This window comes from Hydra viridissima, unplaced genomic scaffold (genome assembly GCF_058129835.1).
Source record: "Hydra viridissima isolate aposymbiotic clone 2 unplaced genomic scaffold, HvirCarnegie_v1 scaffold_3, whole genome shotgun sequence".
Lineage (NCBI taxonomy): Eukaryota > Metazoa > Cnidaria > Hydrozoa > Anthoathecata > Hydridae > Hydra > Hydra viridissima.
The window spans coordinates 8,851,605-8,912,552 of NW_028324302.1; the positions used below are offsets into that span (position 1 = coordinate 8,851,605).

The following is a 60,948-nucleotide window of genomic DNA, read 5'->3' on the forward strand; positions in this document are numbered from 1 at the left end:
TAGATGTCGCATGATGTAAATAATGTAAATTTCACTTGTGTTAGCACATATCGTTACAGTAATTGGCGCTACTCGACTTTCTCCCCCCCCCCCCCCCTAATTTTATGATTGATTCTGATAGAGAATTTTATGCTGATTCATAAAAATATAAAAACATAGACCTGAAAATCAACGGAAAGTGCTCTAATTCGAAGTCAAAGTTGTAAAAAATCCCACTAAAAACCCTAATATTCGCCATTTTGAAAATAATAAGTTAATGAACTTATAGCTGACAAAAGCAATACATTAATAGCATGGTTTTTACCACTGATCTATATTATAACTGGATAGCGCATCTCTGATATCGAAATTGAAGCCGAAAAAATATTTTGGCGACCATATTGTGAGGACCCACGACTTGTTATGATGCGCCTGAAAGTTTAAGAAAAGAAACCAAAAAAAAGAAGAAAAAAAGAAAAGGATTGAAAGTACCTAGAAATTAGAAGCAATTACGTTACTATTTACAATATAAAATAGTTTTGTGTTTGTAAAAGCTGTAGTTATTGATGATTAAATAATACCAATTTACTTAATGTTTTTCTAATATTTTTCGATGACATTTTCTCAGTGGCTTGTTTTCTTAGATCATAAAGTCTGACTTTGCAATAACATTGAGAATTTATTTTGATTAATTTAAAAACATGGTTTTCATTAATACCAGTATCAAACATATGTTCATGCAAGTCTCTAAATATAACAGATCCTAAACTTTCTAAAACTGAAATAGATATAGCTTCTGGGATATTTTTGGATTGTGGCAGTTTTCCAGGTATTGTTGCTAGCATTCCTGTAATTTTTTTTTCAGTTTCTTCACAAACAGTAATAACATCTCTTGTTGGTTTCATAAGACCACCACTGTCCTTTACTTTAAGAAAATTGGATTCTGGAGCATGTTTTTTAGAACCAAGTGCATCACAACATAACATACAAAATATTTGCTTTTTTGCCATTTTAACAACGAAGCCAGATATATAAGAAACAGCTGCTTTTTTATACTCAGTTAGCAATGAAATATTAGTAATAAAAGAATAATCATGATCAGTAGTCTTAGATGTTCTTTCAGATAAGTCGTATTTTCTGATTATGTTTACTGTTGTAATATCCAAACTGCTGTTATTTATCATAACTGGATCATCTAAAACATTTAAAATATTTTTTTGGGGGAGCCAACTTTCATGCGGATAGGTATAACACTAGTTTCAAAATCACTTTTTACAGAACTTTCAAAAGTTGATCTATTAACAGGAACTTTTCTCTCTTTCATTTTCTAATATTGAAAAAAATTTATATATATATATGTATATATAATATATAAAAAATTAAAAATAAAGTATGTATATATATATATATATATATATATATATATATATATATATATATATATATATATATATATATATATATATATATATATATATATATATATATATATGTATATATATATATACTTGTATAATTTTCAAATTTTATATCAAACTAGAAGGAACCTCTAAGTTGTGTTTACTCACAGAGCTTAGCTAATAGTTCATGCAGCATTTATAAAATAAAAGCATACAATAGCAAAATGGTTATTATATGTTTTAGCTGCTTACCATACAGTTGTGTTATAAACCCTCTAGCACACTGCATAGGGTAACTAAGAACTAAAAGGTACATATCAAACAAACCTGTACAATACATTAAAACATAATTGATTATATACCTTTTTTAAGTAGTCTGGAAATTTTTTAAATCTTTTAGGAAAAGAATTTTCTTTTAATCTAACAGTTTGTCCAGTTCTGTCAATATCTTTTGCTAAAAAATGATCAGAACATATCAAACTGCTACTACTTGGACTTTATTCTTGACATTCTTTTATTTTGATGGTCCATTCTTTTCTTTTTTCAGTGTTTGAAGGAAATCTGAATAAAATTAGTAGGAAAAATAACATTTGATATTTTATTAAGTTTGTTATACTTTTTGCACAACTGATATTATTTAAATCCATTTCTTCGCATTGCAAACAAACTAACAGGGGTCAATAAATTTTAAAATATTTTTATTTTTAAAAGTAATTAAGAAAGTCACCTATGAAATGTTCTAGGAAACTTTCGTTTTAAAGATGATTCATAACCAGAGATTCCATCACTTCTTTTACTGTCGCTATGTTTTCTTTTATTGCAACCAAATGCAACACACTGTGTCCCTCGCTTTTTGGAATTTTCTCCAGACATTTATATAATGAATATTGTAATTATTTTACTAAAAAATAATTATCATTATTTGAAAAAAAAATAATAATGACTTTCCTTACATTCAATCTATGTTAAATATAAAAAAATATAAAGTTAAACCATCAAAATAAAGAAGTAGCTTGTTCACCTTTCAATATTTTAACTAAATTTTTCTCCGTGGGTCCTCCCAATATGGCGCTGGCGAAAATATTTTAGCTTCAAAAATATATAGATTGTGGTTTTTACGTTAAAAAAGTCGTTAAAGTATGTTTATCTTGCGCAATTTTTTGTGGCAATGAAAATAGCCGTTTTTTGATTATTAGAGAGTAAACTATTTTGCAAGTAATGTACTTTTGTAATAAATTAAAAAAAAAAATTCAACAGTTTTTTTTCCTAAAAGAAGAACTTTTGAAACTTAGTTCATAGTTGTTCTATCACATGTAAAATTTAGAAAATGTAACCTTCAAACCGTTTTTTTTAATAAAAAAAACCAGCGTACGATACAATAATAATTATTCATCAATTTTTCTACATTCTCAAATTCTACGTTCAAACTTTATTTGAAATCTTCTATTAACTTCATTTCTTTATAACACAACAGTTTAGGTATAAAGTAAATAAAAATGACTTAATAAATGTTTTAAAAAATTTAGTGAAAAAGTTCTGGAACTGAATAAATTCCTCTTTTCGAAATTTTCTTTGTTCCTCAATAAAATCGACTATTTCAGACTGGGGAAAAAAAAGTTGCACTGCTGGTAGTAACCATTTCCAGTTAAGTCCATTTTTTTTCCTAATAGTAATTTCTGCTCCATTTTTTCTTAATTTTTTCAACTGCAGAAAAAAAAATTTCCAAAGTTGCTTTAAAATTATTCAATAGTTATTATATTAAATAATATTAGTTATCAAAATAATTAGTTATAAAGTTTACTAATTGATTAGCTAAATATAAATAATTCAAAATAAATAAACAAACCTGTTCAGGATTTAACTCTCCATTGCATTTAACAATTACATAACAATTCTATACAAGATTTAACAATTTCTCCTTTTTACAAACATTTTTTGTTTTATCAATATTTTGAAAGTTCTTTTTGCCTAATGCTGAATGATCTAAAGATTCTGTATGACTTTCTACGACTAAACTTACATCCGCAAAAATTAGATTAGAAGTCTCAGTAGTTCCAGTATTTGTACTTGGGCCAGCAAAGTCAATGTTGTTGGTCTCAATTGTATTTATAATACTGATAGGTGTATCTACATTATTTGAATTTAATCTATTATTTTCATTTATAACACAAGGTGATATATCTGTTGAACATAAGCTTTTACCTGGGACAGCACATACTTTATATCGCTTTGGTTTTTTAGAACCATCTGAGGGATCATCCAGTGACTTACATAAATGATCTAAAAATGATTGGCTTACTAAATCAGTAGTTGAGTCTAAACCTACATTACAACATGGTAGTCGTGAAAGCACTTGAGACTTGTCTAATGGAAAAATTCCAGTTTTGCGAAAACCAGCTTTAAGTTTATCATTCCCATGTTCATTTAAGTTGGTAATTAAACAGTCTAAAAGTCTAGGAAATTCATCTTTAGGAAGAGAAGCAACTCTCCTTCCTTTTCCTTTCTCCTTCCATTCACATAATATTTTGCACCAGTTAATATTCATAGGTCTAAAGTAGGCAACATCTAATGGCTGCATGAAATGTTTAGAGTTTGCTGGTAATGCCACAAATCCTATGTTATTGCTTTGACATGCATCCAGTACTGAAATGCTCCAATGTGAAGATATGTTATCACCAATACTGACACTCCTTCCTTGAGCCTTCTTAAGTCTTGGAAGAAGTAAAGAGAAAAACCAGTCCTCAAAACATGTTGAGTCAAACCAACCACTTTTTGATCTTTTATAACATGCTTTTGGTGGCACATGTTCCATCCATGTATTACCTGGATCATCACTGATATTGGTTTCATCATATTTCCATATATTATCAGGTGATATATTACTTATTTCATTTGATAGATTTATAAAGTAGTTATCAATCACAGTTGTTCCTATTTCTGCTCTCTTTCACTTTATGTTGCTTACAAATCTTACTGTGAGTTCTGGATTTCTTTTTAAAAAAGATCGAATCCAATCGCCACCTGGAAAATTATTTTTGAACTGAGGTATATTGACGCCTTTTTTCTCTAAATACCCTTTTACTATGCATCTTAAATCATATTTATCAACAGGAAAACCAAACTCAGATGATTTTATTGCATATGCCTTAAACATGTCTTCTTCTTTTGATTTAAATATTTGCTGACCACCATACTTTTTAGGATATGTCTGTTTTATTTTATTTTTTAATGTTGATCTTGGTATATCGTATTTCAAAGCTGCTTGTCGTTGAGTAATTAAACCATTCTTTAAATCTTTTAATGCATTGTCTAACTGTTCTAAAGTATAAGTAACATATTTTCTTTTTCCACGATTTGGCTTGTAATTTTGTGGCATATTTAAACTAAGAACTAAACAAATTTCGCTATTTACTAATACAAACTGTTATACTGATTTTCTATTGCATTACTACTACAAAATTTTTCATTCCAACATAGTAACTACCATAATATCTATAAATGATCACTAAAAAAGGTTTACTCTAATACATGGGGTGACTTTAGCCCGGGCCAATGTCACCCTATGTAGTGGGCCAAAGACAACCTATTTTTTTTAATCTCAATTGCAAAAAAGTAATAAACTGTTAAGCTTTCAAAACAAGATAGAATCAAACACTAATGGTTTAAAATTAATTCAGTGTATATTCCAATAAAAAACCTTCTCCAGGTACTGCTATCGATGTGAAAGTTTACACACCTAAAAAAATTTGGATTTTAGGTGCTTCTTCTAAAGTGCAACTTACAATAATATCACAAAGACTCGAGTTAAGTAAACTAAGTTAGACTAAATAAATAATAAATTTCCCACAATTTGCTACTAAACATTAACCGGCATACCTTGAGGTTTGATTTTAAACCATTTTTAAACAAAAATTTTGCTTGGGCTAAAGTCATCCCTTAGGGCCAAAGCCACCCAATCTTACGGTAAGTGAAAAAGTTGTAGATAATAATGATTCACTTTTTGGAACTGTTGTTAATATATTTTCTGATAACAATGTTAATGTTGAAACTAAACTTGATCATATTTAAAATCTTAGCAATGATGATGAAACATTCTCATCAGATTTGACTACCCTATTAGCTGATTGGGCTGTTCAGTTTAGTGTTAATCTGACTGCTTTGTCATCTTTACTGTGTATTCTCTGTCTGTTTCATCTTGATTTGCCTATTTAAAAAAGTCAACACAATTTTATAGTTGCATATCGAGCAGGTGTCATTATTTTTGTTTTGGTTCAGCAAATAGTTGAAAAAATATTAAACCATGTTTATGATAAAATTGCAAAATTTTCAGCTCCCTATGGGCAGTTGAATATTGATGGTTTTCCTTTGTTTAAAAGTAGCAAAATATCATTTTGGCCAGTTTTGTGTCTTTTGCAAGGTTTTAATTTTAAAAAAACCTGTGTGATTCAAGTCTGTTAAGAAGCACATTTAGTATCACACTTAGATAAAGTTAAACAAATTGCAATTTTAGATGACAGAATTCTCAAGTATCTATTGTTACAAGTTAATGATGGTTTTTTGTTTTACCCTTGCTTCACTTGTTATAATTTAATTTGTTGAATTCTGTACTAAGTCTTTTTTCTTACATTAATACTAATAAAATTAATATGCTTATTTCATACATAGCTTTATATGAGGTGGTAATTGAAATATTTAACTTATTTAGGTTAATTTTATTTTTGTTTTGAGTATTTTTCTTTCCTAATAATAACAATTTTGTAACAACATTGTCTATATTTATGCATTCAATAGCTTCCATTGGAGAAATTACATTTAGTAAATGTAATTGGCATAGAAATGATTCCCATAAATGTTTAATAAATTGTTTTTGATTTCGTATTTTATTTGCATTAGATTTTTGAGATACTTTTGGTATTTTAAATATATGTGTGTGTGTGTGTGTGTGTGTGTGTGTGTGTGTGTGTGTGTGTGTGTGTGTGTGTGTGTGTGTGTGTATAGGTGTGTGTGTGTGTCTATATATATATATAGACACACACACACACACACACACACACACACACACACACATATATATATATATACTATACGCAATTGTATTCATAAATTTAAGTTAAAGGTTGTAATTTATAACTTTTAAGATTGTAATTTATTGATATTTGTATTACATTCATTAAATTATTTTGTCAATGGTCACACACACATATATATATGTGTGTGCGTGTGTGTGTGTTTGCAATAAAATGCACAACAACCTATTGTTAAAATAAACAGTTTGATTAATTTTTTCCTTTTTATTATGGTTTTCAGGGTCTTCATTGACATCCAATTGATGTTTATCTGTCAGACAGATTCTTGCCAAAGTGATTAAAGGAACACTTCATTGCACTGGTTAGTAGCAGTATGCTTAGAATTTATACTTTCAGATATTTTAAGTAATTTTTGTAAATGTTTATTTTTATTTTACTAGAATTTTAAAAATGAAATTTCTGAGAGATCCTATTTTTACACTTGAAAAAGAGGTCCTTATTTCAGTCGAAAACTTAAAAAAAAAGTTTCATTGGGTAAGAAGAAATCTTTATCTTTATTTACAACATATATATATATATATATATATATATCTGTGTGTGTGTGTGTGTTTATTTATTTATGTATATATTTACACAATGAAATCATAGATTAAAGTTAAATTTTATGTTCAGGTGCTATAAAAAAAAATCACGCGAAGCATCAAGCGAAGTGGTTGAGCGTTGGCCGAAGAGTATTTTCAGCATTCAGGAGATCGAAATGGTGGACTAAAACCTCAGGAAGAACGAAAAAATTCGTTGAATTAATAGAACTATTTCAATCTATCAATATCTGTACAATTAAAATTATTTTTGTGAATTTGAATCGGAATAAATTTCAAAAAATATTTATTTTTGTATTTGTTTTTTGTGCGATATCACGTTTTCTTCAGAAATGGCTAATAATAGCGTGCTAGTGTATGTATATTGTTTAAGAGTAACGGGTCAGTGCTGGCATACGATCCCGGACGAATGCTGGAAAATGATCCCGGGCCATGCACAGTGGGCCAGTAGGTGGACAAAATGGGAAAAATTTTAGTTGTCTAATCTTGAAAACTTATTTAATTTTAGTATCTGTATATATTAGGAGAAATTTATTGATAACTTATTTATATTAAATCCCTTAGTTACCAGGACTCTAAGCATTTGAATATTGAAATTTAAAAAAAAAAAATTTTAATAAGTAATTAACGGTGATATCAACGTTGTGTTATATTTCAATTACATCTACGTTTTTGAAACAAAAAATTAGTACATGTTATTCTAGAGTATTTAGAGATAAGAAAAACCAAATGTGTGAAATAAATTTGTCATAGCATGTTATCTCAGTTATACTTTGAAAATCACAGATTAAAAAAAAAAATTCCTTAAGAAAGTTGTTTTTTGCCGCACTATAATTAATAATTACCACAATTTGCCATGTATTATCTTATATTTATTTGATCTATATGATGCTTCAATTGAGTTTTAATTGATTGCTCGTCCCCTTAAATCCCCGTTCAGATTTTATATATGTTTTAACTTGGTTGCTATGGTACTAAATTTTGCATGGCAACAACTCATTTTTACATTAACGTTGTTTTAACAGTATTTAACATGCGCTAAGTACACAATATTGGGGGTATGTATTAAAATGAGATTCACAATTCTTATGAGATTATTTTTTTTGGTTAGTAAGGATACCTTACTTTGCATAGCATAGCAACAACATATTTTCGGTAGTTGTTAGTAATTTAATTACTAACACTAACAGTAATTTAATTACTTTTAATTTTAATTACTAACACTTGTAGTAACTTAATTAATAACAAGTATTAGTAGTCCGGGCGGCATATATATTATAACATTAAACTTTTAAATTCAAAATACTTGTTACAATAATTATTTAGATATGGTTTTATTAAACTTAGACATTCGTAATTTTCTCTAAAAAAACAATCTTAGTATTTGAAAACAAAATATTACTCAAGATATATTGAAATTTATTCAGCCAAAATTTGCTGATTTTAAAGACGTTGATTTTAGACATGCTGTTCAACGATCTGTTTACTTGTATAAAAAAAAGTCGAAATCTGCAAACTATACTGTCAAAAATTTTGAAAAGAAGTTTGTAAGCTGGCTTAATGAATATTTAATTGTCAGAAAAAAAGACAATGAACCAACTGCAAGTAGACGTGGTCGAAAACCAGTTGCATTTGATAATAGTTCTAATAAAACTAAAAAACGGCGTGTATCTTGTTTAAGTGAATCTCATTCATCCAATGAATTATTTTTTGCTGCTAATAAAAAATTTAGAGATGAATCTATTATTATTGCTGCCAAGAACGTTTTAAATATTTCAAATACAGATAAAGCAACTAAATATTCAGCAGACGAAGCACTGGCTTTAACAATTGATGCAAGTCTGACAAAAGCTTCCTATCAATTGGTTAGAAGCGGAGCCTTGGAGAAAGAATATAACATTTACCCCGCTTACAATGACGTCAAAAATTGAGGTGCAAAATTGAAATGTTATCCTGCAAACATAACAGTGGAGGACCATTCAGCTTCAGTTCCTTTAAAAGATTTAATAATTCATACTTTGATAAGAATCTGTGCAGTTCGGGAACCTGTGCTAAGGCACTTGATATTGAACGACAAAGCAATAAAAACAATGACACTAACGTGTAAAGCTGGTTTTGATGGTGCTACTGGCTAAAGTATTTATAAACAAGTTTAATCAGAACCCGACATTAACAGAGATTTAAAGCGTGAAGAATCATTATTTATTACTTGTGTAGTACCATTAGATTTGACTGGATTTAACAACAGCAACGAAAAGGTGCCTATTTGGAAAAATCAAAAGTCGTCCTCCACAGGCAATTGTAGACCCATAAGATTTGCATACAAAATGGAATCCAAGGAATCTGTGATTGAAGAAAATCAGTTCATTAAAAGTGAGATAGAAAGCTTGGGAATGATTTTATTTGAGGTTTGTAGATCTTCTATTGAAGTAATTTGTATTATTGAACATACAATGATTGATGGGAAGGTTCAAACGATATTATTGTTTTATAATTTTTTGATGCAATTTAAAGTTGACAATGTTTTCTTGCACTATTTTTGCTTTTAATATTCCTAAAACATTATTTACCTAAATACTCAATTGTTATTCAATATAGGTGGGTCAAAAATCCGATAAAATATTCAAATATCAATTTACCACTTTGTAACTAAGGAGAGTATCCGTTAACTAAGCAATATAAGTATCCATAGCAACTGAATTTAAAAAATTATCACTTTTGTAAGAAGTGTGATCTCATATTGGAACTCATGCCAAATTTAGTGAATATAGCACTTATAAAATATCTGCAGATAACAAAAGTAGGTTGTTGCTAAGCAAAATAAAGGTATCCATAGCAACGAAATAAAAAAATATTACCTTCATAAAAAGCGCAGACATCATATTAGTACTCATACTAATTTTAGTGAATATAGCTCTAATATTAAATTAGTTACGAATTTTGTCCAGTAAAAGTGAATTCTGGCCCACTGTACCATGGCTGGTTAGCGATGCTGGGCCATTGGCCGTTTTGACATTGCGCCGTCATCAATTGCCTGCATCGCGCCGCTGTCGTAAGCGGAACTGGGCCAGCATTGGGCCTCTAACGGGAGGCTGTCTGGGCTGTTTCCAGTAAAAAGTGACATCTCTCTGATAGAAAACTGAAACTGACACATACAAGTTTTTTCAAAATTTTTTTATATAGCGAAAAAAGTATTATTTTTTTGAAACTCCCTGGAGTTCAAAATAAGGGTCTGGTACTAACATGTAAAATTCTAAGATGCTGTAATTTGCAATGCAAAAAGAGTTTTTGTATGAAACAAAACAAAATACGTGGGAAAAATAGCAAATCATGACTTTCTTTAACATTTTTATTACTAATTTAAGCTAAAAACAGAATGCTTAAGTTAATAAATAATAGAATACTTTGCTCAATATGCTTCCACAGAACAACAAACGTTTCACTAAATGGAAAAACTAAAGTTAAACTCTCGGCAAAAAACTTGCTTTAAAATAATTTTTTTCCAATAGTAGTTTCATGCCTACTCTTCTTGACTCCATTTTATTTCCAAAATCTTTTTTCTTTCTTTTTCACAAATGCTTTTTGTTTTTTTTTTATCACATTTTTTTATCACATTCAACACAAAGCACATTTGGTACAGATGTTGGTTTATCTTGGTCAGCTATCGAAGAAAACTTCGTGACATACTTTCCAATGAAATCCGGTTTATCTTCTGCAAGCGACCGCTTTTGCAATTTTTTTCTTGAGTTTCTTATGTTTTCAATTACAGACGGTGCGAAGTCGTTGTCAAATGCTTGCAAACATGCTTTATTTGACCAACTTAAAGTTGATGGTTTTACAGAAACATCTTTTATTGAAACGTTTTTTTCTGACTGAATAAGAACATAAAGTTTTGGGGCAAATAAGCATAAACATTCAATGGACCCTATAAAAATGTAAAGAAAACAAGCGATTAAATCACGGTAAAAACCAACAGTTCCATAGTATACTGGCAAATATATTGTAAGTGTTATGCATATGGTAAGCATGGTAAATGCTATGAACTTCGCTTCATTATAATTTCTCTGAATCTTTTGTACAAGAAATGCTTGGTACGTGCAAATAATAAGCAAACCTAAAAAAACATATGATAAGTTACATTAAGTAAGGGTTGAAATTCCAACAGTTGAACTTCCGCCAGATTCTAAAGTGATGTTCAAGGAATGAAAACATAAATCAAAAAAAAAATTTTAAACTTTACCAATGTTGTAAATGAACCATAATGCCAATCCGATGATGTTTGTTTCAAATGAGCACGATATCACTTTTTCTAAGTTGCTTTCCAAAGTTGTGAAGATGATATTAGGTCTATCTTTAGATGAGGCCAGTTCCCAATAAAGGCATATCAAAATCTCAATAAGAATGAAGACGCTGATTGAGAAGTATTGTGATACATTATTTAAGCAGTGAAGACTTTGATTTCGTAAAGTCTTTGTGTTGAAAATCCGGGCAATTTGGTTTGTTTTGACTAGTTGAGTCCCTACAACAAATTCTAAAAATGTCAACATATGATGTCTCTCTCAAGATTTTCAAGAACTTCAGACACAGTACAACAATTTATGAGAGATTGAGAATAAACAAAAATTCATGATTTTTGAACTTATGATCATCATTAAAATTTTGTTAATTGTCAATAATTTTAATATTGCATACCATAACGATTTTATCATTTTAATAACAAACGATGCCCCCATGTTTTTTGCAATTTATAACGGCTAGATTAGTTATCTAAGATTAGTTTTATTTTTATAAAGATGTAAATGGTTTTACAGTGGAAATATGCAGTGTTAAAGATAAGTTATAACTTATAAGTTATAAGTTATCTTTAACACTGCATATTTCCACTGTAAAACCATTTATATCTTGATAAAAACAAAACTAGTTTTTTTATAATAAGAACAAAACGAGAAGAAAAATTGTTTTTGAATGCTAATAGTATTTTTTAGATTTATGGAATTCTAAAGGAGTCTTCCATAAAAATATTGAGCATCTATAACATTTATTGTAGAATCCGAACTTTTGAAACATTACAGAATTTTTCGTCGTCTGCGCCGTGGATCAGTGTAAGTGTTATTGATAAGTGAGTAGAGGGAGAGAGGGTAGAGAAATGAGGGGGATAAGGCCACAAAAAAAAGATGGGCTTATTCACAGCCAAACATAATTTGAAAGGATTCTCAAACACATTCAACAAGAATGAAAATAATTTATCAAAAGTATTCTACCTATGTTAATTACCAATGTAAGACCAATAACAATGGGCATCAATTTGCATTTAGTTGCTGTAGGTTTCTTTAAAACAAATATAGGCAGAGTAAAAAACATTGAAGCGCCAATCATTGTGATATAACACAAGCCTTGATTTGACGAGCGCAACGCAGGAGAGTCCTTGTAGGCTTTAAATATAACAAACGTCAAAAGGAGAAAACTATTGCCAAGTATCGTTAAACACAGCAAAGCAATACACCAATAATTTGACATTTTTAGATACACAATTGTGATTGGTTCACAGTAGCTTTTTTCAAGACTTGCAATGTAATGTTCGGGACATTTTTCGCACGTGCTACTATTAGAATTATTACTGTATGTATTTCCAGAGCACAATTTACACTCCCAACAGCATCGGGCATTGTTAACTAATGAATGTCGTCTGTAACCTAAGTAAAAAAAGAGTCAAAAAAACCATCAGTTGTTGCATCGTCTAAAAAGACTTAACATGTTGTTTGAGTTAAAATATGACTTCCGTTGTTTTTCATAGGTTTTCAAATATTGGTAATTGCAAAGTAGTGGAATGTAGCAGTTGTACAAATAGTATATGCACAAATATATATGCACTCAGTATCCGCTTTATAAAGGCAAATGCCAATAATTATTATCTATTTCTTAACTTTTTATTAAAAAAAAAACAAACACTAAAGATTGTTAAAACAAAACAGCTTTGTTTGTAAAATGAGATTAAGATTGAACAAGACAAACGAGATTGAACAGTTTGTTCTCACAAAACTAGTGAATGAACTTTTCTATTAAACTTCAGTTCGTGACCTTAAAAATGCTGGTGAAATAACGGAAAATATTAAAATAAATAGCAAAAATTGTAAACCAAAAGAAAACAAACATTAAAACTGTTTAAATGTTCCCACCGTAAATAAATAGTTGGTTTCATAAATTTTATGATAGTAATTTTAACAAAAATTAATGATAATGAATTACCTTTTTTACATAAGTTACTGCATATAGAGAAAGGTTTTTGAGCATTTATAGTGTTCCACACAACATCACCGAATAAATTTAAACGCGACGAGTTTTTAGAGCGCCAGATTCCTACAGCTTCAAACCCAAGCTTTCGATTGGGTTTTTGTTTGTAATTCCACAAATGGTATTGAATAGAAACATCTCCTTCTGAATCAAATGAAATAATTTGGTTGTTTAACGTAAATTTTATTTTCTCGAGGTCAATTAGAAAATCCTCACCTTCAAAGTCAGAAATATTTCGTTGGCAACGGTTTTTGTTGCATCCTAAATGAACGTGCAATGCATGTGCCACAGCATAAACTGCATTCACAGTAGAAGAGATCTGATATGGAGCTATCTCGTAGCTATTTGCAAGTATGCAATCTGCAACTTCGCTATTATTGCATAAATATAATCGCTCAAAGTTATAAAACTCGTTTAACCACTGATGACTCGAAACATTTCTTAATGCAACAGATCTGGAAAGGTGTTCAACAAATCCAGGAACTTCAGTTTCCAATGGACTTATTCCTAACATCCCATGAAGCAAGTTTTGGTTTGCTGAAGTGACGATTGTATCTTTTATCCAAGCGTCAGATGCAATCCATGTAAAGTTTCTAAGTCTTCCAGCACACAACTTTATAAAATAACGCGCCTCTTTAATGCTTGCTATGAAAACAATAACATTTGATTTGTTAATGTTGTTTAAATTAGATATAATTTTTAACGATGCATTTTGATCTTGAGCAGTTATAATTCCTTCCATCGCAATGCAAATAGGTTTCAAAGTAAGTTTTGATATTCTTTTTAGAAACTCCAATCGTGCTGCTCTTCCATATTCATTATTTGAAACTAAAAGGATGATATAATTCCATCCAAATTCATTAATAATGTCAATGATCATTTTAACTTGATAGACATCTGATGGAACTGTGCGCAGAAAGTATCTAAAACGGTCTCGGTTTCCCAAAAGGACGCTTGTGGCTGTTGGACTTACAACAGGAACTTTAAAAAGACCAGCAAAATCAGCAACTGATCTCGCTGCGTCACTTGAGTCGGGGCCGATTATGGCGATTGTTGGAGGATTTTCATTTAAGTGACCTCAAAAAGTTTAAAAAAATGTAATCTTTTGTTATCCTTGTTTATACAACTTTTTTAGGAGAAAAAAGTTCAACAAATCTCACCGCTAACAAAATAAAGTGAGATCAAGCGAGATAAAACATTTAAAACTTACTTTGTTCTTGTTGCGAAAATTCACTTTTAAGGCCACACGTGTTCTTCATAAACAAATACTTTTTAGCAAAACTAAAGTTTAAAGCTGCCCTCATTGAGTTGTCAACTGTGCCACAAATATCTTTAATATCGTAACCCAATCGGATTCCAGGAAGAATATGAGATTCATTATTGATTGAGTTTACGGCAAACTTCATGGCTTCCACCATTTGGAAGCTATGCCTAATAAACGTACTGGTGTTATGCGTGCACAAATCTGCGTTTTTTTCACTCAGATGAACAGAAAAAAGACCCCCAAGTATTAAATCACCACTCTGGTACATACCGTGTTGCAAGTTTATCACGGTGGAGGCAACCTTTGTTATCCATCCTGGGATTGTGAAAAAGCAAATGCCTTTTAGAAAAATATGCACCAACAGAATTTGCAACACATTCATACTTTTTTTTTTCTTTTTCACTTTCTTTTTTTTTTTTTTTTTTTTTTTTACTTTTTTTTTACTTAACCAATATTTTTTATCGTTGATTTTTGTTTTCATAATTAAAGTGTTGTTTAATTTAACGATAAAAGATGAACAAACACAAGTTGTTTGCTTTTTCTTGAGCAATTTACATTTTAAAAACATGTTTTCACCTCGTGCCTTATCTTAGAATGTGAAAAAGTTGCTCTTTCAATTATTTTAAAAACTATTAAGTTGAGAAACTTTCTATGAAGAAAATTCTAAAAAGAAAAAGAAAAACTCTTATTTTCAACTTTTTCTACTCTTTTTTGATTTTTCTCTAGAGCTCGTCATTTTGACACAATGGAAGTAACAAAAGGCTTTAAATTGTCCTTTAAAGTTTTAGATATTTATCTAGTCATCATCATTGAGTAGCCATCATCATTAAGAACTCAATAGAAATATTTTAGCAAAGTGTTTGTTATTAAAAGTTAAATGTTTTTACTTCTCATTGGTTTGATTAATAAATAAGTTTTAAAGAAAAACATTTAATTTCTATTTGTAGAGGGCAAGTGGGGCAATAGAAAATCATAACCTGAAATGAAAAACTCTCCAATAAAAGTGACGACAATAACAAGGTGAACCTTTGTTATTTTGAAAATATTACAGGATGACGGAATTTTTCAAAAAAAGTTTCAATTCAACATATGCTTACCAAGTTTGCGAAGTATTGAAGAAAAAGATTTTATGTAAAAAATTTATAATATTTTGATCTCAATACAAAAAAGAATTTATTTAAACAAAACATAGCAGAAGCATCTACTTTATCAAAATAGATATTAACACATCAATATGACAAAAAAGTTACAGAAAGAAAAAATACATCATTACTTTCAACTCCAAAACTTAAGGAACTTTTAAAACTTTATCATTAAAAGAATATTAGATCAGTAATTGATGGCATACCAATTGTTCATATTAACCTTAGTACATCTATGAGCCATAGACTCAATAAGTTTGAACATGTTTTATATGTGACTAGGCAGTTTGAAGTTCCTGATAGAATTTCTCTAAACCTACCATGCAAAAGTACTTTATCATCAAGTTGTTTCCATAAACTCAACAGAATTTAGGTCAGGAGATTGCGCAGGCCACTGCATAACAGTGATTTTATTTGTATCAAACCATGATTTAATGAGTTTTGATATGTTTCGAATAACTGTTTTGTTGGAACATTCACTATAGAGGCATATTTTCATCTACAAAATGTAACATTTGATTGTCCAGATTTAAATTTTATATTTGTCTGTTACACCTTCTATGAAAAAAAGTGATCTCAATTCAGAAAATCCTAAAAAGCACCCCCAAACCAAATCAAAAGCCTTTGACACCCCCATGTTTGACAGCTCCAATAGTGTACACTTATTTTAATCATTTGCCAACTGGTCTTCTCACATTTTGTTTACCATTTTAACCTTTCAGTTTAAACTTTGACTCATCTGATCATAATATTTATTTCCAATGTTCTACTGTCCAGTTTGTGAGTCTTTGCAAACTCTAAAAGTGCTTTTGGGTTGTTTTCCAATATGAATGGTTTTTTGCTGCACGATAACTATACAAACTTGCATCATCAAAACATTATTATATAGAGTTTTTTGAAATATCGAAAAAACAGGAATACCACATTTATTAGCAAATTAACTAATAAAGACTTTTAAAAAACAGTTAAAACTGTTTATTAATTTTTTTAAACATTTTTGTTTCCAGAAAAAGCTCTTTACTCACAAAGTGAATATTACTTTACTACATGTGAACATAGTTCTTAAAATTCATTATCAAAAGGATGTATTTAAATGCACAGGTAGTTTTACAATATCAACTTTACATATAGTCTCCCTTCAATGGTGTAATGCTAAAAGTAGAGTAGGCAAGAAAAATACGAAAATGTACTCTTCACTATTTTTTTACATAACATAATTAGCGAGTATTTTAATAGCCTTTAAGTGGCCTTTTCCTCTTTTTTAAAAATAGCATAATAAATAAATATAATTGAAGACTCCACGGGAAGAAACGGCAGGGTCACATTTTTTCATTTTGAGATAAATCATTATTAAAATTTTAAACCTTTATAAGTTTCGAAGTTTTAGGAAAATTTAAAAAAACTTTAAATATGCATCAAATCGTTTATTTGATTTGAATTCAAATACAAAATATGCTATTATGGTTAGTAAAGCTAGAAAGTGTAAAAAGTAGAAACTTTCAAAATGTGACCCTGCCGTTTCTTCCCGTGGAGTCTTCAATTAAGCATTTACTTTTGTTTAAAAATAAAAGGATATTGAATCTTTTCTGGTACGATAAAAGACCGAGATAGCAGATCATAACTGATTATAAGTAATTTAGTTAAAATGCTGGTCGGCGTACCATACTGACTCCTATATTATAGTCTGGCATAACTCAGATTTTCCGTTAAAGGTACTACCAACTCTGCTGGAGTGAAGGATATTAGTTGACAAAGATGTCAATCAATATCCTTCAATTTAATTTCAATTAAAATATAATTTTTGCAACGGTTTGGATATAAACTACAAACCTCAATATTGGATCCAATACATAATTTTGTCTTTTTCGAATGCATCAAGTAACAAATCTTTTCCCCAGTCAGTAGCAAATATTTAAGCAGTTTTTTTAAAAATGTTAAAAAACCGTTAGTCGTCAAATCAATATGCATGATCCAAATATCCTGGTCCGCGAGTCGAGCAAAGATCCTGTCATCGCTGCAGTTATTCGCAATGTTCGAGATGGTTGGGTTGAATCCGACAATAATGACGAGATACGGGAATTCCAAAAACTTTCCGAAGCTCTCTCAGTTTCAGGCAAATGCTTGTTCTATGGTCCACGTATTGTAGTCCCCAAAAATCTTCAAGATCAAGTCTTGAAGTTACTGCACCTAGGTCATTTCGGCATTCAACGAATGAAACAACTCGCACGATCTGCCGTATATTGGCCAGGCATTGATTCAGCTATCTAGCACACCAGTGTACTACCTGTGCGGAAAATCAGAACCTTCCATCGAAACCGGCAGTCCATCCATGAATGCTACCAGAACACCCTTGGATTCATTTACATCTTAATCATGCAATCAATTTCATGGGTACCAATTGGCTTATCATGATTGATGCTCTATCTAAATATCCATGTATTCATTCTACGTCTTCTATCATTGCCAAATCTACCATTGATTTACTGGAAGAAGATTTTGCACACTTCGGTTATCCACATGCTCTGGTTACCGATAATTATTCCTAATTCACTTCTTAGGAATTTCTAGAATGGTGTAATAGTCGAGGTATCGTCTTGCTCAAAGGTGCTCCATATCCATATCAACCCGCCACAAATGGTGCTGCCGAACGACTAGTTCAAACTTTCAAAAAATTCATGAAGAAATCAAACCTACCTCCTAAGAATGCTCTTCAAGAATTTCTCATGGTATACCACCGAACTCCTTTAGCAAATGGATCGTCCGCTAGTAAATTACTCAATAGCAGACAAATTCGGGCGCAAATCGATCTGCTTTTGCCATCCCCTGTTCATTTACAACAATCAAAGCAATCTATGGACTCATCTAAAATTGAAAAATTTTCAGTTGGAGACTTGGTTTATGCCAGATACTTTAGCTCAAATAATGATTACAACTCAAAATGGATTACGGCTATTGTCACTGAAGTATGCGGTCCTAAATCTGTCATAGTGAAGACAGAGCCTGATGGTCTAGTCTGGCATCATCGTATTGAACAACTCTGGCATCGCTACGACTCCGGGGAGGTGGAGAGGTTGATAATAGTGCAGCCCGCCTTGTTGTCGTGTGAGCCTACAGGTTAGGATAAAAAACAAGTCAAAGCAAGACGATCTAGTAAACGCAAATCAAAGAATAATCAAAACGCTTGCTCTCCGTAAAGCTAAGCTGGCGAGGAGATGTTATGGTCCATTCTAGAACTTTCAAGATACAACAGAACATTCGAGAATCTTCCATAGAACCCTCTAGATATATAATAACGTTCCAGAATGTTCTGTATCTTTCTAGGAACTTTCAGTTTTACTATAAATATTAAGTTTGTTATATTATTTGTATTATATTGGTATTCTTGAATCAAACACTACCAAAAAGTTTCATGAAAAGTATAACAATACAAGAATTAGTAATAACTGTTAATTTGTGTCGTATATAATAACCACATCAGTCTAGAGTAAGAATACGTTTAAAAAGTTAAAAACCTTTACAAAAATACATTAAACAAAAATTTTAAACGAAATTTTTTGTGATAAATTATTGTTTTTTTTTTTTTACAAAACTTTTAAAAAACTTTTAAGCACTTGAAAATCATGTTACGCTAGATATTGCTGTTTACGTTAGATCATAGACTCGCCCCCTGTCCTAGATGGTGTAGCAATATTTTCACAGAATCAAGTTTTGATACTTTTATAGGATTTAGATTTACAATGAGTTATAAGTTTTTGTTAACTATATTGAAGTAGTCTTAAATTTTTATGTTTTATACGATTGTGCACTGATATTCAAAATAAAACAAAAATCTCATTATTTCATTAAGTAAGAAAGCAGGAGATTCAATTTAATTTTTCATGATTATTTAAAAAATAGTTTCATTAATTTTTTTAAGAAAGTGTTAAAAAAAAGGTTTTCAACAGAAGTCTGAAACCTTACGATCATATCAAATAATCATGTAATAACCTTACGATCATATCAAATAATCTTGTAATAAAATCTGAAATTTCTTCTAATACAAATACAATTCCAAAAAATCACAGAGAACTGGGAATAAAAAGAGACCTATTTTTATGGGTGACTTGAGTAAATTTTTGATCAAAGAGATCAAGCATAAGAGATAGGACGAGCTTAATGTTAGGATAATGGAATTGTTTCCGGCCTGATTTATTGGTTTATATAAATTTAAGTATTCAGATATTATTTCTTTTTTTCGATTACGTATCTTTTCCTTTTACATTGTATAATATTCTTGAAATATAAACGAAAATTTTGGTTAACGAATGCGTACAAAAAAGGATTAACTGCAGAGTAAGAATATGAAAGAATGTTGCTGATATCAAACACAAGGTTGTTTTGACAATTGGAACAAAATGGTAGCAAAATCATTTGTAGATTGTATGGAAACCACGTAAGGATGAAAACCATAATTATACTAGCTATCGTTCGCAACGCCTTTTTGTGTCTAATAAGCTTTCTATGTTTAAAAAGACTTTCTTCGCTCACTTCGCTACCCTTAATGTTATATGAGGTCACACTTTTAGCTTCGAATTCAGCTTCCGTTGATAAGTCATTAAATGAGCGGCTATTTGAAATGAGGCTCAGTTGAGGTATTATTGCCAACTCTTTCTTCATTAGAGAGTACATTTTGACGTAAATGTAAACTACGATTGGAATCGATACAAAATATCCAAATCCGACCGAAAATATGAATAAGTATATTTTAGCACTGTGCAAATATAATCCATTTAGTTTTAAAAAATCTTTATAGCAGTTGTCAACTAAAAATGTTTCCTTTCCGTCAAAAAACTTTACTGACAATGTTATCCCTGGGGCCCACAAAATAATTGAAAAAATCCAAACAATAAGAACGTATAACTTGATACGAGATTTTCTATATCTTCCTCGATAAATCAGAGGCTTTTTAATTGAAAGATAGCGATCCATACTAATCAAGATGATATGATAAATTGATGCTTGACTGCAAACATAATCAATGATAATTGTAATTTGGCAAGTCAATTTCCCAAAATGCCAATGGTCAAAAATCTTTTCAATTGTATTCATGTTCAGGGGGTAAAGTCCAATAATGAAATCTGCCAAAGCAAGGGAAATCAACGGTATATTAGTGATAGTTCGAAATTTTTTATTTCGAAAATAAAAGTAGAGAATGAGAAGATTACCTAAAACTATAAATAAGCTTGTTAAGCAGGACAGGATAATGACAATTACTTTGCGTGCAAGATGTTTTTCAAGGGCTGCAGCTGTCATGTTTGTATGTAAACTGATGTTAGAACTCCAGAAAATATTTGGAGCAATCATAAAATCTCTGTCAGCAGCCATTTTGATTTATAAGTGATCTGAAAAAAAAAATCTAAATATTAATAACAATTTTTTAAAATAACGTTAAAACGAGTCTTACTTTTGCACATGAAAAGTTTTCATGGAACTAAAATGAATAACATTTAGAAAAGTTTTTAACGATAAGCTTTCTTTTTTAAAAAATATTCCAAAACTGCGAACTTTTAATTAAGACCACTTTTATCTTAAAACCGTTAAAAATCTAAAAATAGAAATTCACGTGGTAACCTTAGCACACACTTGACTTTTTTTTTTTAAAAAAAAAAAAACCCGCTCTTTACTGCAACAGAAGTAGAAGAACTTGTGGTAGGAAATTTTAGGATAACTTTCACCTAATTAGCATAAAGAGTTTGTGAGCGTTGCAAGAATTTCAATACAAATAACTTAAATAAAGCAATATTGGTTTTTAAACTGTTCGCATGAAAACGGATTAAAAATCCTTTGTAATCCGGTTTGTCAAACGACGGTTGACACATATGCAATTAAGGCTGACATTTTATGAACAAGCAAACTTTGACTGAGACTGGTGACGCTGTTCAAAATGCTTAAAAAATCAATAACAACGCTTCGTGTATAAAACACTGAAAATGATTTAATTGCAAATGAAGTTGCTATAAACAGAAAACGGAGTGAAAAATTCAAACTTTAGTTTAAGATAAAGTGTCACGTGTCACGTTTAACTGGAAACGCTAAGCCTTCATCTAATCGTCAAATATTTAAAAATAAATATTAACGTCAGAATTAAAGAGCGACTATAAAATATATATTGAAAGTTATTTATTACTTTTGGCATCAAAGCAAATTATTTTTATTTAACATTTGTTCCAAATATCAAATGTCAAGGAACTTCATTTGTGAGACTTTGATTATGAAGTTTCATTTTAAATAGTTCAAGTTCAACTTCTTTGGCCAACAGAAGAGAAATATCTCAAAATAAGTTTATGATTCATCATTCGTTGTGACTGACCTGTCAATTTCAAACCTCACTGTGTATACTTATCCGATATAGTTTCAAAAGTTAATATTTATTAAATCTATAGAACCTTTATTTAATATTTTGTTTGATTTGGTTTACGAACTTGCCTATGTGCTTAAACAGACAGGGCTTTATTACGAAGACCTGCCTGTTTAAGCAGATATGCAAGTCTGTAATGAAGCTTTTATTAGGTGTGGAGACATTTAATACTCCACTAACCTCTATCTGAACAACAACATTTTACTTTTCATCATTTTTTAAAGTAATTAAAACAATTATTAAACATATTAATACATTAAATTATATTATGTTAAAAGTATTAAAGCAATCGAGAAATAAGTTCGAAATCCATTTCTTTAAAAGTTGTTTTAAATCAGTGTTTAAATAAATCAACTACAAAATGTTTAAAGAAAAATCTTCCCCCTTTGCCTACTCTCTCTCATGATCCCAAAACACAATAAATTACAAGTAAAAGTGGTCTGTAATTATGTAAGCATTTATTTCTTTGATTGAAAATATGTTCGTTAAAGTATTTTATCATTTTATTTATTTTTGTTATTTAGATTTATTATTTAGTTTTACAATATTAAAATTTAAATTTTTGATATTAAAGAATTAGAATGGAATGAAAGTACCATGGAAACACCAAACATTTTTATCAACTATTCAAGCTTATTCAATAATTCTCTTAAGCGGTAAAAAGCACAAAGTATGCTTTTAATATTGCTTTTGACATTCAGGCACCGAACTCATAGCGATTATTTTTATCAACTATCTAACCTTATTCAATAATTCTCTTAAGCGGCAAAGACCACAGAATATACTTCTAATATTGCTTTTGACATTGAGGCACTGACTTCATACTTGTTGCCAAGATCTATTTTCATTCCGATTAGTTCTTTGAAGATAATTAAAATGGTTCTGCAACTCTAGATGATGCACTGTTACGTGCAGGTAATAATGCCCTTTGTACACCCATAAGACTCGATGAGAGTTAATGCACCAATCCTTTCGCTTTGTCAACCGCTTGAACACGATGAGAGTGCACCATCTCGCATTTAGTTACATTTTTCGTAGGTTAGTTAACTGTGTAAAAATCTTATTGAAATTAATTATTAAAATTTATAAGTAAAAATTAGAGCAGCTCAAAAAATAAAATCATTTTTCTTGGAAACCAAAGGAAGACTTTGACGAGAATACCATCGATCATTTTTTTATTTTTTTTATTCAATTTTATTGTGAAATTACAATGGCATTCAATATTGATATAGCTTTGTGTAAAACATATTTCTTATTCTTTAAATAATCTTTAAAATTAAGCTTAACATTTAATAAATATCTACTCCTTTTACTCTGAAATTTAGTTATCAAAACGTAGTTCTAGAATGTTTGAGTATAGTTCTATACATGGTCAAGAATAAAAAACGAGGTTTTGAGACCAAACCTAGGCTACGGAAACATTGCGGATATAGATGTGATTTCAAATTTACAGTTGTTGCTCATAACTCATTTTTCGTTTCTTAAGTTTTTGTTGTTTATTCTTAGAGTTCTTTATCAATAATTTATCCTCTTTCTCTTTACAATTACAATTTATGATGGGTTTTGAAAACTTTATGATAATTATATTTTACGATGAATATTTTTTACGATATTGAAACTTTAACATATATATGGTTTATTTTGATGATAGTTGAAAAAGTTTCGGCGGGATGTTAGGTGTTATAATTTTCTCTTATCCACTACTTTTAATATACAAAACAAAGTTTACTTATTGGGCATTCGCCTTTCCTGACCCTTAAACTGTAAATAGAATAAAATCATAAAACTTTTTCAACTGATGTTAAGAATTGATTTTTTTCTTTCTCTGCCTTAAAAAATCATTGTTAGCTGATCCAATGCGACAGGGTCGGTGTTTAAAAAAAAATTATTGTTTGCTAGCCTTGACCTAAACCAATCCGACAGGTGAGTGTTTAAAGAAGTCTCTCCAATAATATGATTTTACGTTTGCGGAAAAAACTAAGGAAACTGCGTTGCAGTAGTACAGTTTACTACCAGCTGATCGATTTGAAATGGAACTAAAACGTTTGTATGACTGTTGTAATAATGTTATAAGGTGTGATGGAGACTAAATTACTTGGAAATAATACGCTTGAAAATAATACGCTTATGTTATTATTATGCAATAAAAAATATTAGTAAATTCATTAGGCTTTTTGAACATGCCAAATATATTGAATAATTTCGTTATGAAGTGAAAAACTAGAAATACTCAAGCTGATAATAGAATTAGAAAAATAGATTTTTCACTAAATTTTAAACTCAAATATTAAAAAAAATATCGACAACTTAAGTTTCAGTCATGGCTTAAAAACCTCAAAATTTAAAAAGCGAACTAAAAAGAGTTGAAATCTCATTCTTTGATTAAAAAAATTCACAAAAGTATTTTCAGAGCTCTGTGAGTATTTGTTAACTCTCTAAACAAAGCACCTGTTTTGTTTTTGCGACAAACTTCTTTAGAACACAGGTGCTTAGTTACTAAACTCTGAGCACACAATGCAACTGCTAAAAAATCAACAAAATACAAATTTATTCTTCTGATTCACTTTTTTCTTTCTTCAATCTAATTTTTACGTTTCTAATTTTTTGAAGCGAACTCAAAATGGTAGAACGCTTTTATAACACCACAGACCTACTGATGTTTTTCCTCAGTTTGTTAATTGCAGATCGAAACCCTTGGTTCATAAATGCATAAAGAAAAAGATTAACAGCTGAGTTTGAATACGATAGAATGTTGCTAATGTTAAAAGCAAGATCGTTGTAACATTTTGGACAAAACGGCAGCAATACCATTTGCAAATTATACGGAAACCAAGTTACAATAAAAGCCAAAATAATGGCTGCTATCATTTTTAAAGCTTTTTTGTGTCTAAGAAGCTGTTTTCGTCTCAAAAAGTTTTTTTCGCTTTTGAAATTCGTGATGGAGCCTGCCTTACTGATGTTTTCTTTAAATTCATCGCTCTTTGAAAGTTCATTTTTGCGAGGCACTACTTTAAACTGATGTTTTATTAAGAAGTAAATTTTACCATAAATAAAAATCACAACAGGAATTACAGCAAAATAACCCAATCCAACAGAAACTATCAATAAATAAATCTTCAATTTGTAAAATGTCAAATCATCTACGCTTAAAAAATAACTGTAACACTGCTTTTCAATTGAAGTTCTTCCAAGCACGTTTTTCAATGTTATCCCTGGTGTCCACAACAAAATAGATACAATCCAAACAGATAATATATATAGCTTTATACGTGATTTTCTTTTTTTTCCTCGATATTTTAACGGCTGTTTTATCGAATGATATCTATCGATACTGATTATTATTATGTGATAAATTGATGCTTGACAACACGAATAATCTATCACTAAGGTAAACTCGCATAATAAGTCATTAAAGGGCCAATAACCTAAAATAGTTTCCATTGCACTCATGTTTACGGGGAAAAGTCCGATAATCAAATCTGCCACCGCGAGCGAAATCAACGGAGTGTTGGTGATAGTTTGAAGATTTTTATTTTGAAAATAAAGGTAAATTATGAGAAGGTTTCCTGACACAGCGAACACGCTCACTATGCACGTTAGCAAAACCACAACCATTTCATGATTAAAGTCTTTTTTCACCAGATTTGCAACTATTACACTTGAGTTCAAAGGGGTAGTGTTTCTTAAAGTTAAGGTTGTGGAAAAAATGAAAATTGTCGTAATATTTTTACTCATATTTCGGGCTAGAAAAAAAAAAAAAAAAAAAAAAATGATAATAATGAATAAATACCCAATAAATACCCAAAATACCCAGAAGATGGATGAAACTGCACAAACTTCGTTTCAATGTTTGAGAACACTGAAATATAAATATTCAAGTTTAAAAATTTTCACTACAAATTTCTAAAAGTTTAAATAGATGGAATTGATTGCTGGCAACTCATTCAGATTTATTCACAAGCATAAATAATAAATTGTTCGTTTTAAAACCTGTCACAAAATTTCATGAAATTTTTAATTTTGCGAGCTTATTTGTCCGAAGCTTATTTGAGCTTTCATAATATTTATTGCGTTATTGTGTCCAATTATGACAAAGTTAATAGCTAAAAATAATAATAATAATAATAAATCGATAAAATGAAAAAGTTTCAGTATAAAAAATAATAGATGTTAAAGAAAAGAAAAAAAAAGGTTTATATGATATTCAAACAATAAAGTTACAACATCTGCAAACAATAACATGTACTTGTACTTAAAAACAGGTTATTAAGTACTTCAAGCAAATTTACAAGTTCAATATCCTTTAATTGTTGCGATCGCTCGAATTGTCTTTTAAATCTTCAATTAAATTATGCTGCAACAAATCATCAATTAAATATGCTGCGACAAGATACCTTCATATGCGTCAATGCAGCAGCGACTGTTTTGCAAAAGTTTTCTCAAAATATATAAGGAATGAAAATGTGTAAGAAAATGCTTTAAAGATATTCTAAAAACTAAACACAATTGTTACTGAGAGATGAGAAAAACTTTTTAAAAATATTAACAAGCTTCCAGCCCTAAATCCAACAAGAAGTTTAACATACGAAAAATATTTACTTTGGTCAGATATATCGAAACATGGGCTAAGTCAAAAATACCTCTAACACATCTTTTAACAACTATTTAGTCTCTTCGATCTTCCATTAACTTAAAACAAACAGCCTAAAAGATCAAAAGATCTAGTTCCGAGAACGTGTTAAAAACTTCATTGTAAAAAATCCAAAAATGAAAAAATTAGAAATCGTCAATCACTTTTTATAAGAAGAATATGCACGTTTATAGGTAGGATATGCACGTTCAACTTTATGTAAGGTCTGAGATAAATTGCACATTGATCGACAAGTTAAAGACTCCAAAATACAGTGATGATGAAGCTGTGAGAACTAAAAAACTGAGTCGAAAGTTGGCAAACCATCTTTATAAAAAAAAAAAAAGAAGATATAGTGATTGACGACGAAAAATATTTTTTTATTTAATGGTATGGATGTGCCCGGTAACGCAGGAATTTACACCGATAACATCGATATGTGTTCAGAAAACGTGAAAGATGCAGGAAAAGAAAAATTCCCTTCAAATGTTCTCGTATTGGTAGCAATTTCAATTGCAGGTATATCGACTCCACTTATTCTTAAAATCAAGTCATGCTCCATCAAATCTGAGCTATATTTTGAGGAATGCTTAATGAAAAGACTTCTCCCATTTCTTTATAAACATTATCCCCAATTTCAGTACATATTTTGGCACAGATTTAGCAAGTGCCCATAACTCAAATGCCACCTTTGCATTGATATACAAAAATTTGAACTATGTTGTTAAGGAGATCAATCCGCCGTATATTCCACAAGCAAGGCCAATCGATTATGGGAAAAAAAAAAGGAAAGAAATTGACTGAAAGTATTTATAGTCCATAATGAAGGGAGTCAAGGCAAAATTAAGAAATACGGTAGATCATGATGTTTTTCATTATTTAAAAAGTGAAAACTTATAAATGAATAAATATTTTACAAAATGAAAAAAACTGTTTGTTTTTTTATTTCCTTAGTTTTTGAGATATTTAATCTTTAATTTTGTCTCTTAACTTTTTGTTTCCCGTTAGAGAACGGAGGTTACAGGAAAGAGGGATCATGTTTCAGTATCAACGGCAAGTGAGACTGTTTCAGAAAAGGATGACAGATTCGAAGAAATTATGATTCAACAGTCAAGGCAAATGAGGCATCTGAAGAAAGGCAATCTAGGCTTACAGCTATCAAAGAAAAAAACTGTTTTGAGAAAATCAGTTTCAAATCAAAGCAACGTAGAAAATATTGCAGCGCCCTAGTTGAAGCTTTCGTTGTTGTAATTTGACTTCAGAAATGATAAAGGAGAAAAAATTACTCTGCAATAATTGAACTGTGACAAACTGTACATGGATTCATATCTTATTTAAAAACTAAATATATGAAAGACCAAAAGTTATGCTCAAGACTTATTAAAATAGAAAGTAAATGTTAACAAGAGAGGATGACAGTAAAAAGAAATAATATTATTGCAGGTCTAAGGAGAAAGGCTAAATTATAGTAATACCTATATCTTTATTTGGCAAGAAAAAAATATTGAAATATTTATATTGTTTAATTAGAATTACTGTATTGACTTATTGGTGAAAGAGCAAGAGAATGATTAAGTTGGTTGATCAAATTATTCTCTACCTTCTGCCCTAGTGTCCTTTTTTTAAAAATGTCTCAGGTGATTCATCAAAACAGATTTTCCACTTATTTTAAGACTTCCTAATTTGATAAAGCTTGTAAAATTAGAAAGAGCACGGACGTTAATGAACCAATTATAATGAAATCTGAAGATACTCAGTCTGAAAATCCAGATTGATCTTTCAGTTCATAAGAAACGCCTCTTTGCATCACAAAGGAGACAATATTCTTTTTCTTCTTCTTAACTATTTGAAAGAAAAGAAAAGTTGCTCTTTTGAGAAAATCATCAAAGGGGAAGCCACTTCTGCAAGCTCTCAGAAAAAGTCTCTAAAATCATACTTTTAAAGAATCTTATTGGAAATTTAGTAAAAAAAAGTGGTTTGTATTTCACTTCAAACCTTTCACTGTGGATTTCATATCAAGCAAAAACTTGTAACGACAAAAATTCATGGAAACTAAGTTATACGAAGTTATTAAAAACAATCGAGTCTTTTTTAAACAGCAATTTTTATTTGGAAATTAATAGATCTCTTAACTGATAGAGAGGATCTGGATGAATTTTTGTCAAAACAAAAGATAAAGATGAACTAATCAGCTCTAAATTTTCACATAAAATTTAAGATTTATTTAACTATGTATAATGGTAAAATTTTATATGGGTTAATTAATACTACATCTTGTAAGTCATACAATGCATGTTCTGCAAGACATAGCTGTGTACTTGGGCCGGTCCACCTTCAATTGCTGGATGCGACGTTTTGAATACATCCTACACATTTGGATACGCGTTGGATTACAAGTTATATTAATCAAGGAAAATTGAAAATTCTGTTGAGCAGATGAAGAAAGTTGTTACGATGTGTTTTAGAGGAAAACTGAGTCTATTAATGTGAAAGTAAGGATATGGTAACACCAGCATCGGTAACATCACCAGCATCCGAAGCAAGAGTTTTTAATACTGATCAAACATTTTCAAGCTTTTATGAGGTTAAATTGGAAGTTAATACTAGTCTAAGGGTAATACTTAGAATAGTTTGCTACGCTTATCCAATAGTTTGCTATGGTTTTCTCCAATAGAGTCAGCTTTGAGAGCTACTGCTAACAAACTTCTCAAGGATCTCAAACTGTGGTTTGTATACCATCTCATCTAGTATGCATACATCTTTATGAACGGGCTGCAGAAACACCGAAGCTCCAAATTAAGATTTATTATGAAGAATCTCTAGGAACTGAAAAACAGGAAGTAAAAAGAACCTATACCATTAGTAACTTATACCAGATTATACAGTTCTTATAAAAGTTCCAGAAAAAAATGCAATAAAAAACCGCTTCAATTACCTGAGTTATATTTTTAATTTACTGGTATGCTCTATGTATTTATAAAGCACGCGAACGTAATTATCATAAATTTTGTCATAACATGTCATGTGGCCGGTAACTATATTCAGCTTTTTTTTCTTCTGCTTTTAGGTATTGTGCGTAGTAAAAACGAACTAAAGCACGAACTTGTTGTTAGCAACTGTTTTTTTTTTTTTTTTTACATTTTATTCCAGGGGTTATATTAATATATATATAAACTAGATTTAAAAATTTAAAAAATATATTTTGAAGTAAGTATTTAAAATTAAAATAAAGCTTTATGTATTAAACTGGTATTTTTTAAATTTAGATAATAAATATAATTTTATAGGTAGAATTTTGTAGTTTTATTTTTATATTGTAACTCCTAGGAATAAATTCGCACCAAACTGAGGCAAGTTTGTGTTTATGTTATGGTTATCAATTAAAAACAAGGTGATATATGGTTCGTAATTGAAGTAGATTTATGCCATAAAAGTAGTCACAATGATGTCTTAATGCAAATTCATGCATGTTTTTAAAACTTATTTTTTTGTTTATTTATTTTTTATTAGTTTTTGTTGGAGTGAGGATTATTGATTTTTCTTTGGAGTCTTTCTCTTTAAACTCATTTCAAGATGCTATCGTCAAATATTTACCAAAATATTTCTGGAATGATTTTTTCCAAGAAAATAAAGGATCTTTTGCATCTGAAGAGAAAGATCCTCTGTTAATGGAATATGTTTTATCAAAAACTGTAGCTAGATCTCCATCATTTTCAGTTCTTTGTTCTTTTCATGAGTATATTGAAAAGATTGAGGATACCAATGCGAGTATTTGGTTGATTTTAGTTCATTCCTTCAAAAATGCATCTTTTCCCATGGAAGAAATTGACTGGAATTTCCTTTCTGATAAACTAACTTACTATGGAATAAAAACTGCAACTTATGACTGTAATACTGATAGTCAATTATGCATGCATTTTAAAGTATATGAACCATCACTACTATTAAGTATGGCTAAGGAAAATATAGCTGTTTATAGGTATCAAAAAACAATTTCTATAGACAGCATACTCCAATGGATTCAAACCAAACTTTATTTTAAACTTAAAAGCATTAAATCATTTAAAGAAATTAGCAGTGAACCTGTTGCCAATGGGTTTCCTTCTATGCTATTTGTATATTCTTCAAGCAATAAAGCGCCTCCTCTCTTTTTTACTTCTCTTTCAGTTAAGTTTAGTGGTCGGGTTGAATTCTATATACTAAAATCCAGTGATGACAATGACAATGCAGTTGCAATCAATAAGTATTCAAAATACAGTTATGGAAAACATAGAGGAGAAAATTTTACTTACACATGCATGGATTTATTTTTACGAACTTTGCGTCCTGAATTAAATGATATTTTTATTTTAACTGTGATAATGTTTAACATGGCTTGTTGGTTAGAAATATTTTTGCAAAAAGGTGGGCCAATAAGAAGAATTATTTATTATGTTTGGGGTTGTATTTTGACAAACATTGCTCTGGTATCACTTTGGGTACTTATTATTCAAATTATTAACTTACCACAAATTCAGCCAGTTACAGAGTTATTTTTGAAAGCTCTTCAGTATTTGATGTTTTCAGATATGGCTGCAATTGTGCGGCAGGATTTTCTTCAAGTAATGCAACATTTATATTTAGCATTTGTTGGTTTTATTTTTTATGGAGTTGTTCTTGGTTATTTACGTTACAAGCTTTTAAATAATGAGGAAAATGTTCCTGTTTCATTAGTTACAATTTTATTAAATGACATTCAAGATTTTAACAATATGATAACATCTCTGTTTTCTTATATAACTCCAAACTTTCAAGTGTTTTTATTTGAAGAGAGTATAGATAGAGTTTTGCAGCGATTATCAACTCCTGATTTATGGCTCCATCCTTTAAACTCATTAAGCTATATTCAAGATCTGCCATCCTGGCATTTTTGCAGTTTTCCTCTTAATAAGAAAAAAAATTCTCTTTTAATCTTAAATAAACAATGTGAATGCAAACATAGTGCTGTGGATTCAGTTGGAATATCAAAATATAAAGGTTTTCTCAAAGAGGATGCAAATCAAAAGTATGGGTATTCTGCCAGAGAGTGTGTTGTTTGTTTGGAACACTTTAAATGTAATGATATTGTGACAGGTTTACCTTGCTTACACATGTTTCATAAAAGTTGCATCTACAATTGGTTAGTTTTGGAAAATAGCCAAAATAAATGCCCTGTTTGTCGGTGGCCAGCTAGAATAAAAAAAGGGAAAGTTGAAGTAATTGACTTAACTAATTAGTTTTTATTTACTTTAAAATTAGAGAAATTTCTTATAAATAAGATTTTTTTAATGAATTTAAAAAAATGTTAAATTTAAATGATATTTTTTATTTATGTTATAAAAGAATTATCAATTATGTACTTAATATAATTAATAATTCTTAAGATAAAGTTGAGCTTTATAGTCCTAAGATAAAATTTGGTAAGTTTTTATACCTGAAAAAGTTGCACTGAAAAGGAGTTTTTTGGTCAAGTTGTACATTTTTCATGTAATTGCAGAAGATTTACAGTGAAATTCATTCTGAAAGAAAGTTTTGTGGACTAACGAGTCAAAATTCTCAAAAAGAAAGAAGAGCCAAAGACATTACTCCAAGAAACTTGGCTCAAATTGATCCAGATACAACAAACAAGTTAATAGAATCAACACAAAATAGATTCACAGAAGTTATTGAAGGACCCATTTGATACTAAAAAGTTAAAAAAGTTAATTTCTTGGAGAAAATTTTGATCTCAAAAATTTTGTTCAGATTTTTTATTTATAATTGAATGTTTCTTTAAGTTTAAGAGCAAATAAAATTTATAAACAATTTTTTTTTGTTATCTGAAATCTTGATTAAATTTGCTTTCAGAATGATCATTAAAGTTTTCAGATAGTAAAAAGAAAATTTTATTTCCTTTTTTTCTGAAATAATTTTTTTTCCCCCTTTATTGTTATCCTATGAAGAGGAGTTATCAAGATTCAAGAGCAAAATTTAAAGCAGACAATCCTGATTTATTTGCGCCTAACGAAGAGCTTAAACTCCAGACAAAATAATAAATGACTTTATTAGAGACTTTCATGATGATTTTAGAAGATAAAAGAAATTAATCTTTTGATGATGCCATCATTTGTATAAACTGTTTGGTTAATTTCAAGTCCCGCAAGAACGATAAATGATCTAGAGCGATTAAATCTTTTTTTTTCAAATTTGCTTTTACGCTTTTATTTTTAAGTATCCGGTGAATTTTTCAGTTCATCTGAGTAAAATCCATTATTTCGTTGATGATAAGTCATGTTTAAATAATGACTTATCATCAACGATAAGTTCAAGATTTCTGAATTTGTGACTAATTCCTCCACACCTCTATTGCATCTACTCTAACTATTAATCAGTGTGATCAGGAATTGGTTTTTTGTAAATAGCAAATGCTTGTTTTATTTTTAAATGTTTTTACGATTTAGGAATGATCACACTTGAATTTGTTTGCAATTCTTTTCGTTAAAGTTCAAGACTGGTGAATAAGGACTTGTAAATGATTGATGTTCCTAAACACTTATCATTTTTAGGTTTTTCGCCTGATTCAGGCTTCGAGACGTTGGTTTATTGGTCTTCCGCTTCGCCACACAACATTGAATGATTCTTTTGGGGTGATTAGAAGCAAAAAAATACTCTAAGAAGTCCTTAGCGCTGGGATGCAAATTAACTGTTCAATTGAAGTAGTCGGCTTCATTTTGCGAAAACTTTTTTATTAAATGTAACTTAACAAAACTTTCAGTGAAAGAAAATTAAAACTTTGGAAACAAAGCAAAAAAGAAAATGAGGCTTGGTAGTTACATATTCAGTAAGCTTTAACTGCTCAAAAATTTGTTGACAGAAATTTTAATTTTAAAGCACATTTAAGAATTTTCAACGTCTCGTTAAAAAAAGATAAAATGTGCATGAAACAATTAACCATTTAGTCAAGTTTAAAACTAATTTGACACTATCTTTTAAGAGTAAATTTTCTTGATTCTTTTTCAAGTTTTATTAAAAGAGAAACTAAAAACTGCAAAAGAAAGTTGCACTAAAAAGTTAGATGTAACTTTTTTGGATTGGAGTTCCCAACCATCTTTATTTTTTTTAAAAAATAAAGATGGTTGGGAACTCCAATCATAATTACACACAAAATTGCAAACATGATTACATCCAGAATGAGTTAAAGGCCGAGTAAAGTCTTCTTTGAGTTGAAATTAGTGGAAATGTTTGATTTGTGTCTTTATCTTTTAAGTGTTTAGTTTATTAAAGAAGAACCGTTTTGCATGAATTTTTAAATGAACGTTCATTTAAAAACAAAGGTTTTTAATAGGAAAAAAAAACTGTTTTTGCTTCTCCTAAACAATCAAAATGTACTTTAATATAAACACAACCATCACATCTGCTATCAGGTTTATTGCTTAAAATTGAATCAAACATTCTTTACAAGAAATACCATTTCAGAAAAATACCCTTTTAAAGGATTATTTTGTGAATATTTTAACAATAGGTGACGCGCGAAAATTGATTACTAAGATGGTGATTGAAAATATCGAAACTAAGATTCTTATACAGCGCCTTGTTGTTGATGCTGCCGTGGACACTTTTAAACACTACCTCCGCTCCTCACTGATTTTTACTAGTCGATCACGTTCGTATAACAAATCTGAGTATTTATGCTGCAAATCACGTTCACGAGCTGTTTGACGGACGACATCTTCTTCTAATGCCTGCATTAAGAGTATGGAATTAAAAAATGAACACAAAAGGAAACATGAAAAGATTTTCAAACACTTACCGAAATGCGCCTGGGAACTGCTTGAAGTTCTTGTTTGTGTAACATCTCAAACGTCTCTGCTTCAATTCGACACTGTTCGATTTGATCGTGTAGGTCAGAAATCTGCTTACTTAAACCCACAGCTCTCGACTATAAAAGAAAGTGCAAAACTTAGACAGCGTAAGAGAGTTTCATTTTCTTCTGAAATCAATAATAATTTTATGCAAAATGAATTTGTTAACTATGGTTTGCATTTTTCTTGCCTACCTGATAACCTCCGAGTAAGAGTTTAAGCTTCTTTTCTAGCTTAGTTGCTTTCTTTGCATCTTCGGTCATGTGTAAACGGTTAATCTGTATAAAAAAAAAAGAAGTTAAGCGTTGAACTCATTTTAAGTAAAAACTGCTTTTCCATCAACTCAACAAAATGTTACGTTTTGTTGAATTGATGTAAAAGTAGTTTTTAAACAAATGCGATTAATAACGTAACGAAATAAGACACAAACCTCGAGGCGTTTTTCAAGCGATTCAACACGATCTTTTTTGCTAGCAAGTGCTGCGCGAGTATAGCGTTGTTGGTTTGGTAGATATAATAACTGAACATAAAATAGAAAAAAAAAAACAGAACAAAAATAGAACATAAAAATATTAGAACACGAGAATTTCATTTTTCAAACCCTGACAAATAGCTATATTGGTATAGCAAAAAACTTCAAATTAATTTTCTTCGTACCTGACCATAACACTCTTCCCACACTCTTGTGTACACATCGATGGATAGATCACCGTGTGCCATAGCTTTTTTAACAATTTCAATTTCTTCGTTTAGTAAAGACCGAGCCGCCTCCATTTCTTTATCAGAAATTTTTTCTAAAGGCGATTCTTCAAGAACACGTTTATTTGAATTGACTACGGCTTGTGCAGAGACGCTTGTTTTTTTCAAACTGAGCAGGCTCAATTGATGTTCTGTCGGGTGGTAAACTATATCGTGGCGTAACATATGCACCATCTCAGCTTTTATCATTTCTTCAGCCTGAAAGTTTGATTACAGCAAATAAAATGGTTGTTGAAAATGAAAAAAGTATATTATAATTGACAACACAGACACTTAAAAAAGAATACCTTATTAGTTTTACTAATTAATAATACTATATAACTATTACTTCCTGGTACGGATTTAGATCTCTTCTCATCTCATCAGGCCTTAACACTGAAGTATTTACATCAGAAGGACGAGGTAAGTTCCTCTGAACAGACAATGCTTGTCTTCGAAATTCCGCAGCTTCTATAGTTAAAAAAACAACAGAAAAACAATACCAACTGAAGCAGTTTGATAAACCTGATTCAAGCGAATATTTTAAATTGTATTATAAATTCAATAATTACAATTTCTACGTTCTTTTATAATTTCTAACAATATAGTAAAAAGCAATCAAGGAAAGAAACCATAATCCCACTTATAAATAAAAACATTTCTCTATAAAAAAAAAAAAAAATACACAAACCTTTTTCTTTTTGCTTAAGATAGTTTCTTGCCTCTATATCTGATGCATCTTCTACAAATCCTGTATCAACGCTTTCATCCAAATTTATTTCAAATTTCTGAAAAAAATGAAATCTTTGATTGGTTTGGGCATAAAATAGTATATCCTAATGAAAACTGTTTTCAAAATAACTTTTTACTTATTAAGAAATTTGTACAATTTCATTTTAAAACAGCAAAAATGTTATTTGTTATATAAAATACTATAGGAATATATATGCATGATAATAAATTGAAAAATCAAAAAGCACCTACATCTGGCACCACAATTTCAAAATCATTGCTTGGTTTAGGCAAGCTTTGCAATCCTGCTATAAGTTGAGTTTTTATTTCCATTTGATTTTCATAAATGTCATCTCTGTTTATGTTTAAATTATCCCTAACAGATGCTCCAGGAGTCATTCCTTGAGGTACTCCTCCTACACGGGGAGTGTTTCTGGGAGTAAAGCCTAGGAAATGAGAAAGATCATCTTTGATTTATACAATAGCAAGGATTGCATTAAAGAAAGAACTGTATTAAATAAAGGACTTTTTTAAAGAAAGACTGTATTAAAAGTATAAATATATAAACTTATTTGAAACCAGCAAGTCTATTAAAAAAATTATCTGCTAACTCATAAAAAAGAAAAACAAGAAAGAAAAAAATGAAGAATAAGAAAAAAAAGAAGAGTAAGAAGGAAAGAAATAAAGAAAAAGAAAGAAAAAAAATGAAGAATAATGAGAAACAAAAAAGAATAAGAAATAATAATAAAAAAAAACTCTGAAAAACAAACTATTAAAAAGGAAACCTTGTCCCCCATCTGCAGGTGTTCTGAAAGGTGTTGCAATCATCAAATTGGGTGTTTGTATTTGCTGGTGCTTGGGTGTGGCTCCATCAAAGTTGCTGGTATACATTGGGGTATTAATACCACCTTTTAATGGTGTATCAACTTGTTGCAATGCAAGAATATTTTGAGCTTCCTAACAAATGACATATCTTAAAGATAATAAACAGATACAGAATAATGCAGATTAATAATACAAGTAGTAATAAGAAGTTTTTGAAACTGAAAAAATTACTTAAAAATAAATATTAAGAAATATTTATGAGATATAATATGAGATATAAATTGTTACTTGGAAAATGGTGTCTTGCATTGCTGGTGCTCTTGGTGTTCTAATTGGTAAGTTAGTACCAGGAGTAATAGAATAATCTGAAAGTAAACCTTTGCTTGCACTTTCATCTTCATTATCAACAAAAGCTTTTGCTTGCTCACTTGCTATACCAAGCTTTACAACCTAAAAACACCATAAAAGGACCAACTTTTTTTATTTATTTACTTTTTTTGCTTCATGACTTAGTGTTAGAAACAGGAACTCATAATTCAAGAAGTTTTAAAAGGGCATCAAAATACAGCTCAAATTGGAGTTTCCATGTAAAATTATTAAATGTGTAAAGAAAAAGGTGGATGTAGTGGTTAATAAAACTTTTTAAAAACTCATGTTATAAACAAGAGAAAGGACAGGATCATCACAAAGTTTTTAAAAGACATTTGAAAGACTACCCACTCAATTAGTTGTAAATTGTATAAAAAATACAATAGATGGTGCTATAACTGTTAAAGTTCACCTGCATACTTCAGGATTATCTAGGTGATGCTCCTTCAAGAAACCATTGATTTCTTGAAGAAATTGTATTACCTGAGCTAAATCAAATCAACTTGAGCTTGCCAAATGGCATCTTCACTGGACATCAAGAAAATGGACCAAAATTCTCTGGAGTAAAGAGTCAAAGTTTATGCTGTTTCGATTTGATGAAATAAAGTACATTCAATGTCCTGTCAAAACTTTGTACAAATAAGTTAATTTAAGATGTTAGTTCCACATATCAGGCATAAAATGGCACTTAGATGGATCTATCAGTAAAATAATGAAACAAAACACACTGCAAAATTTGTACAAAGATTGCTTATATCATTGAACATTAGATCTTAATCTGCTTGAATATCTTTTGGATCATTTAGATGAACAACTTAAAGAAAGAAAACCATTAAACAAAAAAAATTTTTTCAAATAATTGATCTGGATAAAGACACACATCAATGTCCTCAGGCTGTTTTTAAAGTAAAACCCAGTTAAGTTTTAATTCATTATTTGATGGGCAAAAAACAAAAAAAAATTCTTTGCTGTAGAGTGATAATTTGATTGGTGCAATTTCTGTTTAATGTTTTTAAAAATGGTAAAGTAAAAATCAATAAGCTAACAGCTACCTGCCATATAAAATTGCAGCATCAAAGTGTAAAAGCAAAAAATGATAAAAAAAAGGTGTTCTCATTTTTTTAATGCATAAAAAAAATTTAAACGTTAAAAAAACTTACACTAAATTTTAAAGCTTAAAATTTCTTTTAAACTATAGCATGAAACCATTTTTGTATTATAGTGCTTACCTCCTCCAACTCAGCATCAGTGATTTGTGGAGATGGTAGAACCAATTTACTTCTTCTTTTTGAACCATCCTGATTCATCATTCTGAAGGGAGTGGTAATAAAATTAACATTGAAGAAATGAAAATTCATTGTAAGATTAAAAAAGTTAGTTTATCTTCAGTAACATAAAAAAACATGACTGATGTCATGATATTAATACTACTTCACTAATATCATGAGAGAAGAAAGGGTTACAATTTATGCTGTTGTTATTAAACATATTTTATTTAGAACTATTGTTTAATGATACTATTTCCTACTGAATATCTAAACCAATTAGGTTTTAAAACAGGTTATGCATGTAAGCTCATAAATCATTAAATAGAAAAACGTACTTATTAATAGATGAAATTGCACCAGGAAGATCATTTTCTTTTCTCTTTTTTTGTTTTTCTTTGTCTTTTCTTCTTTCACGCTTAAAATTAAAATAAAGAGCTACATTTTCAAATGAAATGAAAAACTATAGCAACCTAAATTAACAACTGGGAGTGAATGTCAACATCATTTTATCAAAATCTGTCAATTGAAAATTTAGTTACGCTGTGATTAATCAAAATCAAAGTAAAAATACGATTTTAAAAAAAACAACCTCTTCTTGAATATCACGACGCTTTTCATCTAAATGCTCCTGCCTTAATTTTTTATAATTTGGCTCCAAAGCTTTGACATCCTCATTACTAGTGTCATAGAAACCTTAAAAACAAAAAGATCATATGGTTAACAAAAAAGATGATATGATTAACTTTAAAATCGATAAAACAATAAAAGCATCACGGACAACAAATACAATAACAATTGAAATATCATAAATGTTTACAATAGATAATTTTTAAACAAACCTTGTGCAGGTTTTCGTTCAAAAGGAATTTCTGCATTGTAATCTACTGCACGCTTTTTTCGTCGAAATCTCTGGATTCTAATTACATGAATTGAGGAAAGTGATTTAAATTCAAAATTTTTTTAAAAATATAATTGTTTTAAATAATACAAGCATTAACATGTAAAACAAATTTTAAACACATGTAAAAACAATTGCATATATAAAGTATACAATCTATAAAAAGTATAGTAAGAATTGAAAAAATCAATCTGTTAAAAAAAGAATTAAAAGTTCAGATATCATAAAGATTGTTACTTAGAAAATCTGGCTAATCTTATTTTAAGCGCTAGTCAACAAATGAAATGTTTACACATCACATCTTTCCAATTCTTTCTTTTATCTTGCAAATGGAATAGAAATTCTTTCTTTTATCTTACAAATGGAATAGAAATTTAAAAATGGTTTTTTGTTCCCAAAAAAAAAGCCAAATATAAAAGAAACAAAATAATTACAATTGTCAATTACAAGTATGACCTATTTTAGAACTTGTGTCTTCACTTTTATTAATAAGAAAAAATCAAGCTTACTCTATCCCTGCAGCTCTTAGCTCCCTTCGCTTTTGCAATGATGCTAATCTACGAGCTTCTTCAAGTTGCTTTTCTCTTGCTTTTCTTTTTGCTTTTTTACCCTGTGTGTTTGCTAACCTAGCTCTTGCTTCTGATAGCATTTCCATTTCTTAAAGAAACCCAAAAAAACATTTTGACAAAAAACAAAAATAATGATAATAAAAAAAAAATCATTAAGATGATACACATTTTAATAACAATAGCAGGAGAAAAAAAAGTTTGTGTAAAGTAATAAATAAAATGTTAGGTCACATGATACAAATTTGTTATCATCAAAACTAAGATTTATAAATAGACATTCAAGTATTTAGGAAAAAAAAGATTTTCTTTAACCAAAAAACTGCTTTAATAACATTATCACAATTTATTATAACCACTACAATAACATCATTTAAATGGAATAATCAAAGAACCATTAAATATTTTACCATCTTCATCCATATCTATAGGATCAGGTCTTGCTGGTTTTGTTTCAGGTGCTGGATCAATTTCACCTGGTCGTAGCTTCCGAGGATCTTCATCAAGACCTTCCCCATCTTTACGCTGAGCTTGATCCCTAGAGAAAACAGGAAAATATTTATTGCGTCTATTTCAGGAAAGAAAAAATTATCTATACATCTTGAAATTTTTTTTGACTGAATTTTTTGTAATGGACACTATTTCATGTGTCAATTTTACTTTATGTGTGTGTGTGTGTGTGTGTGTGTGTGTGTGTGTGTGTGTGTGTGTGTGTGTGTGTGTGTGTGTGTGTGTATATATATATTTATATATATATACATATACATATATACATATATATATATATATATATATATATATATATATATATATATATATATATATATATATATATATATATATATATATATATATATATATATATATATATATATATATATATATATATATATATATATATTTATATATATAATATATATATTTATATATTACTGGGCATAATTATTCAAAACAAGAGTTTAAGTTTCAACTAAACTATAAACGTTAACCTAATAAACCTTTGATTCTAAATAAATGCCAAAAGACTAATCAAGCAATACAAAAAATTTAAGTACTTATTGCATATTATTAGTTTTAGTTAAAAAATCTTTGAAATTAAACATCATATAATTCCTTACAGAAGATATTCATATCTCTCAAGACACTGTGCAGCAGTTCTTCCTACTAAAGGAGCAATTGTTCGCCACTGTGTTGGCATTAGTTTTGCAAGATGTAAGAGTTTTTCATCTTCTTCTCTACTCCATTCAGTCTAAATAGTTAACTTTCAAGGTAAGACAGAAAGTTAGGCTTTAAAAAATGTTTCTGAAGTAATCATCAGCATTTTTAGTACACTAGAAAAAAATCACCAAAAAACAAAGATGTAAAAAGAACAGAAAAAAGCAGCCATTTCTAATTTGTAAGATATTCGTTGCTGCTTCCATGATCATATTTCCTGATAACTACAGAGTACTCACCTTTTTGATACTAGGATCCAACCATTCATACCAACGAGCCTTGCACTGCTTACCTGACTTCTTATGAAGAAGTGATGCTATTCGACTCCATTGATTTTTGCCATACTTCATAACAGCTGCTTTAAGAATTTCATCCTAAATAAAAATTGTCTTTATTTAACTTTATTTTTATTTTACATATTTTCTTTTCATTTTACATTTATAATCCAACAAAAAAAATTTTATATTGGTACGCTACATCCACACAAAGAAATCCTGTTCAAAATTTCACTAAAAATGCTTTAAGCTTTTTTTTAAAACTGCTACAACAAATTGTTAAAACTTTAATTTACTCAAAGCAGTTCATTGAAAAAAAATTAATTACCTCTGTATTTGACCAAACACCACCTTTAATAAAAATGCGCGGCATTTTGAGAACTTTTTTAGTAAACTTGGTTTAAAATCAATATCAAATCTAATGGAGTGAAATTTAATATGTGTGTGTGTGTGTGTGTGTGTGTGTGTGTGTGTGTGTGTGTGTGTGTGTGTGTCTGTGTGTGTGTGTGTGTGTAAAAAGTAGGTTAAGCTAAAATAAAAGCCCAACAAAACATTTTACAAGAACAACATGCTATGGAGAAAAAACTAACTTAGGTATAGATAATGTAAACACATTGGAGTAAATAAATAGCAGATTAAAGAATTTAGTAACTAAAGAATACAAACATTAAAAAAAAACAAACAGGAATTTTGATATTCATGGCATTTAATAATCTGCGTCAAAAACTAAGCTTCTAAACCTTTTAAGCTTCTAAACCTTCCAAGCTTCTAAACCTAAATGATTTAGAAGTTTGAAACACTTTTAACATCGTTTAACAGACTGTTATCAAACAATTTTTTTAAATTTTAAATAGAACCCTTTAAATTTATTGTAGAAGAATTAGGCTTATTGTAGATGTTTTTAGGTTTATCGAGTATTAGCTGTAGTCAGATGTCCAACTTATTAGGTATGGTTTCTCAAGGTTCGTACACAAAATATTCTTTAATAAGACAAATTTAAGGTTAAAAACCCGATTCAAATTACTCTGAATCAGACTAAGATATTTTTGTTCGTAACCTTCATCGTTTTCCCAATTTTCATGTTTTTACACCCAACCCTCATCGTTTAAAGCCTTAGGGTCCTCCTACTTTATGTCCTATAATTTTCTGAATCCTCGCTGCTTTTGCTATTTTTGAATCTTCCTTTTGTTTTGTAAAATTTTGAATACTTAAATATCATAATATACATTCTCCCCATTAGATTCCTGATAAAAATCTTTTCTGCCCATTTACAGGATTCGTCACGAAAACTTCACTCTCAAACTTGGGTCCGTATTATCCATGGGGTAGTTGGAGCGTTTGCCCCAGGTCAACAAAAAAAAGTTGGATATAAGAGAAGTAATTTATTTTTAACTTATGAAATTAAAAAAAAATTACAAAGTTATAGTTTTTTTTTTTTATTATAATATTGCATTTTTTAAAGCCCACAATTCATATCATTTTTCATCATTTATAATTATTTCTATTTTTAACTATTTAAAAGTCATGTGACCATGTCTGCTAAAGAAATGAATTTCGGTTACTCAAATCGACTTTGTTTAGTTTTTTAAATTTGATTAAAGGCAGAGTTGTTACGGCATAATATGTCTGGCAGATCTGTCGACATATTTTTAGACATATTTTACATAGCCATAAAATATGTCCGAAATATTTTTCTGTCCTCTTACTTTGACATAACTTTATGTCTGAAACATTTTCTGCCGACATAAAATATGTCCGAAATATTTTTCTGTCCACTTACTTTGACATAACTTTATGTCTGAAACATTTTCTGCCGACATAAAATATGTCCGAAATATTTTTCTGCCTACCAACTATGACATAATTTTATGTCTAAAACATTTTCTGCCGACATAAAATATGTCAGAGACATTTTTCTGTCCACTTACTTTGACATAATTTTATGTCTGAGACATTTTCTGCCGACATAAAATATGTCAGAAACATTTTTCTGTCCACTTATTTTGACATAATTTTATGTCTAAAACATTTTCTGCCGACATAAAATATGTCCAAAATATTTTTCTGCCTACCAACTATGACATAATTTTAGGTCTAAAACATTTTCTGCCGACATAAAATATGTCAGAGACATTTTTCTGTCCACTTACTTTGACATAATTTTATGTCAGAGACATTTTCTGCCGACATAAATTATGTCAGAAACATTTTTCTGTCCACTTACTTTGACATAATTTTATGTCAGAGACATTTTCTGCCGACATAAATTATGTCAGAAACATTTTTCTGTCCACTTACTTTGACATAATTTTATGTCAGAGACATTTTCTGCCGACATAAATTATGTCAGAAACATTTTTCTGTCCACTTACTTTGACATAATTTTAGGCCTGAGACCTTTTCCGCCCGACAAATTATGTCAGAAATATTTTCTATCCACATATTTTAACATAATTTTATGTCTGAGACATTTGCTGTTTCTTATTTTAGAAGAAAAAATCGTACAACTTTATTGCTCATTTTAGATTAATTTGACGAGTAAAACAAAAGTTTCGATTTCCCCTTGTTAGAATGTAAAAACTTAGTCTCAAACTTAGTTTTTATTATTGAATGTGGTTTTTATTATATGGCGTCCTGTGCCGCACTAGAAATTATGTTAAGTAGAAAGGAAAGTAGAACTTTTAAAGGGTCGAACCATTTACAGCATAAATTCTACGATCTAATCGTCTGCAACATAATAAAAATAGAAAATAATTCTTTGTCAGAATATTTATATCCGTTCCATGATAGGTCGAATAATTTATGGTCGAAGCAAACCTTATTAAAAATATAGTTTTTCACCAGCGCGGCGTTTCAGGTTAAAATAGATTAACCACAGGACGAACGACAATTTAAAGCAGCGGTTAGAATACAATTTTAGCCGTAAGAAAATATCTGGCCAACGTTTATCTTTTAATTTAATCGAACCGTCAGAATCGTTTTTTGAAGAGTTGTGATCTTAACCGAAAATTTATTCCAAATAAAACAAATATCAATGATAATGTTTGGTTGTTAAAATTTTTTTTTTTCTCTTACACTTTTTCTAAAGAGAAAAAATCCCTTTTCAGATTGTAAATGATACAACGCAAGCCATTAAAATGGCAATTAAATGCCTTAGAATCAAATATTTGTCTGCTCTCCTCAACAATCCACATGGCATTACAGGTTGCTAATATTTGGAAAATTGGCTTTTTTTTTTATCCAGTTGTATTTTGTGGCCTTTTACCTTTATTTTGGCATTTTGACACAGAAAAATTTAAGTTCTTGAAAAAGTATTTGTTTTGGAAAAAAAGATGAAATCAATTTTTGCTCCTCAAGAATTTTTAAGGATAATAAAAAACAACTTTTGACTTCCGATCCGAAGATTAACTAGTTGATTTCATTGATGAAATTTGTTCAAAATAAAGTGACAGAATCATTTTGAAACAGCCGCGATATGAAAAAGGGCATTATTATGGCATTTTACATTCACGCTTCTGGCATTTCACATGTAAAAAATGTTGGCAACACTGAATTTAATTGTCAATTAAAACGACTAAAATATGACGACTTGGAATGCTCGCTTCCACGTTTGAGACATTAAAACGATTTTCCTAGCCGCATTAAAAAAACTCTTGATGCTGGAGTCTTTTGACCCAAATGCAATTCAGTTGTAGATTTTTATATCACGGCCGTTTAATCTATTCTCAAAATTAACTTTGACTTTTTGTGCTAGAATTTTGTCAAGTACTTTGCTAACACAAAATTTAAAAGAACTTTATTACGTTATAAAAAATTTTTTTTTTTGTTTCGACTCTAAAAAGGTTTTCAGAACTCGATTCTTGCACTGGGGCGCCATAAAAAATTGACTAATAGAAAATGTGAAACGTTTAGTTTTTTAAACAAGTTTTATTTTATCAATCAAATCTAGATTATTTTTTACAACCATGATGGAGTCTAAGAAATCATTTGAAATGCGAGTACGTAGATGGCTATAAACCAAAGCGAATCCAGAGAAATCACGTTCAACTTTTACGCTGGAGAACGCTGCACCGAAAACTACTTGCGAGATTTCATAAAGCCGATTCCATTTTGTTTTCTGGTTTTTCTTCCAGTACGCAAGAATGTTGAATTCAACGTCTAATGACACTCGCGGTTCATTAAGAGTCCATTTTAAAATTAATTGACGAATATCTTGATCTGACTCTAAAGCTGCATTAGCAACATCTTGTCTGGTTCCTCCTCCAGTATATTCAATGAAACGGCGTACTTTTTCAGCATAAATTTCTTCTGAGTTCATAGGAATCATCTCTTCAGAAGTATTTGAGGAATATGACGCATTTAATTGTATGGATTCTTCTGTTGATGAAAAACTTGATTGTTCTCGTTGAGTACAAAGTTTTTGATGAATTTTGATTAGCTGTATAATTCCTCTATTCAACATTTCTGTATTAAACAGTTGATGACCCGATGTAAAGCAAAATCTAGGATCCATAACTAAAGCAGCAATAAATGCTTCACATTTAAAAAAAACTTGTTCTCGTGTATTGATTGCGTTGGTCAGTAGCATTTTTAATCCCAAATCACCTGCTGGAACGTCCTCAATTCCTATTTTCATTTGAATCCATCGAACGTAGAATTCACTAATTGATAATTTTGCGGATTGAAAATCCATCATAGCCGAATGTATTGGTAAAAATGCATCGAAATATTCATCTATTAAACTCCATGAAGCATCATTTAATTTTAATTGGTCGTGTCTTAGCCTTTGATATGCTTCTGCGTTGGTATGGAAATCTTCTATTATCAAAAACGTGGAATCCCAGCGTGGTTCAATGTCTACACGAGGTTTTTTTAGATTTTTAAATGTTTGAATATATGCTACTTTCTTGGATTCGATAGCAACTTTTCTGATGTTATTTAATGCATCTTCAAACATTGATGTTACGTCCTTAGCAGCTAGCTGACACACATGTGCGCCACAAAACATGGCTGAACAGAACGATCCAACTGATTTTTCAACACAAACAGTTTGGGCTTCACTATAATTCCCTTCTTCATTCTCTAAAGCGCCAATATCAATTTCCTCGTCTTCAAAATCTATAAATTCGTCACCATAAATTTCAAGGATCACTTTCATTTGAACTTGTGCATTTTGAAGAATTTTTGAAGCCTTCGTCATGTTTTTTCCTTGATCTGTGCAAGTTGCGTAGATATCATTAGCACATTTTCCAATTTTTCCAATTACATTTTCTAACTGAGCAGCTAAAATTTCGCCAAACTGTCGACTTTCTTGAGTAAGTATGCCTAAGGTTCTGTCAGCTATTTGCCCGTCCTTCACATATCTACAGCTAACTCCAAACACGTTTCTTCCATATCGCGACGCACTATCAAACATCAACGAGACAAGAACATTTTCAGTTTCTTCTCTTATGAGCGAAAAAATATTTTCACACGCAAGTTGAATGTAGCGTTTCATGCTGTGACGATTTATAACAATTTTGAATTCTTTGAGAGCATTTTTCACTAAAGACAATTGTCCGATTTCATCAGCTGACGCGAAAGACAAGTTACGGTTCATCATTAACTTAATCATTTCTCTAATTAATTGATTTACATCAACATCCAGCTTGATTCGTTTAATTAATTGAATCTCATCGTTATTTCGATTCCTTGTAGCCGAAGTAGTTTCAACTAAGTCAATTTCGCCAGCTTTTTCTTTGTGTTTTCGAAGAAGGTGATCTTTTAGGTTACTTAACTTGCCTTTGTAAAATTTTTTGCACATTTTACACTTTCCTCCTTCTTTACTAATTTCAAATTGACTTTTCACTTGTTTGTGCAATAAATTATTCTCCATATTTGTCTTTAAATCTTAAGGAAAACAAAAACAGTGACAAGAAAATAGTTATTCCAAGATCTATTTATACCACAGGACAATCGTTTAAACCGCGAAAAATGAATAATTAGATTAATAATCGTTTTTTAATGCGGCTAGGAAAATCGTTTTAATGTCTCAAACGTAGAAGCGAGCATTCCAAGTCGTCATATTTTAGTCGTTTTAATTGACAATTAAATTCAGTGTTGCCAACATTTTTTACATGTGAAATGCCAGAAGCGTGAATGTAAAATGCCATAATAATGCCCTTTTTCATATCGCGGCTGTTTCAAAATGATTCCGTCACTTTATTTTGAACAAATTTCATCAATGAAATCAACTAGTTAATCTTCGGATCGGAAGTCAAAAGTTGTTTTTAATTATCCTTAAAAATTCTTGAGGGGCAAAAATTAATTTCAACTTTTTTTCCAAAATAAATACTTTTTCGAGAACTTAAATTTTTCTGTGTCAAAATGCCAAAATAAAGGTAAATGGCCATAAAGTACCATTGGATAAAAAAAAAATGCCAATTTTCCAAATATTAGCAACCTATAATGCCATGTGGTTTGATTGAGGAGAGCAGACAAATATTTGATTCTAAGGCATTTAATTGCCATTTAATTTGTTTGAGTTGTATCATTTACAATCTGAAAAGGGATATTTTCTCTTTAAAAAACGTGTAAGAGAAAAAAAAATTTTAACAACCAAACATTATCATTGATATTTGTTTTATTTGGAATAAATTTTCGGTTAAGATCACTACTCTTCAAAAAACGATTCTGACGGTTCGGTTAAATTAAAAGATAAATTTCGGCCAGAATTTATGCTGTAAATGGTTCGATCCTTTACAAGTTCTACTTTTCTTTCTACTTAACATAATTTCTAGTGCGGCACAGGACGCCATATAATAAAAACCACATTCAGTAATAAAAACTAAGTTTGAGACTAAGTTTTTACATTCTAATAAGGGGAAATCGAGACTTTTGTTTTACTCGTTAAATTAATCTGAAATGAGCAATAAAGTTGTACGATTTTTTCTTCTAAAATAAGAAACAGCAAATGTCTCAGACATGAAATTATGTCAAAATATGTGGATTGAAAATATTTCTGACATAATTTATGTCGGCAGAAAATGTCTCAGATATAAAGTTATGTCAAAATATGTGGACAGAAAAATGTTTCTGACATAATTTATGTCGGCAGAAAATGTCTCAGATATAAAGTTATGTCAAAATATGTGGACAGAAAAATGTTTCTGACATAATTTATGTCGACAGAAAATGTCTCAGATATAAAGTTATGTCAAAATATGTGGACAGAAAAATGTTTCTGACATAATTTATGCCGACAGAAAATGTCTCAGACATAAAATTATGTCAAAGTAAGTTCGCAGAAAAATATTTCGGACATATTTTATGTCGGCAGAAAATGTTTTAGACATAAAATTATGTCATAGTTGGTAGGCAGAAAAATATTTCGGACATATTTTATGTCGGCAGAAAATGTTTTAGACATAAAATTATGTCAAAGTAAGTGGACAGAAAAATGTCTCTGACATATTTTATGTCGGCAGAAAATGTCTCAGACATAAAATTATGTCAAAGTAAGTTCGCAGAAAAATATTTCGGACATATTTTATGTCGGCAGAAAATGTTTTAGACATAAAATTACGTCAAAGTTGGTAGGCAGAAAAATATTTCGGATATATTTTATGTCGGCAGAAAATGTTTTAGACATAAAATTATGTCAAAGTTGGTAGGCAGAAAAATATTTCGGACATATTTTATGTCGGCAGAAAATTTGTCTTGGACATATTGGACAGATAACAACTCTGATTAAAGGTATAAGGCAATATGTCTTCCATGACCTCATGAATGTTGGTTTTTGACCAAAAAAAGCGCGCGGCTTTCAAATTCAGTCCAGTCTTGAATTTTTTAAAAAATGTTGAAACATTTTTGAAACAAACTGGTTTTTAAGCTCATAGGATTGAAGTAAATCTATTTGCAGATTATGTTCCATGTACCCAACATGCTTTAAATATAATTGAGTAAGTTTTAGCAGAATACTGCTTGCAAGCAATTTCTTTATTTTGTACAATCACAAAAATATATATACTTTTGTCTGCTTTTCTACAAAGATGAGCAAAAATCATCGGGTACAAAAATAGCAAGATTTATGTTGTGAAAAGACTCTCCTAGACTAGGTGGAGACTTCAACAGTTGCAAAATGCGCTTCTACAAAACCAGAATCAGTTCGCCAAGCTCTTGCATTTATTAAATCACTCAATCGGCTGGAGACAGAGCTACTGTGCAAACAGTGGAGTGCTATTTTAACTAAAGTTAAAAAGGCACTCAATATAAACCTGCTCTTGAAATATGTGTGGTTTTAAAACCTTTAAGCTCATTGGTGAGCTTTAAGCTTCATCTTTTATTCTTAAATATAAATAACATAAATTAAATAAATAAAATAAATTTCTTTTATTCTTAAATATAAATAACAGGTGAAACAAACAAATAAAGGACAAATAAAGGATATTATAATAAATAATAATAAATAAAGGATAAAAAACTAATGAAACAAATTGTTTCGAGTGGTTTAAAGCGCAAGGTTCTTTGATGAAGGTAAAGCCAGTGGCACAGATTTAATTTTGTCAACCAGAAAACAATTTACAACACAAACATTTCTTCTTATTGGCAATAAGCTTTTACAGGAGATAAAAAGAACAAAAAAAGGTATTAGATATTTTTAGATTTAGTTTTTTGACAGAAGTTAATAACATGTCAGACATGTATTTCATTTTGGATTTACTTAAGCATCTTGGTTTAACAATCTTGGCATCTGGACTAGAACATACTTCTTATGAAGGAGAAGATTCTTTCTCAACAATGAAAAAAAGAAAAAAATTATTCTTGTTCTTCTCTACATTGAACTATAAAAAACAGAAAAGAAAGAAAAAACATTTTTTGTTTTTTTAAAATGAAAATAAATACATTTATTAATTTGTCTTATTTCTTTTTTAAAATATAGCATTTTCTAATTCTGTATTTCAAAATGTACTTCCCAGCAGAATGGCATAACAATCGGACCCAACAAAATATTTAAGCGATTGTGGCCCCAAAGCTCAAAAGTACAAATTCCAACATCTCCTGGAGGTAAGTAGCCAAGAGTTAAGATGGCGACGGAAATGAAGCTAAGGAAAGATTGAAAAAGAGATTCAGTTTCCATTGTTAAAGAACTTTCGGCTGCATCTCTAAATCAAGGTACAAAAAAGACATGGGAGTCATCGCTAAATCAACCAGTATCATTGTTGGCTGAACAAGTGCTCGCACTAATAGTGGATGATATTCTCTCCACTCAACAGTACCAACGATATCGTGAGCAAGCTGGAAGCTTAAATTGCAAGCTATATCCCTCTTACTACAAAGATAAAGCCAAGCAGTTATTTTATCCTCAAGGAGTTATAATAACAAAAAAATCTGCAGAAAACTTCTTCAACCTCTCATTGATCACACACTCTTTCGCTTTTGTCAAATTCAAGATGTAAGAGAGAAATTACATTTACATAAACATAATACATACGGTTTCGTCATTAAATGCGGATTCGACGAGTCGGAGTAGATGCGATATAAGCAAAGGTTTTTGGAGCAGGATTCAACCGATGAAAGCCAATGTAGCATTTCTAAGGTGCCAATATAAGTTTTCTATGGAATAAGGAATACTAAAACCATTATCTGAAAAAACCCTGCCACATCGTCTACTCGGCATTGTTGCCCCATCAAACTGGTTTTCGCGAAGGAATCTACAGATTTAATAGTTAAAAAAATTATGAATATTCCTTGAATGTTCTCTCTCCGAACAAGTTGACAATACGAAACACAAAACTATGAGTGACACCGAACGGTTGCATGGTCCGAAAGAAATCGCCTCTTTTTATATCACATTTTTTAAGTCTGACTACAACAAATCGATTTTCAAGGAAGACCCATTCTACGATTGTAAGTAACTGACGCCGAAAGATTGTTACGTTGAAAAGTAGCATAAATGTAACTCGTCAAATAGCCGTTAAGAAGTGAATCCGTTCAATCGCTCACTAACAGTGAATATGTTTAGTATGCTAAAACACCTGAGACATTTAGGTAAAAAAAAGAAAATAAACCGCATGCAGCTCCTCATCGAAAACCTTAGAGTATATTCTATCAGAATAAAAAAATGCGTATATAAAAGAAATATTTTTTAAAGAGTTTTTTACATTTTATGGCTTTCTTTTAAAAACTTGCGATTTTCTTTTATAAAAAATATATTTCGCAGCTTTTTTTAGCAACAAACATTTTTGCAATACGATCACTTTAACGTTTTCACGAAAATCGTAATCTTACGAAGGCGTAAGTTTTAAAAGGTTGACACTGGCTGTGTTTTAAAAATTCCGTAGTTTTATAAGAAAAAGGCCTTTTTTATTCCAAGGGCGTTGGTTTTAGTCTACTAAAAAATTAGTGTACAGACAACTTAGTGAAACTTAATGATTAAATGTTTGTGGGTTAATTCAAAAATAAAGAATAAAAGGGTTTAAATAAGAAAAATCTAAGCAAATGTCAATTTTCGCTGATCATTTCTTCCTTATTGATTTTATTTTTCACAAAGCATTAATCTTCCCATAACTTTATCATTATGAGCAAACACTAAAATCAAAGCATCAGTTTGAAAAACAAATCAAAAATAATAGAAAAACATTAACATATAAGGGGGTTCAGAGCTGGATCGAGACATGAGCGAACCATGCGGTGGAACTTTTTGCTCAGTTGTTTTTTGCTCAGAACTTTTTGCTCAGTGATTTTAACCTATTTTTTTCCATCAAGTGTTTTTTACCTATTTTTTTTTAGATGTTAAAAGTTGAGAAAACATTTCAAAACTTTAAAACTCTTAAAACTCCAAAAGTCATCAAAATGATTTACTTGCTTATCTGTAATAAACAATTGTAAAATAAACCAATCAATTAAAAATAAACTTTTAACAAAATCGAGTTTAGAAATTCCTAATTCATCGGAATAAATTTATAGAGGCAACGAAGCTAGGAAGAATTATACACATGTATAATTCATTTTGGGCGTGAGTTCCAAAGATGTTAGGAGGGGATATTTTTTAATAAGATTTCGTTGATTTGGTTGAAAATGATTTCGTTGCGTTGTTTTATTTACTTTTAGAAGGTATCAAAAGAATACGTTTAAAGTTTGCGAAAATTTACGAATATTTGGGAAAAGTTACAAATTAATTTGTAAACGACAAGAAAAACCGACAGTAAGTATTGTTAGTACTCATATTTCGTGCCAGAATTTATGAGCATTAGTACAGAGCATGTTGTTTTTACTTGCATTAAGATTTATTGTTAAAGCTTTACGCCACTACTAGGGATTGCCGATTCTGGCTCATTGACCATAAGCGAACCACAAATTTTTTATTCCGTTCATGAACCATAAGCGAACCATGAATTTTATTCCCCATGCAGTATTTCGTGCATGATTTTTTTTCACATCGTGCATGATTTCCCCGTGCAGGATTTCCCGCGCCGTTACGAAAAAGTAAAAAAAATCATGATGATTTTTCAGGGATTCGAAGAATTAAAAAAATTCTATATTTTTAATTTTTCGCACCGTCATTTTCAGTTTGATTTTTTTTCTTATCATCGTGCGTATTCTCATCGTGCTCATCATGCGCGTGTGTGCTGGTATCTGCTTAATCTTGCTTTTTTTCTGGCGTTGTGCTCTTCGTCTTCTTTTTGTTTTTCGAGCAAATTTTTATATACTTCTTTATCTTTCCATTTCAGTTCTCTTAAAAATTTAGCTTCATTAGTGCGGAAGACATGAATTTCCATTCTGTTTGATTCTTTGTCAAACTTTTTAATGGAGTAGGTTTCTCGAATTATTTTTTGGGGGGTGAGAACTCATTTTTTATAACAAGAAAAAAAATTTATTTATATCATTTTACAAAATATTTTTCATGCGTAAAAGTACACCTGACCAAGAAGCAGATAAACGTTTCCGGATTGACCGACTTGTGCGTCTCTAGAGTTGAGTGTGACAACTAGCCTTCTGCCAGTAGAAACGCTGGGCATGGAGTCAGCTTCTGCAAAATTTCTGCAAAACGAGATGGTGGTAGTTGAGCCGACGGAAGAACCGGATTGGTAAAGCAATCCAGTCGACTTGTTGTTGAACGAGGTTATGATTGGAAGATTTTTATTTGTCCTCCGTTCCATGAGGACAAGTAAAAATCTTCCAATCCAGACGAGGAGAAGATGCACTTGCTGTTACCATACCCTGGGAAGAAGGTGTAGCTGTTTGCATTACAGGATGTCCAAGGGCTGAGTACACTACCATTGCCAGGAGGTAAATTTCCGTCATACATTCTGACTTTAGACTCCCACCAGTTTCCAGATCCGAAAAATCCACGTGGATGCTTCATTCAAAAATCCAACTTTTTAGGAACTAGTCCTAAAAAGTTGGATTTTTGTGATGAAACATCCACGTAGCTTTTTGTTGCAACGTCTTGCAAGTTTGTCGGATCAAGCACATTTGTCAACTTGTGCGAATTTAAATCTAGGTCTGACGTGATGGTTCCACCTGACGCATGCGTGTCAACGTAATTTTTTGTGGCGACATCTGTTGGATTGGTGGGCTCGGCGAGATTTATTAGTTTGTGTGACGTTATGTTGATTTACATGTAAAAAATATTTGCGTACGCCACTCGAGTTTCCATATACCCTTTTGTGGCGGCGTCGTGAGAAGTGGTTGTCTTAGAGACGTTAAGCAATTTATGGGAATTTAAATCTAAGTCTCCGCTGATCGTGCTCGACCCGTCTGTTTTTATGCGCATGCTTTAGCTTACGTCGACATTTTAGCTTACGTCGACAGTTTTTTAAGGCTGCGTCGTGAAGACCTGTTGGCTCGTTCACTTTGATCAATTTGTGGAAATTTAAATCCAAGTCTGCAGTTCCTACTCCAGTTCAGCCTGACGAATGAAAGTCCACGTAGTTTTTTGTGGCAGCGTCGTGAGAGTTGACGGGTTCTTCCAAATTTATTATTTTGTGAGAGTTGAAATCCAGGTCTGACGTGATTGTGCTGGATCCATCAGTTCTTATAAAAGCGTTGTTGGTAAGGTCTGTTGAAAGAGGATCATAAAATTATCTCCCTAGCTTTGTTCTGCCAACTTTGTCAATCATTTTTATATACACTCGATTTTAAAAAATCATGATGATTTTTTATGAATTTCACAAGTGAAATTTAAAATTGTAAGCAATTCCATCAAAAATCACCAAGCCTGTTGACGACGTTTTGAAAGTTATTTCCTTCATCTAATTTTTTCAAGACCTAGAGGCACAAGTGACCGCAATAGGAAGTGTCACCAAACTGGACCCTTTCGCTGTTGAAATAAACTGGACTTTTCTAGTAGTTTACGAGCTCAACGAGAGGTGGTTGAGCGTAAGACTCAATGCTATATTTTTATCCCTGTCCTTATACAACAGACCCAATGAAACCCACTCGTGCTGGAATCTCCCGTGTTGACTATCCCGCATTCTTTATTCCTTACCTTTTTTGGCAATTCATCCCTGACAAAAACGCGTCTAAAGTTTTTATTTTTAGCTTTTTTGCTGCATTTATCAAATGAAAGTTTGTAAGAGGCTCGTTTTTTTTATTTTGTGAAATTTAAAAAAGTGAAATCATCATGCGCGGTGAAGCTTTTTATTTTCGCAAACTAATCAGTTCTTTATTATTAACCCACGAGTTGAATGAATCTGGATAGCCATACCACTTGATTAATGATTTTTTCTTTTGTTTAAGACTTACTTTTTCAACTCTAAATATTTCTTGATGAGTTTTTTGCATTTCGTGTTCGTAAAAAGTGCCTTGTATTTCTTCATTATTATTGTCGGTTATTTTATACGTGGGTGTATGGTGGGTGGGTCTGTATACTGAACTTTTGATACAGTGAATACCTCTTCAGTCCATCTCGGCGTGTATCCTTTTTCAAAATTGGACTTTTTTTTAGTGATCCTCACTTTGTCACCCATGGAAAATTTTGAACATTTTTTCTTTCATCGTTCTATTCAAGTGTTCGACTAAGCAACTTTTTTCTTCATTTTTAGTCGAGTATAACTGCACGCCCAACGCTTTCCCATGCTTATTATAAGATTCTTTTCCTTTATCCACCCACATTTTTGTGCACCTTCTTTCTTTAGATTCTTTAAGATCCTTTGGATCCACGGAAAAATCTTTTAATTTTTTAAAGATTTTACTTAAAGCGTCAGCCACATCAAGACCAGTTTTACTTTTTAAGGATGCAATCCATCCATACTTTGAAAGTACGTCTATAACCATGAGTAAATATTTTATTCCGCTGTTGAATTTTGAAAAAGATTGCATGTTGACTAAATCAGCAGCCCATATTTCATCGATGTCGTTTACAATCACTTTTCTTCTTCTGAAATGATGAACCACTGGTTTATGAAGTTCGTCTGCAAGTTGATCCGTCCATTTCAGATCTTTTTGATTGTTCGCTGGTAGTTTTTTTTTACTCCAAGTCCGACTTTGGCTTTGGCGTTGATGATGGGTTTGATTATTTTCTTTCGTTTATTTCTCTTTGTGTTAGATTTGGTATGGAGTCCATTTCTTCAAGCATCATTCGAGCTGCTAAATTTCTATTTTGCCAATCACTAAAATACTTGTAGGCGAGATCGTGATAGTAAGTGGCGTTATCTACTCTGTCTACAGATTTGCTCCAGTCTTTATAGGCGTCAGTGGAAGTGAGTCTTTCATTCAAATTTGTACCGGGACCAGCAAAGTTCATTCCAGGAATGTGCATTTCTCCAGGGAACTTTGCCCACGGGAGTTTGATTTTGCTGGATATTTTGTTGATGGAGTTGTCCAAGTCGCCTCCTTTTTTAGGTCTTTCAGACCCATATGAATTAGATCCATGCGAAGTCGATGAAACGAATTTGTTTTTTGTTGTTCCGCAAACGGCGCAAGTTCCTTTGAGCATATTTCTGTTGTTTTTGCTTATACCATTTCTCAAGTTTAGCGTGTCTATTTCTTTTTGCATTTGACTCAGTACATTTTCTTTTCTTCAACATAATAAAAAATGGAAGTTATCGATTTTTCATGGAATATTGGTAAGAGCAAAAGGAGTAATAACAAGTTATTGTCAAAAAGTATACGGGGAATAATTGTTGGAAAGTCTGGTTGTGGAAAAACGACTTTGTTGAATCTCTTGTTAAGACAAAGATGGTTGGATTACAACAACTTGCCAGTTTTTGGAAAATCTATTTTCCAGCCAGAGTATAAAATACTGAAAAGTTCTTTTGAGAAGAAATTGCCGAAAGAAGTGATTCTTAAACTGTTCAATATTCAAAGTGAGATAGAGAAATTAAATGCAAGCCCTGAATTAGTCATTGAGGACATATCAAAAAATTGGAGCGAGCGACAAAACAGACATGGAGTGTAAGTTTTTTGAAACAGCTGACGACGTGCCGGATCCTGAAGATCTTGATGCAACTAAGAATTATTTGATGATATGATTTGCAGCTAACAAAGCAAAATAGGTATGAGAAATATTATATCAGAGGACGACATTCTAACATAGATTGTTTCTAATTAGCGCTAAATTATTTTATGTTTCCGAGACAGACAATCAGAGAAAATACAAATTTTATTTGCTTGTTTCCACAGGATGACAAAAATGTAGATCATATTTATAGAGATTATGTTTCTAGTGATATGAAAAAAGAAGAGTTTAAAAAGTTTTGCAGGCATTGTTGGTCTGAGCCTCATGAATTTGCAATGATTGATTTATCCTTTAAAAAGAATTATGGTAAATATAGAAGTGGGTTTGATGATTTTTATTTTCCATACTCGCAATAAAATAAAAAAATCAAAGATTTTTCCATGGATTTGAAGAATTTAAATTTCACTTGTGAAATTCATGAAAAATTATCATGATTTTTTTAAATCTTGCCTATATGAAAATGTCTGGATTCTATTTTATAGTAAAGTCGAAAAAAGAAAATCCAACTGTAAAAAACAGTATAATTAAAACATACTTTGACAAGCCCATCGAGTTTGATTTGGACAAAAAGTAAGAGATGGCGTTAGTGGGGCTGGAGACTTATCACAGCTATACAAACGTCAACTCTGAAAATAATGTTTTTAATTACAGCCCAAACGGTGGTTCAAATAGATTCACAATTTTCATTCCAGAAGGAGCTTATGAGTTGAGTGAGATTAACGATTATCTTCAAATTGAAATGAAAAAGGAAGTTGGAGATTTGTACAGAGCAGACGGAGTGGTTATTGGAGCAAACCTGACTATGTTGAGATCCACATTAAAATTTGGAAAGTCAGGAGCTACAACGAGATATTGGGTGGATTTTAACGTGAATAACAGTTTAGCGTCAGTTCTTGGATTTGATAAAAAAGAATATACATACGTGGAGAAAAAAGAAGATCCAGCAAATCCTGATAAAGTGACGAGTTATATCGACTACTAAGAGTCTGAGAATATTGCGAGAATAGATGACGTGTCGAAGATCAGAGTGACGAACAACATTATCGGTTTGTCTTATTCGGATGGAAAAAGTACAAACGACATTTATTCAAAGTCTCAAGTGAGTAAAATTGCAAAAGCGTACAATAATGGCACAGGTGTCACACTTAAACTGAGCCAAAGACAGTTAGCACACAACTCAAAAATAGACGGCAGTTCTGCGATGGTTGATAAAATAGCCGGTAGAGGAGTTGTTTATATGAAAAAGAATGGAAGAGGAATGAAATTGACGGCAGCAGGATCAGGTTTGTTTTTAAGACCTTGGGTGAAAAGTGAGTCTGTAGGTGGAAATGGATTGTTCGTTAGAAGCGGAAGAGGATATGAATCAGTTGGATCCGGTTTATTGTTAGGACCAAACTCACCGTTTTCTAGCCCTCCGTTTTTGAATTTAATTCTTTGAGTTAAATTTTTCTTTACATAATAAAAAGATGAACAGCGAGCCACAGCGAGTGAAAAAAATGATTCATTTTAATAGATCATATGGATCCAAAGGATCTAATAAATGGAATAAATCTACCTTTTTTTTTTGACAAAAATTTAAAGTACCATCCAGTGAAAGTGAATTGCAAATACGAAATATTCGCACAAAGCGACATCAAACTAATTCGCCTAGCTCATCAGAAAATAACTTTTATGTTTAGAATTAACCTTGAAAGTGGAATAGCATTGGTGAATTTAAGGGATAATATAAAATCCATACTAGATTATTTTAACCATAACTTGGTGATTTCAGAGTCAGTTGATAATGTCATCATGGAAATTTACAATAACAGCAAGTCAGACGTGATTATTAAAAAAGGAGAAAGTTTATGCTTTGTGAATTTCATCAGTTAAAAAAATTTATTTTTTCTTTACTTGATAAAATAAAATATAATTGTAGTGTTAACTGTTATTTATCTAATGAAAAACATAGTTCATGTGGGTTTCAAAGTTAAACTGTATCCATCTGTTCCTAATGTTCCTGTGGATGAAGGTCATAATTACCGCCTTCAAAAAGTAAGCGAGATACAAAAAGAGATTGAGAACGAGAAGGAGAATAGTATGGTGCTGAGTAAAAAGTATCATCGGGCTGTAAGAATCATCTCACACGCGAATAGCTCGATGCAGATATTATGCATAGCTCTTGGGACTGTAGGAATTGGACTTTTAACTACCATTATTGCCACTCCAGCGGCGATTGCGTGCGAGAGTGTTGCTATTGGCGCAGGGTTTTTTTCGGTTGTTGGAGGACACGTCAACAAAAAGCTAAGCTTAAAAGCAGAAAAGCACGAGAAGATAAAAGTTCTTGCAGAGTCTAAATTGAACACAATAAGCGATTATATTTCAAAGGCGTTAAAAGATGGAAACATAAGCGACAGCGAGTATGAACTGATTCTTGGAGAGTTTCAAAAGTTTAAATCCATGATGAATGAAATAAGAACTAAAACTAAAATCAGCATTGATGAAATTACTAAAGAATCTTTAATACAAAAGGGCAGGGAGGATGCAATAAATGCATTTTATAACATGTTTAAAAAAAATCATTACTTTTTTCCACGGATCCAAAGGATCTAAAAAATAATGTTCTATGGATTCTCAAGAATTAAAAAATTTCCACGGTTAACATGAACACAATCTCATCGTGTTTGAGATCGAAGATTTTTTTTTCTGTATTATAAAAAAAATGTCTTTTTTTTAAATACAAGACCCGAACAAGAGGGATGAGATTTTTAGAGAAATGATTGAGAGTAGAAACAGGATTTTTCAGAAAAGCCTCAATAACAATGTTTTAGATGCAAATTTTCAGACTGATTTGAGCAAGCTTTACAAACCTCTTATTGAAAGCAATGAAAAGGTTAAAAACGAGATAAAGAGCATGACTGACAGAGTTGCTGATGGCAACAAAGTTTACAATGAAAATCCTGTAAAGGAGTCTAACATGAATTTAGGCGATATTTCATCCTACTATTTAAACAAGTACACGCGTTATAAAAAAGATACGGAAAGAAATTTTGAAGTGAACAAAAAAAGAGGTAAAATGTATTTTGGAAAAATGGAGATGACTGTAGATGGAAATGATGTTATTATTGGTGAAGACAGGTACAATCGAACAAAAGTTCTTTGGGAGCTTATGTCAAAATCTACGCCTCCTGATAGAAACAACTTTACAGAGGAAGATTTTTAAAATTACTCAAAAATTCTTATAGACACTGGCGCTATATTTTCTGAAGCTAATCCAAACAGACCTAAAGCCTCAAAGAGTGAAAAGTAGAGAAAAATAATAAAACCTATTTGGGATAAAATTAAAATTGAAACTATGGGTAAAAAAGTTCATGGACATATTGTGCTCCAGGAGAACCTAATGCTCTTGTGCAAAGGCTTAAATTGAGCATAGCTGCTTGGCTGTAGCTATATACGAGTTGTTGAGGCAAAATGTCGTTAATAAAGACAATTTTTTTTAAAAAAAAGTTGCTTTATAAAAATGATCATTTACAGAAACAGATATGTTAAGAAACATGTTGTTGGTTGAAGTGGAATAATCGATACGTTGAAGAATTTCTTAAGAAGAGCAGCAACGTCAAGTGCCATTAAAGCAGCATCAACTTTGGCCAATAAAATCGCAACTAGCGATTTGGGAAAAGAGGATTTTACTGCGGCAAAATCAGCAGGAAAAGAGCTGGCTTCTTCTGCCATATCCATTCCCAAAGACGTTGCTATTGATAAGGGTAAAAGGACCATAGAAAAATTGTACGCAATGACTGGAACGCCGAATCCAAAGGATCTAAAAAAATCATGATTTTTCCACGAAGAATCTAACTCAGAAAAGTAAAGAAATCATTTCAAGAATGGTTATCAGCAGACTTTTACAAGCGCCAAACTTGCAATCGTCAAGCGCACCATCAATGGATGAATTTTACAATTTCATGAATTATACAATTCCATGTCGTTGAAAAAAAATTCGAAAAATTTTCCAGGGATTCTTAAAGAATCTAAAAATAAGTTGTCAAATAAAAA

General features: G+C 30.6%; 6 protein-coding genes, 2 long non-coding RNA genes and 1 pseudogene across 10 annotated transcripts; 2 read left to right on the plus strand and 7 right to left on the minus strand.

The window, feature by feature from the left end:
• Positions 1 to 95: 95 nt before the first annotated feature.
• LOC149890873 (uncharacterized) lies at positions 96 to 1,793 on the minus strand. Its single transcript, XM_090082362.1, has 2 exons — positions 1,742 to 1,793; positions 96 to 1,306 (listed from the first exon to the last, which is right to left on the minus strand). The coding sequence occupies exon 2, from the start codon at positions 1,161 to 1,163 to the stop codon at positions 540 to 542; it is 624 nt and encodes a 207-aa protein (XP_089938488.1). The 5' UTR covers positions 1,164 to 1,306; positions 1,742 to 1,793; the 3' UTR covers positions 96 to 539.
• Positions 704 to 7,392, plus strand: LOC149890874 (uncharacterized). Its single transcript, XR_016450870.1, has 4 exons — positions 704 to 808; positions 6,687 to 6,767; positions 6,847 to 6,940; positions 7,079 to 7,392. It is a non-coding gene; the product is annotated as an uncharacterized LOC149890874 (long non-coding RNA).
• On the minus strand, positions 1,877 to 2,305 carry LOC149890875 (uncharacterized). Its single transcript, XR_016450868.1, has 2 exons — positions 2,107 to 2,305; positions 1,877 to 1,940 (listed from the first exon to the last, which is right to left on the minus strand). It is a non-coding gene; the product is annotated as an uncharacterized LOC149890875 (long non-coding RNA).
• LOC145188027 (uncharacterized) lies at positions 2,902 to 5,257 on the minus strand (annotated as a pseudogene).
• A 3,192-nt stretch (positions 7,393 to 10,584) lies between the features above and the next one.
• Positions 10,585 to 15,030, minus strand: LOC145180422 (metabotropic glutamate receptor 3-like). Of its 2 annotated transcripts, XM_090082360.1 has the most exons (6): positions 14,507 to 15,012; positions 13,513 to 14,373; positions 13,252 to 13,440; positions 12,267 to 12,698; positions 11,246 to 11,524; positions 10,585 to 11,119 (listed from the first exon to the last, which is right to left on the minus strand). In XM_090082360.1, exons 1-6 carry the CDS (start codon positions 14,940 to 14,942, stop codon positions 10,602 to 10,604), a joined length of 2,715 nt encoding a protein of 904 aa, XP_089938486.1. In that variant the 5' UTR covers positions 14,943 to 15,012; the 3' UTR covers positions 10,585 to 10,601. The 2 variants fall into 2 exon arrangements, with proteins under 2 accessions (XP_089938486.1, XP_079911432.2); XM_080055306.2 differs by having other exon boundaries at positions 13,252 to 14,373; positions 14,507 to 15,030.
• A 4,691-nt stretch (positions 15,031 to 19,721) lies between these two features.
• Positions 19,722 to 21,088, minus strand: LOC145180310 (muscarinic acetylcholine receptor M1-like). The gene is made up of 2 exons (XM_080055179.2): positions 20,907 to 21,088; positions 19,722 to 20,819 (listed from the first exon to the last, which is right to left on the minus strand). The coding sequence occupies exons 1-2, from the start codon at positions 21,064 to 21,066 to the stop codon at positions 19,924 to 19,926; spliced, it is 1,056 nt and encodes a 351-aa protein (XP_079911305.2). The 5' UTR covers positions 21,067 to 21,088; the 3' UTR covers positions 19,722 to 19,923.
• Positions 21,089 to 24,424: 3,336 nt separating this feature from the next.
• On the minus strand, positions 24,425 to 25,952 carry LOC145180311 (muscarinic acetylcholine receptor M1-like). The gene is made up of 2 exons (XM_080055180.2): positions 25,890 to 25,952; positions 24,425 to 25,781 (listed from the first exon to the last, which is right to left on the minus strand). The coding sequence occupies exon 2, from the start codon at positions 25,712 to 25,714 to the stop codon at positions 24,734 to 24,736; it is 981 nt and encodes a 326-aa protein (XP_079911306.2). The 5' UTR covers positions 25,715 to 25,781; positions 25,890 to 25,952; the 3' UTR covers positions 24,425 to 24,733.
• Positions 25,953 to 30,099: 4,147 nt separating this feature from the next.
• On the plus strand, positions 30,100 to 33,439 carry LOC145202614 (E3 ubiquitin-protein ligase RNF103-like). 2 transcript variants are annotated; one of them, XM_090083189.1, is made up of 2 exons: positions 30,100 to 31,963; positions 33,293 to 33,439. In XM_090083189.1, exons 1-2 carry the CDS (start codon positions 30,197 to 30,199, stop codon positions 33,398 to 33,400), a joined length of 1,875 nt encoding a protein of 624 aa, XP_089939315.1. In that variant the 5' UTR covers positions 30,100 to 30,196; the 3' UTR covers positions 33,401 to 33,439. The 2 variants fall into 2 exon arrangements, with proteins under 2 accessions (XP_089939315.1, XP_079931743.2); XM_080075617.2 differs by lacking the exon at positions 33,293 to 33,439 and having other exon boundaries at positions 30,100 to 32,063.
• A 700-nt stretch (positions 33,440 to 34,139) lies between these two features.
• Positions 34,140 to 42,819, minus strand: LOC145202267 (cell division cycle 5-related protein-like). Its single transcript, XM_090081009.1, has 19 exons — positions 41,803 to 42,819; positions 41,439 to 41,573; positions 41,103 to 41,233; positions 40,395 to 40,522; positions 39,928 to 40,075; positions 39,360 to 39,436; positions 39,110 to 39,213; positions 38,856 to 38,935; positions 38,482 to 38,563; positions 37,172 to 37,333; positions 36,844 to 37,015; positions 36,311 to 36,504; positions 36,018 to 36,114; positions 35,676 to 35,797; positions 35,246 to 35,545; positions 35,019 to 35,108; positions 34,783 to 34,866; positions 34,537 to 34,665; positions 34,140 to 34,468 (listed from the first exon to the last, which is right to left on the minus strand). Exons 1-19 carry the CDS (start codon positions 41,845 to 41,847, stop codon positions 34,352 to 34,354), a joined length of 2,397 nt encoding a protein of 798 aa, XP_089937135.1. The 5' UTR covers positions 41,848 to 42,819; the 3' UTR covers positions 34,140 to 34,351.
• Positions 42,820 to 60,948: the final 18,129 nt, after the last annotated feature.

Coding starts and splice junctions, on each gene's coding strand:
- LOC149890873 (XM_090082362.1), bottom strand. CDS start 1,163: ATGATAAATAACAGCAGTTTGGATATTACAACAGTAAACATAATCAGA.
- LOC145180422 (XM_080055306.2), bottom strand. CDS start 14,942: ATGAATGTGTTGCAAATTCTGTTGGTGCATATTTTTCTAAAAGGCATT. Junction 14,374..14,506: donor ATTTTCGCAACAAGAACAAA/GTAAGTTTTAAA, acceptor AAACTTTTTGAG/GTCACTTAAATGAAAATCCT. Junction 11,120..11,245: donor ATGGTTCATTTACAACATTG/GTAAAGTTTAAA, acceptor ATGTTTTTTTAG/GTTTGCTTATTATTTGCACG.
- LOC145180310 (XM_080055179.2), bottom strand. CDS start 21,066: ATGGCTGCTGACAGAGATTTTATGATTGCTCCAAATATTTTCTGGAGT. Junction 20,820..20,906: donor AAGCTTATTTATAGTTTTAG/GTAATCTTCTCA, acceptor TTGCTTTGGCAG/ATTTCATTATTGGACTTTAC.
- LOC145180311 (XM_080055180.2), bottom strand. CDS start 25,714: ATGGTTGTGGTTTTGCTAACGTGCATAGTGAGCGTGTTCGCTGTGTCA.
- LOC145202614 (XM_090083189.1), top strand. CDS start 30,197: ATGTTTTTAAAACTTATTTTTTTGTTTATTTATTTTTTATTAGTTTTT. Junction 31,964..33,292: donor TAAAAAAAGGGAAAGTTGAA/GTAATTGACTTA, acceptor TATCATTTTTAG/GTTTTTCGCCTGATTCAGGC.
- LOC145202267 (XM_090081009.1), bottom strand. CDS start 41,847: ATGCCGCGCATTTTTATTAAAGGTGGTGTTTGGTCAAATACAGAG. Junction 40,523..41,102: donor GAGAGATATGAATATCTTCT/GTAAGGAATTAT, acceptor TGTTTTCTCTAG/GGATCAAGCTCAGCGTAAAG. Junction 36,115..36,310: donor TTGAAATTGTGGTGCCAGAT/GTAGGTGCTTTT, acceptor CATTTTTTTCAG/AAATTTGAAATAAATTTGGA.